At 38.0% G+C, this 72,089-nt stretch overlaps 2 protein-coding genes and 1 non-coding gene across 4 annotated transcripts; 2 read left to right on the forward strand and 1 right to left on the reverse strand.

The window, feature by feature from the left end:
• Positions 1-46,781: 46,781 nt before the first annotated feature.
• On the forward strand, positions 46,782-49,511 carry LOC112779334 (pentatricopeptide repeat-containing protein At5g48910). Of its 2 annotated transcripts, none has more exons than XM_025823576.3 (2): positions 46,782-47,367; positions 47,954-49,511. In XM_025823576.3, the coding sequence occupies exons 1-2, from the start codon at positions 46,841-46,843 to the stop codon at positions 49,428-49,430; spliced, it is 2,004 nt and encodes a 667-aa protein (XP_025679361.1). In that variant the 5' UTR covers positions 46,782-46,840; the 3' UTR covers positions 49,431-49,511. The 2 variants fall into 2 exon arrangements, with proteins under 2 accessions (XP_025679361.1, XP_072083539.1); XM_072227438.1 differs by having other exon boundaries at positions 46,796-47,371.
• Positions 49,512-53,510: 3,999 nt separating this feature from the next.
• On the reverse strand, positions 53,511-57,199 carry LOC140182230 (uncharacterized). Its single transcript, XM_072228370.1, has 7 exons — positions 56,328-57,199; positions 55,993-56,101; positions 55,685-55,875; positions 55,417-55,588; positions 54,418-54,871; positions 53,960-54,309; positions 53,511-53,789 (listed from the first exon to the last, which is right to left on the reverse strand). The coding sequence occupies exons 1-7, from the start codon at positions 57,197-57,199 to the stop codon at positions 53,511-53,513; spliced, it is 2,427 nt and encodes an 808-aa protein (XP_072084471.1).
• Positions 57,200-66,075: 8,876 nt separating this feature from the next.
• Positions 66,076-66,183, forward strand: LOC112781047 (small nucleolar RNA R71). Its single transcript, XR_003191845.1, has one exon. It is a non-coding gene; the product is annotated as a small nucleolar RNA R71 (small nucleolar RNA).
• The last annotated feature ends 5,906 nt before the right edge of the window (positions 66,184-72,089 follow it).

The following is a 72,089-nucleotide window of genomic DNA, read 5'->3' on the forward strand; positions in this document are numbered from 1 at the left end:
AAGCAAAAAGGAGTGTTTTGAGTTCAATTGCATTAAACAGTAATTCAAAAGATTTAAGAAAGCAAACAGTTTAACAGATTGTGAGAGTAATATGAGAAAACAGTTAAGGTTTTGGAGATATTTACTTTTTCGGATTAACAATTCTTATTAACCACTTTGATTATGCAAGGATTTAATTTATAGCAACTTTAAGTGATTAGATTCAAATTCCTTGGTAATTTAATCCTCTTCTAACTCAATTAACTGCCAATTTCTTGGTCACTTAATCTAATTAGAGGTTTAAGTTCAAACCCTAGTGATGGTTTTCAATGGCTAAGAGAAGGGGGATGGGGGTTGAATCTTAGCCCCGTTTTGCTGATTGAAACTTGCTGGTCCTTGAAAACAACTTCTGGAGACTTTTTTATTTTTGTCTCGTACCCAGCCACGAGATTTTTTCTTTTTATCTCGTCACCCGGCACGAGATAATTTTTGGTTTTATCTCCTATGCAGTAGAAACAGAAATGGAGTAGAAGAAAGAGAGAGAATCACACCAAGATATATCCTGGTTCAACTGCCAAGTGCAATGCAGCCTACATCCAGTCTCCATCACAACAATGATGGAATTTCACTATAATCATCCTTGATTACAAACACCAATTCTCCCTAGGAATTACCCTTCCTGTCCGGGACAAGTCCAGAATCTAAACCCTAATCCTGAACTTGACTTGGTCACTGCCAAGCTTTCAACTGCTAAGTGCTAACCCAACTTACAAGGGGATTCTCACAGAATCATGAAACATAACACAGATATACAAAGGACCTATAAGGACATCTATGGCTTTTTCTTTTAATTTTGCACTCTCTGTCTTTTTCCGCTCTATGGCTTTTTCTTACAAACCTTACTATTTGCCTTTTTCCATGAGACTCAAGACAGACAAAATTAAATAGAAAAATACAACATGAAACACATTGAAGGAGAAGAACATATGTTAGCTTAGGTAGCTATAGAAACACTGTGCTTTCACTCTTTTCCTTGCTTCAAGCACTGGCTGTTCTCCCTTATTTATAGAGGGAGAAGCCTCCACGGTTGAAACCAAATGAACCAAGCTAAACTTCTTCTTCTCCATGCAAAACCGGTTCGGTCAGAGAGAGAGGAGAAGAAACCGAATGCTATATCCAACTTGCAATTACCTCTGAGTCTTTCCTTTATACCAATCTTCATCAATCTGAGCTATCCATCTTGACTTGCACTCCAAGAAGGATCCCTAGCCCTTGATGCTTCTTGATGCATGACAACTCCTTCTGCTCCACTTTTGCTTCCTCCTTCACATAGCCTCCCTAGCTACCTTCTGCGATGAGTGAGCACAAAGCAGAGACGAGCCATCCCTCTGAGACCTTCTTTCTCTGACCGAAATCTTCTTCATCCATTTTTGGTATGGAGAAGCTAAGATCTCTTCAACAAATCTTACCATAAGTGATGAAAATCTCACCCACAACATACTTTTTGTTTTCTTTTTCTTGCCATCATTGCAATGGTCTTGTTGCTTGCTTCTTCTTCTCTTTGGTAGCTTGCCATAGCTTCCATAGTTTCTTCTATGAAATGACCGAGTGAAGAAGAGAGATGAGAGAGAAGAGATAGTAGAAAGAAAATCAATCAAATGATTTTGAACAAATTAATTAAAGATGAGTTGCTTTTGCTTCCCTTTTGCTGAGTAGCGTGCCTCATTAAGGCCAACCATCTAATCAATTATAATTTCTCTCTCATGGTTCTAAGGACTGCATTAACTCCATTTTATAAAATTTGAATTCCATCACATGATAAAAAAAAGGAGATCCGTTGGAAGCATGAAGCAAAACATTTGCTTTCTCTCAAAATTGGTTTCGGACCAAGCCTTGGGTTTCCAACTAAAGTTTAAATTGGGCTAATAATAATGTTAATAGAATCTGGCCCATTAACAACATATTGATTCAGCCAAACAATTTAACCAAGGCTGAAAGCAAAATTCATATTTGGGCTTGCAACAATTTTTCTTTTCTTTTTGGCCCAATCAAAACCTGCACACCAAAATTATTTTAATCAACATATATGAGTTGAAATCAAATTAATAATTTTTCAATTAATCATATTAATAATGTTTGATCATCACTAATTTAATTTGGAGTTTTCCAAACTCATCACCTAGTTTATAGCCACACAAAACCCTAAAGATCCAAAAGATGATATGATTATATGTCACGTATCACATTAAATTCAGATAATTAGAGAGTTATGAGAATTCAATTTCAAGCTGTTATTCAGGTGAGATAACTTTTCCAAGATTCAACAAGAATTCATGTTAGAAAAGAGTTATTTTCTAATACACTCTAATCCGTAGGATGAAGAACGAAATAGATTCTTGAATGTAAATCAATGCATTAATCATAAGTAGAAAACAATGGTTATTAATCCATTCAAATAAATAGAACTCCTAACTTTAACAATGGTGGTTTAGTTACTTATGGTGCGGAAAAACCCTAGGAGAGAAAAGTCTGTAATTTTGAAAAGTGCGGAAGCGGAGGAGAAGAAGGAGAAAAACTAAGTCAAGATATCTTCTCCTTTTATATCTAATCCTAATAAATATAAAATATAATTTCTAAAACCTAAAAATATCTTTTCTTAATTCAAAACTAATTTTAAAAACTAAATTAAATAAAAAGATTTGGTGAAGATCACGCGGAAACCCTTATTTTTCAACATACTAGCGCCAAACTTGAGACTGGTGGCATTTGGCGCCATGCATGCAGCGAATACACACGTGTTCCCAGGCTTCTGGCACCAAACTTGAGGAATGTGGCTCCAAGCTTGAGGATGTGGCATTTGGCACCACTATGGCCGAATCAAATTGTGAGTTTCTTGTGATCATGGCACCAAACTTGAAAGGGTGAAGTTTGGTGGCGTTTGGCACCATGGTGCCAGAGAAAAAGTATAGACTATTATATATCGTTAGAAAGCTCTAAAAGTTGGCTTTCCAATGCTACTAGAACTACATCATTTGGACCTCTATAGCTCAAGTTATGCTCATTTCAAATCACAAAACAACTCAAAGTAGCATTCATGGTGGCTTAAAAAATCTAAATCTTGATTTAATTCAACAAATTCACATGCAAATCACTAGGAAAAGATAAGAAAGATGCTCACGCATCACAACACCAAACTTGAATTGTTTCTTGTCCTCAAGCAACTGAAAATAATATAGCACTGAGATGTGAATTTGCATTGGAGTTGAGTTTTTCAATTATGATCTCGTCTATTTTTTGAGTGGGGTTAACAACCTTGTGACCATGAATAGTTTCGGCATCTCATTATCCTTTGAAGCTTAGGAATATTAATGTCCTTCAGAATTAGAATCCGGATAGTATTATGAATTCTCTTGCTTTTTAATCTTCAGATTAATCCTTGAACACAACCTTTTCTGGTCTTTTCTTTGGTGCTTTGTACCTTGCGTCTAGCCGTGACTCTAAATATTTTGTCTCAAGATTTGCTTGACACAAATACACCACAAGCACTTACCTGGAGAACTTTTTGAGTTCTGATATTTTCTATTGAACTTTTCCAATCAGTTGTGCTCAGAGCCTTTGGCATACTCTGCATTGCACTTGACTTTCACTCTAAGTGTTCTGTCTCAAAAATTCCTTGACACAGTCACACCACAAGCATATAGCTAGAAAAACAACTCTTTTGAGCTTTTGATCATATTTAACCCTCCTAGCCATTGATGCTTAGAGCCTTGGGCTTTGCTTTTTATTTATTTTCTTTTTCTTTTTGCTGTTTCTTTTACTTCAAGGATCAATTTCTTGTTTAATTTAGAGAATTCATAATAGTTCTCTAAATTCCTATTCTTCATGCATCAACATCCTTTGATCTAAATTCAAATATGCATTGTTCATATCATGCATTCAGAGTCACAGATAAACACCACCACATCTAAGTAAATAAAATTACTCTTAAATATAAACTCAATTTCTCATGCAATACATCCTTCTTTTCTTTTTCTTTTTAATTTCAAGCTCTGTGAGCGATACGTGAGACATCTTTTCAAACTAAAAATAAACAACTGAAGCAAACTAAAACCTAAGAAATTGAAATCACTAAAGATCATGCAACAGATAAAGAAAAGAAACAGAAAACAAGAGATAAGAAAATAAGAGTGGAAAGGGAAATAGAATGAAATGAACTCAACCACCTCAGTTCTCCTGGTGGCCATCTCATTCCTCAGGTTGTGCTCCTCTGTGAAGATGATTCACCTCCCTTTGGTACCATTGATGATAAGATAAACAGAGAGTGCGCTCTATAATACCAAACTTAAAAGTTTGTTTGTACTTAAGCAAAGAAAAACTGAAAATGGGATGGGACATAAAAAAAAACGCACGGATGAGTTAAAAAAAATAAATCGAAGAAGAAGGGAATGATATAAGGATACAAAAAAATAAAATAAAATTTTTGTTTGCCCAAGGTGGCGCCAAATGCCAGGGTGGCCACGTTTGGCACCACCCTGGCCGAATGGAACTCCAAAAATGCTTTGATGGTGGTGCCAAACTTCATATTTCCAAGTTTAGCGCCACATCTCCCGAAGCAACTTCCTCCAATTTGTAGCACCTGGCGCCAAACTTGGGAATTCCAAGTTTGGCACCACCTAGCCAGTAGTGAATCCTCCAATTTCTTTATATGCTGAGCTTCTCAAGTTTGGCGCCACCCAGGCAGAACTGAATCCCTCTAGGATGGTCTGAAATCCCTTCTGATTGCACCTGTTCCTATTTTAAACACTCAGCATGATCAAAACACACTTAAAAATAAAGAAAACTATAAGAAATTAAAACAAACTAAATAAACTAAAAACAAATAGCAAATCTAAGGATACGGATGATTGGGTTACCTCCCAACAAGCCCTTCTTTAATGTCACTAGATTGATGGTTGATTTCTCATTAAGGCAGCAGTTGATCATAGTGCTTCAACTCCTCCCCTCTCACTGTGAATTTTCTCTCTGTGTCCCTATGAATTAGGTCAATATGCTCAAGAGAGAGGATTCTGTTTACTATGAGTCAACACCACCTTCATCCCTGGGGAGAAACCTTCAGTGGGGATCTTTTTATTTCTCCATTTCTGGGGCACTTTCTTCTTGGGAGCCTCCTCCTTTCTTGATTCTGCATTCCCAACACCAAACCTAGAATTGATGTTAAAAAAAATTTTGTTGATTGTCACTAAAGGAGGCTTGAGCTGCAGATCCTATTATGCATCATCAAAGGGTTCTTGAAGTTTTGGATTAATAAGCTCAGTCTGCATGCACCTCTCCTCTTCACCTGATGAATGCATATTTTTGAAGACATGAAAGACCAGTTTCTCATCATACACTCTAAGCACTAATTCACCCTCTTCTACATCAATTAGAGCTCTCCCAATAGATAGGAATGGTCTTCCTAGGATTATAGAGGTATTTTCATCCTCTCCCATGTCAAGAATCATAAAATCTATTGGGAGAAAGAACTTCTCCACCTTGACCAAGACATTCTACACTATTCCATGTGCATGTTTCAGATATTTGTCTGCTATTTATAATGCCATTCTTGTTGGTTGTGCCTCTTTAATTTGCAACTTTTTCATCACAGACAAGGGCATTAAATTGATGCTTGCTCATGTATCACACAAGGCTTTTTCAAAGGTTGTGCTTTCAATGGTACATGGTATTTGAAAGCTTCCCGAATCCTACATCTTTCTTGGTAATTTGCTTTGAATGATGGCACTATATTCCTTGGTCATAACCACTATCTCATCTCCCTTTAAAGTTCTCTTCTTGGATAGAAACTCCTTCATGAACTTAACATAGAGAGGCATTTGCTCTAAAACCTCAGCAAAAAGAATATTGATTTGTAACTTTTTGAAGACTTCCAAGAACTTTAAAAACTACTTGTCCTTGGTCTCCTTTTGAAGCCTCTGAGGATATGGCATCTTTTGCTTGTACTCAGGTGCTTTAGGCTTCACTGGATATTGCTCAAGATCAACCGGAAAGGGATTATCAAGGTGCCTCTCAGGGGTGTCCTTCTCCTTGGCTTGTGCCTTCTCCAGAGCTTCTTTTTCAATCAATTCCTCAGTAACTTGTACTTCCTTACTTGCCATTGGTCCACTTACTAAGGTGATAACCTTGCACTCTTCTCTTGGATTTGGAATTATGTTACTAGGAAAAGTATTTGTAGACCTTTGATCAATTTCAGTAACTTTTGTGGCTAGTTGACCCATCTGAACCTCCAAGTTTCTAATTGCAGCCCTAGTTTCCTGCATGAAATTAAAAGTACTCTTGGAGAGCTTTGAAACTATATATTCCAAGTCAGAGGATTTCTGAGAATGAAAAGGTGCATTATTTTTGAAATCACTCTGATTGAAATTATTCTGATGGCCCTGATTGTTATTGAAGCTCTGGTGCCTCTTTGGTTGATTTTTCCATTCAAAATTTGGGTGATTCCTCCACTCCGGATTGTAAGTCTTAGAGAAATGATCATTATTGGGGGGTCTGGAGAAATTGCCCACATAATTAATAGCTTAAACTTATAGTCCACCCAAGTGTTGAGCAATGACATTTATCTGTTCAGACATAGCCTTAGAAGAATACATATATTGGTTCTTAGCAACCATGACTCCTTTCCTCACAGAAATCTTCTCACAGATATTAGTTTTTAGCAACCATCTCAATCAAATCTAGAGCCTCCTCAAGGGTCTTTTTCATATAAAGAGATCCGCCTGCAGAATTATCCAAAGTCATTTTGGTGGCCTCAGTAACTCCATCATAGAAGATCTGCAACTGGATCCAGTCTGAAAATATGTCAGGAGGATATTTTCTGAGCATCAGCTTATACTTCTCCCAAGCTTCATAGAGAGATTCACCCTCTCTCTGCCTGAAAGTCTAAACATTAGTCTCAGCTTAGTCAGCTTTTGAGGTGGAAAGAATTTTGTTAGGAATCTATTGACCAATTTATCCCGTGTATCCAAGCTCTCTTTGGGTTGTGTGTCAAGCCACTGCTTGGTTTTGTCCCATTCAGCAAACAGAAAGAGTAACAATCGATAAACATCAGGATGGACTCCATCGGTCTTCACTGTCTCATAGATTTATAGGAAATTAGAGATAAACAAGTTTGGTTTTTCCTCTGGAAGTCCATGAAACTGATAGTTTTGTTGCACCAAAGTGATGAGTTGAGGCTTCAGGTAAAAGTTGTTAGCAGTCATAGGAGGTACAACAATACTATTATCATAGAAGGTAGGGATAGGAGCAGTGTATGAGCCAGGTGTCTTTCTAGGTTGCTCAGGCATATTAAAAGTATTAGGAGCATTAGGAATAACAACATTGTTGTTGTTGTTTGCATCCATAATAAACTCTTCAACTTCTTTCTCAAAATTATCCTTGAAATTCTCAACAGCTTTGTAAGCTCTAACCTGCTGTAGGCATCTTCTTAAAATCCTTTCAATCTCAGGATCAAAATCAAGAAAAGGTTCCTTATTCCTATTCCTCCTCATAAACAGACAGAAAAAAAAAAGAAAAAGTGGAAATCTCTACGTCGGAGTGAAGATAATTTCCAGTGAGCTAACCTGAGTAAAAGAAATAAAACAAAATAAACTAATAAATTGAATTAAAATTTTCGAAAATTACTAAGAAAAAGGCAATAAGAAAATTCAAAAATAATAAAGAAGAGAAATAGAAAAATAAAATAAATAAACTAAGGAAACACCAAACTTAAATTCTAAATAAATTTAAGCAAGATTTTCGAAAAAATTAGAGAAGAAAATTAAACACAATTAAAGCAAAGAAAGTCTAATCTAGGCAATAAAAAAACGGGTAGTTGTTAATCACAGTCAATCCCTAGTAACGGCACCAGAAACTTGGCACATATTTTAAAAACCACAAACTAACCGACAAGTGCACCGAGTCGTATCAAGTAATACCTCAGGTGAGTGGTGCACGAAATTGTGATCTCAACGGCGCCAAAAATTTGGTACGCACGTTCATAATCTCAACTCTTTTTCACAACTCCGCACAACTAACCAGCAAGTGCACTGGGTCATCCAAGTAATAAACCTTACGTGAGTAAGGGTCGATCCCACGGAGATTGTCGGCTTGAAGCAAGCTATGGTCATCTTGTAAATCTCAGTCAGGCAGATTCAAATGGTTATGAGGTTTTGATAATTAAAATATAAATATAAAATAAGATAGAAATACTTATGTAATTCATTGGTGAGAATTTCAGATAAGCGTATGGAGATGCTTTGCTCCTTCTGAATCTCTGCTTTCCTACTGTCTTCATTCAATCATTCATACTCCTTTCCATGGCAAACTGTATGTTGGGGGATCACCGTTGTCAATGGCTACCGTCCGTCCTTTCAGTGAAAATGGTCCAAATGTGCTGTCACCGCATGGCTAATTGGTGCACGAAATTGTGATCTCCAGGCTCGAACAAATCCTGGTAATGGCTCCAAAGCTTGGTGCTCTGATCTTAATTCATAATTGTCACAACTTCGATACAACTAACCAGCAAGTGCACTGGGTCGTCCAAGTAATACCTTACGTGAGTAAGGGTCGAATCCCACGGAGATTGTTGGTATGAAGCAAGCTATGGTCACCTTGTAAATCTCAGTCAGGCGGATATAAAATAATTATGGAGTTTTCGAATAATAAATAAAAGAATAGGGATAGAGGTACTTATGTAAATCATTGGTAGGAATTTCAGATAAGCGAATGGAGATGCTTTTCGTTCCTCTGAACCTCTGCTTTCCTGCTATCTTCATCCAATCAGTCTTACTCCTTTCCATGGCTGGCTTTATGTGATACATCACCACTGTCAATGGCTACTTTCGGTCATCTCACGGGAAAATGATCCAATGCCCTGTCACGACACGGCTAATCGTCTGGAGGCATCACCCTTGTCAATGGCTTCATCTTATCCTCTCAGTGAATAATATGCTCACGCACCCTGTCACGGCACGGCTATTCATCTGTCGGTTCTCGATCATGCTGGAATAGGATTTACTATCCTTTTGCGTCTGTCACTAACGCCCTGCAATCGCGAGTTAGGAGCTCGTCACAGTCATTCAATCATTGAATCCTACTTGGAATACCACAGACAAGGTTTAGACCTTCCGGATTCTCTTGAATGCCGCCATCATTCTAGCTTACGCCACGAAGATTCTGGTTAGGAGATCTAAGAGATACTCATTCTAGCTTAATTCATGTAGAACAGAAGTGTTTGTCAGGCACGCGTTCATAAGGGAGAAGGATGATGAGCGTCACACATAATCATCACCTTCATCACGTTCTTGGGTGCGAATGGATATCTTAGAAGCGAAATAAGAAGAATTGAATAGAAAACAGTAGTACTTTGCATTAATCTTTGAGGAACAGCAGAGCTCCACACCTTAATCTATGGAGTGTAGAAACTCTACCGTTGAAAATATATAAGTGAAAGGTCCAGGCATGGCCGAATGGCCAGCCCCTCTGATCTAAGAACCAGGCGTCCAAAGATGGTCAATACAATAGTAATAGGTCCTATTTATAATAAACTAGTCACTAGGGTTTACATGAGTAAGTAATTGATGCATAAATCCACTTCCTGGGCCCACTTGGTGTGTGTTTGGGCTGAGCCTGAGTGTAGCACGTGCAGAGGCCGTTTGTGGAGTTGAACGCCAGTTTCTGTGCCAGTTTGGGCGTTCAACTCTGGTTCTGGATCCTTTTCTGGCGCTGGACTCCAGATTTGGGCAGAAGGCTGGCGTTGAACGCCAGTTTACGTCGTCAATTCTTGGCCAAAGTATGGACTATTATATATTGCTGGAAAGCCCTAGATGTCTACTTTCCAACGCAATTGGAAGCGCGCCATTTCGAGTTCTGTAGCTCCAGAAAATCCACTTTAAGTGCAGGGAGGTCAGAATCCAACAGCATCAGCAGTCCTTTTTCAACCTCTGAATCTGATTTCTGCTCAAGTCCCTCAATTTCAGCCAGAAAATACCTGAAATCACAGAAAAATACACAAACTCATATTAAAGTCTAGAAATGTAAATTTAACACAAAATCTATTAAAAACATCCCTAAAAGTAACTAGATCCTACTAAAAACATACTAAAAACAATGTCAAAAAGCGTATAAATTATCCGCTCATCACTAATCATCTGTCGGTTCTCACTCATGTTGGAATAAGATCCATTGATCCTTTTGCGTCTGTCACTACGCCCAACACTCACGAGTTTGAAGCTTGTCACAGTCATCCCATCCCAGATCCTACTCGGAATATCACAGACAAGGTTTAGACTTTCCGGATCTCAGGAATGGCCGCCAATTGATTCTAGCCTATACCACAAAGACTCTGATCGTGAACCAGGAGGCTAAGAGATATGCATTCAAGCTTGTTTTTATGTAGAATGGAAGTGGTTGTCAGGCACGTGTTCATAGGTGAGAATGGTGATGAGTGTCACATAATCATCACATTCATCATGTTCTTGTGTGCGAATGAATATCTTAGAATAAGAATAAGCTTGAGTTGAATAGAAAAATAATAAAACTTTGTATTAATTCATGAGGAACAGCAGAGCTCCACACCTTAATCTATGAAGTGTAGAAACTCCACTGTTGAAAATACATAAGTGATGAAGGTCCAGGCATGGCCGTGAGGCCAGCCTCCCAACGTATACAATGGTATCAGTTTCGAAAAATGAAAACTGTATATGTGGTCAAAAGACATAAAATAAATCTCTAAAAGTAGTTTTTATACTAAACTAGTAACTAGGGTTACAAAAAATGAGTAACTAAGTGCAGATAGTGCAGAAATCCACTTTTGGGGCCCACTTAGTGTGTGCTTGAGCTGAGCATTGAAGTTTTCATGTGTAGAGACTCTTCTTGGAGTTAAACGCCAGCTTTGGTGCCATTTTGGGCGTTTAACTCCAGCTTGTAACTCAGTTCTGGCGTTTAACGCCAGAATAGGGTAGGAAGTTGGAGTTTAAACGCTAATTTCTGTCATCAAAACTCGGGCAAAGTATGAACTATTATATATTTCTGGAAAGCCCTGGATGTCTACTTTCCAACGCAATTGAGAGTGTGCCAGTTGGGTTTCTACAGCTCCAGAAAATCTATTTCGAATGCAGGGAGGTCAGAATCCAACAGCATCTGAATCAGATTTTTGCTCAGGTCCCTCAATTTCAGCCAGAAAATACCTGAAATCATAGAAAAATACACAAACTCGTAGTAAAGTCCAAAAATGTGATTTTTATTTAAAAACTAATAAAAATATAATAAAAATTGACTAAATCATACTAAAAATTACCTAAAAACAATGCCAAAAAGCGTATAAATTATCCGCTCATCACAACACCAAACTTAAATTGTTGCTTGTCCTCAAGCAACTAAAAATCAAATAGGATAAAAAGAAGAGAATATACTATAAATTCCAAAATATCAATGAAACTTAGCTCCAATTAGATGAGCGGGACTAGTAGCTTTTTGGCTCTGAACAGTTTTGGCATCTCACTTTATCCTTTGAAGTTCAGAATGATTGGAATCTATAGGAACTCAGAATTTAGATAGTGTTATTGATTCTCCTAGTTCAGTATGTTGATTCTTAAACATAGCTACTTTATGAGTCTTGGCCGTGGCCCTAAGCACTTTGTTTTCCAGAATTACCACCGGATACATAAATGCCACAGACACATAACTGGGTGAACCTTTTTAGATTGTGACTCAGCTTTGCTAGAGTTCCCAATTAGAGATGTCCAGGATTCTTAAGCACACTCTTTTTGCTTTGGATCACGACTTTAACCGCTCAGTCTCAAGCTTTTTACTTGACACCTTCACGCCACAAGCACATGGTTAGGGACAGCTTGGTTTAGCCGCTTAGGACAGGATTTTATTCCTGTGGGCCCTTCTATCCATTAATGCTCAAAGCCTTGGATCTTTTTTACCCTTGCCTTTTGGTTTAAAGGGTTACTGGCTTTTTCTGCTTGCTTTTTCTTTTTCTTTCTTTTTCTTTTATTTTTTGCCATTTTTTTGCAAGCTTTGTATTCACTGATTTTTCTTGCTTCAAGAATCAATTTTATGATTTTTCAGATTATCAATAACATTTCTCCTTTTCCATCATTCTTTCAAGAGCCAACAGTTTTAACATTCATAAACAACAAATTCAAAAATATACACTGTTCAAGCATTCATTCAGAAAAATAAAAAGTATTGTCACCACATCAAAATAATTAAACTAATTTCAAGGATGAATTTGAAATCATGTACTTCTTGTTCTTTTGTGAGTAAAAACATTTTTCATTTAAGAAAGGTGATGGATTCATAGGACATTCATAGCTTTAAGACATAGACACTAGACACTAATGATCATGTAATAAAGACACAAACATAAATAAACATAAAGCATAGAGAATGAAAACAGAAAAAAATAAATAGACAAGGAGATTAAGGAATGGGTCCACCTTGGTGAGGGTGGCGTCTTCTTCCTCTTGAAGAACCAATGGTGCTCTTGAGCTCCTCTATGTCTCTTCCTTGCCTTTGTTGCTCCTCCCTCATGGCTCTTTGGTCTTCTCTAATTTCATGGAGGAGGATGGAATGCTCTTGGTGCTCCACCCTTAATTGTCCCATGTTGGAGCTTAATTCTCCTAAGGAGGTGTTGATTTGCTCCCAATAGTTTTGTGGAGGGAAGTGCATCCCTTGAGGCATCTCAGGGATTTCATGATGAGGAGCTTCCTCATGCTCTTGTTGAGGTCCATGAGTGGGCTCTCTTGTTTGCTCTATCCTCTTTTTAATGATGGGCTTGTCCTCTTCAATGAGGATGTCTCCCTCTATGACAATCCCAGCCGAATTGCAGAGGTGACAAATGAGGTGAAGAAAGGCTAACCTTGCCAAAGTGGATGACTTGTCAGCCACCTTGTAGAGTTCTTGAGGTATAATCTCATGAACTTCCACTTCCTCTCCAATCATGATACTATGGATCATGATAGCCCGGTCTATAGTAACTTCAGACCGGTTGCTAGTGGGAATGATTGAGCGTTGAATGAACTCCAACCATCCTCTAGCCACAGGCTTAAGGTCATGCATTCTCAATTGAACCAGCTTGCCTCTTGAGTCAATTTTCCATTTAGCTCCTTCCACACATATGTCCATGAGGACTTGGTCCAACCTTTGATCAAAGTTGACCCTTCTAGTGTAGGGGCGTGCATTTTCTTGCATCATTGGCAAGTTGAACGCCAACCTTACATTTTCCGGACTGAAATCTAAGTATTTCTCCCAAACCATTGTAAGCCAATTCTTTGGATTCGGGTCCATACTTTGATTATGGTTCCTAGTGATCCATGTGTTTGCATAGAACTCTTGAACCATTAAGATCCCGACTTGTTGAATAGGATTGGAGAGAACTTCCCATCCTCTTCTTCTAATCTCATGTCGGATCTCCGGATACTCATTCCTTTTGAGCTTGAAAGGGACCTCAGGAATTACCTTCTTCTTGGCCACAACTTCATAAAAGTGGTCTTGATGGACCTTTGAGATGAATCTTTCTATCTCCCATGACTCAGAGGTGAAAGCTTTTGCCTTCCCTTTCCTCTTTCTAGAGGTTTTTCCGGCCTTAGGTGCCATAAATGGTTATGGAAAAATAAAAAGCAATGCTTTTACCACACCAAACTTAAAAGGTTTGCTCGTCCTTGAGCAAAGAAGAAAGAATGAAGGAGAAGAAGAAGAAAAATGGAGGAGATAGAGGGAGAGGGTGAATCCGGACAAGGGGGTATAAGGTGTTTGTGATGTGTGAAATTGAAGGAGAGATGAGGGGTATATATAGGAATGGGGGGAGGGTTAGGTTTGTGTATTTGGGGTTGGGTTTGGAAGGGAAATAAGGTTTTGAAGTTGAAGGTAGATGGGGTTTTGGGGAAGAGTGAATGAGGTGATTGGTGAAGGGTATTTGGGAAGAGATATAGAGGTGATTGGTGAAGGGTATTTGGGGAAGAGTGTTATAAAAAGGTGTGGAGAAGAGAGAAGAAGAAGTGGAGTAGGTGGGGATTCTGTGGGGTCCACAGATCCTTAGGGGTCAAGGACTTAGAATCTCTGCTCCATTTAGGCGTGCAAAACGCCCTTAGAGTGCACTTCTGGCGTTAAACGCCAGGTTGCTGCTTGTTTCTGGCGTTTAACGCCAGCTTTTCTCCCTTTCTTGGCGTTTAACGCCAACTTGGTGCCCTGTTCTAGCGTTAAACGCCAGTCTAGTGCCTGTTTCTAGCGTTAAACACCCAGAATGTTGCCAGATTGGGCGTTTAACGCCCATTCTGCTACTCTTACTGGCGTTTAATCGCCAATAAGCTCTTCTTCCAGGGTGAGCTATTTTTAATGCTATTTTTCATTCTGTTTTTGATTTTTCAGTTGTTTTTGTAACTTCACATGATCATCAACCTAAAGAAAACATAAAATAACAATAAATAGATATAATTAAATAACATTGGGTTGCCTCCCAATAAGCGCTTCTTTAATGTCAATAGCTTGACAGTGAGCTCTCATGGAGCCTCATAGATAATCAGAGCAGGGTTGGAGCCTCTTAACACCAAACTTCGAGTTTGAATGTGGGGGTTTTATTTGAATCTGTATTGAGAGAAGCTTTTCATGCTTCCTCTCCATGGTTACAGAAGGAGAACCTTGAGTCTTAAATACAAGGTAGTCCTCATTTAACTGAAGGACCAACTCTCCTCTGTCAACATCAATCACAGCTTTTGCTGTGGCTAGGAAGGGTCTGCAAAGGATGATGGATTCATCCTCATCCTTCCCAGTGTCTAGGATTATGAAATCAGCAGGGATGTAAAGGCCTTCAACCTTTACTAGCACGTCCTCTACTAGTCCATAAGCCTGTTTCATTGATTTGTCTGCCATCTCTAGTGAGATTCTTGCAGCTTGTACCTCAAAGATTCCTAGTTTCTCCATTACAAAGAGTGGCATGAGGTTTATCCCTGACCCCAGATCACATAGAGCCTTCTCAAAGGTCATGGTGCCTATGGTACAAGGTATGAAGAATTTTTCGGGATTCGGTTTCTTCTGAGGTAATGTATGCCTCATTAATGCATTCAGTTCATTGGTGAACAAGGGGGTTCATCCTCCCAAGTCTCAGTACCAAATAACTTGGCATTCAGCTTCATGATTTCTCCTAAATATTTAGCAACTTGCTCTTCAGTGATGTCTTCATCCTTTTTATAGGAAGAATATTCATCAGAGCTCATGAATGGCAGAAGGAAGTTCAATGGAATCTCTATGGTCTCTGTATGAGCCTCAGATTCCTTTGGCTCCTCAAAGGGAAACTCCTTTCTGTCTAGAGGACGTCCCATGAGGCTTTTCTCACTGGGACTCACGTCCTCCTCACTCTCTCCAGGTTCGGCCATGTTGGTCATGGTTATGACCTTGCACTCTCTCTTGGGATTTTCTTCTGTATTGCTTGGGAGAGTACTGTGAGGAGTTTCAGTAATCTTCTTACTCAGCTGACCCACTTGTGCCTCCAAATTTCTAATGGAGGACCTTGTTTCATTCATGAAACTTAGTGTGGTCTTGGATAGATCAAAGACTATGGTTGCCAGGCCAGAATGGCTTTGTTCAGAATTCTCTGTCTGTTGCTGAGAAGATGATGGAAAAGGCTTGCTAATGCTAAACCTATTTCTTCCACCATTATTGTTGAAGCCTTGTTGAGGCTTCTGTTGGTCCTTCCATGAGAAATTTGGATGATTTCTTCATGAAGGATTATAGGTGTTTTCATAGGGTTCTCCCATGTAACTCACCTCTGCCATTGCAGGGTTCTCAGGATCATAAGCTTCTTCTTCAGAAGATGCTTCTTTAGTACTGTTGGATGCAGCTTGCAATCCATTCAGACTCTGAGAATCATATTGACTTGCTGAGTCAATATTTTGTTCTGAGCCAATATGGCATTTAGAGTATCAATTTTGAGAACTTCCTTCTTCTGAGGCGTCCCATTGTTCACAAGACTCCTCTCAGAAGTGTACATGAACTGGTTATTTGCAACCATTTCAATGAGTTTCTGAGCTTCTGTAGGGGTTTTCAGATGAAGAGATCCTCCTGCAGAATGGTCCAATGACATTTTTGACAACTCAGACAGACCATCATAGAATATACATATGATGCTCCATTCTGGAAGCATGTCAGTAGGACACCTTTTGATCAATTGCTTATATCTTTTCCAAGCTTCATAGAGGGACTCACCTTCCTTCTGTCTGAAGGTTTGGATTTCCACTTTAAGCTTGCTCATCTTTTGAGGTGGAAAGAATTTGGCCAGGAAAGCACTGACCAGCTTTTCCCAAGAGTTCAGGCTTTCCTTAGGTTGTGAATCCAACCATGTTCTAGCTCTGTCTCTTACAGCAAAAGGGAAAAACATAAGCATGTAGACCTCGGGATCAACTCTATTGGTCTTAACAGTGTCACAGATTTGCAAGAATTCAGCTAAGAACTGATGAGGATCTTCCAATGGAAGTCCATGAAACTTGCAATTCTGCTGCATCGGAGAAACTAATTGAGGCTTAAGCTCAAAGTTGTTTGCTCCAATGGCAGGAATTGAGATGCTTCTTCCACAGAAGTCAGAAGAAGGTGCAATGAAGTCACCAAGCATCTTCCTTGTATTGTTGGCATTGTTGTTATTTGGTTCGGCCATGTCTCCTTCTTTTTCGAAAATTTCTGTCAGGTCCTCTCCAGAGGGTTGTGCTTTAGCTTCTCTTAGTTTCCTCTTAAGAGTCCTTTCAGGTTCAGGATCAGCTTCAATAAGAATGTCTTTGTCCCTGTTCCTGCTCATATGAAAAAAAAGAGAATAGAAAAGAAGAGAAATCCTCTATGTCACAGTATAGAGATTCCTTTATGTGAGTAGAAGAAGAGAAGAATAGAAGAAGGAGAAGAGAAAAATTCGAACACAGTGAAGAAGAGAGGGTTCAAATTTTGAGTAGAAGAGAAGTGTTAGTAGATAAATAAATAAATAGAAAGAGATGAGAGAGAGAGAGAGAGAGAAGAATTTGAATTTAAATTAAAATAAAAGGAAAAATATTTTTATTTTTATTTTAATTATTAGTTAGAATTCAAAAATAAAAAGAGAAATAAGATTAAATTAAAATTTAAAACAATTATTTAACTAAAAGGAATTTTGAAAAAGTGGGGGGAGTTTTCGAAAATTAGAGAGAGAAAATTAGTTAGGTGGTTTTGAAAAAGATATGATTGAAATAGAAAACTTTTAAAATCAAACAAAAAGTCAAGTAGTTAATTGAAAAAGATTTGAAAATCAATTTTAAGAAGATAAGAAGTTTGAAAAGATTTTGAAATTGATTTTGGAAAAAGATATGATTTGAAATCATTTTGAAAAAGATTTGAAAAGGAAATTAAAAGATATGATTATAGAATTTAAAGATTGGTCCTTTCTTAATAGGCAAGTAACAACTTGAAAATTTTTTGAATCAAAACATGAAATGTTAGCAATTGATTTCGAAAATATGAGATGCAAATAAGAAAAAGATTTTGAAAATTAATTTTGAAGATTTCAAAAATATTAAGAAAAAAAATGAAAAAGATTTGATTTTTGAAAAAGAATTGAAAAAGATACGATTTTGAAATTTATGAGTAAAATAAGGGAAAGATATTTTTTTGATTTTTGAATTTTCAATGAAGAAAGAGAAAGACAACAAAATGACTCAAAACATGAAAATTATGAATCAAAACAAGAAAAATATGCAAGAACACTTTGAATGTCAAGATGAACACCAAGAGCACTTTGAATGTCAATATGAACATCAAGAACATATTTTTGAAAATTTTTAAGAAAAGAAACACATGCAAGACACCAAACTTAGAAATTTTCAATGTTTAGACACTAACAAATTGAAAATGCATATGAAAAACAAGAAAAAACACAAAATATGAAAATGAAAAGATCAAACAAAGAAGATCATCAAGAACAACTTGAAGATCATGAAGAACACCATGCATGAGTTTTCGAAAATTTTAAGAAAAGTTAAAAAGATGCAATTGACACCAACTTACAATTTGACACTAGACTCAAACAAGAAACACAAATTATTTTTGGTTTTATGATTTTATTAAAATTTTTTTGTATTTTTCGAAAATTGTTTGGAAAAAGAAAAATAAGGATTTCAAAATTTTTAATGAGAATTCCAGGAATCATGCAATGTTAGTCTAAAGCTCCAGTCCAGGAATTAGACATGGCTTACTAGCCAGCCAAGCTTTCGGTGAAAGTTCCGGTCCAAAACACTAGACATGGCCAATGGCTAGCCAAGCTTTAGCAGATCATTACATACAACAGCTAAATTGATGAGAAAGACAAAGAAACTCTTCTAAGGATAAGTGAAACCTCGGTCCAAAAGATTAGACATGGCTTAACAGCCAGCCAGGATTCAACTTATCTCATGAAACTCTAGAAATCATTCTTAAAAATTCTGAAGAACATAGAATAATTTTTTTTTGAATTTTTTTCGAAAATAAAAATAAATTAAAAATAAAAAGCTTAAAATTAAAATAAAATTACCTAATCTGAGCAACAAGATGAACCGTCAGTTATCCAAACTCGAACAATCCCCGGCAACGGCGCCAAAAACTTGGTGCACGAAATTGTGATCTCAACGGTGCCAAAAACTTGGTGTGCACGTTCATAATCTCAACTCTTTTTCACAATTCCGCACAACTAACCAGCAAGTGCAGTTGGTCGTCCAAGTAATAAACCTTACGTGAGTAAGGGTCGATCCCACGGAGATTGTCGGCTTGAAGCAAGCTATGGTCGTCTTGTAAATCTCAGTCAGGCAGATTCAAATGGTTATGAGGTTTTGATAATTAAAATATAAATATAAAATAAGATAGAAATACTTATGTAATCAATTGGTGAGAATTTCAGATAAGCATATGGAGATGCTTTGCTCCTTCTGAATCTCTGCTTTCCTACTGTCTTCATTCAATCATTCATACTCTTTTCCATGGCAAGCTGTATGTTGGGGGATCACCGTTGTCAATGGCTACCGTCCGTCCTCTCAGTGAAAATGGTCCAAATGCGCTGTCACCGCACGACTAATCATCTGTCGGTTCTCACTCATGTTGGAATAGCATCCATTGATCCTTTTGCGTCTGTCACTACGCCCAACACTCGTGAGTTTGAAGCTCGTCATAGTCATCCCATCTCAAATCCTACTCGGAATACCACAGACAAGGTTTAGACTTTTCGGATCTCAGGAATGGCTGCCAATTGATTCTAGCTTATACCACGAAGACTCTGATCGTGAACCAGGAGGCTAAGAGATATGCATTCAAGCTTGTTTTCATGTAGAACAGAAGTGGTTGTCAGGCACGCGTTCATAGGTGAGAATGGTGATGAGTGTCACATAATCATCACATTCATCATGTTCTTGTGTGCGAATGAATATCTTAGAATAAAAATAAGCTTGAGTTGAATAGAAAAACAATAGAACTTTGTATTAATTCATGAGGAACAGCAGAGCTCCACACCTTAATCTATGAAATGTAGAAACTCCATCGTTGAAAATACATAAGTGATGAAGGTCCAGGCATGGCCGTGAGGCCAGCCTCCCAATGTGTACAATGGTCTCAGTTTCGAAAAATGTAAAACTGGATATGTGGACAAAAGACATAAAATAAATCTCTAAAAGTAGTTTTTATACTAAACTAGTAACTAGGGTTACAGAAAATGAGTAACTAAGTGCAGATAGTGCAGAAATTCACTTCCGGGGCCCACTTGGTGTGTGCTTGGGCTGAGCATTGAAGTTTTCATGTGTAGAGACTCTTCTTGGAGTTAAATGCCAGCTTTGGTGCCAGTTTGGGCATTTAACTCTAGCTTGTAACTCAGTTCTGGCGTTTAACGCCAGAATAGGGTAGGAAGTTGGCGTTTAAACGCTAATTTGCATCATCAAAACTCGGGCAAAGTATGAACTATTATATATTGCTAGAAAGCCCTGGATGTCTACTTTCCAACGCAAATGAGAGCGTGTCAATTGGATTTCTGTAGCTCCAGAAAATCCATTTCGAGTGTAGGGAGGTCAGAATCCAACAGCATCTGCAGTCCTTTTTCAGCCTCTGAATCAGATTTTTGCTCAGGTCCCTCAATTTCAGCCAGAAAATACCTGAAATCATAGAAAAATACACAAACTTGCAGTAAAGTCCAGAAATGTGATTTTTATTTAAAAACTAATAAAAATATAATAAAAATTGACTAAATCATACTAAAAATTACCTAAAAATAATGCCAAAAAGCGTATAAATTATCCGCTCATCAGTGAGTGAGGGTCGATCACACGAGGATTGATGAACCAAGCAACAATAGTTGAATGATTTACTTAGTCAGACAAGAAAAAAGGAGTGTTTTGAGTTCAATTGCATTAAACAGTAATTCAAAATATTTCAGAAAGCAAATAATAAACGGATTGTGAGAGTAATATGAGAAAACAGTTAAGGTTTTGGAGATATTTACTTTTCTAGATTAATAATTCTTATTAATCACTTTGATTATGCAAGGATTTAATTCATAGTAATTTTAAATGAATTAGATTCTAATTCCTTGGTAATTTAATCCTCCTCTAACTCAATTAACCGCCAATTCCTTAGTCACTTGGAATCATAAAAGACCAAATTCATAAACAAAAGATTTAAGAAATTAAAATTGCATATATTAACAAAATAACTTGAACCATAAGAAAATAAGAGTAAATGTTATGTAATTAAAGAGAAATTTAAAGAGTATTTAAAAAAGAGATGAGTGAAAATTCAAGATCAAACTTGAAACTATAAAATGCTACAATAAAATTTAAGTAAAACCCCAAGAGAGAATTAAAAGAACACTACTCTACACTACTCCTACTCCTAATTATCTCCCTCATGTATGTAATGGAAGCCCCATTCATATGGAATGATGTACCCTTTATATAGCCCTCAATTTGGCTTCAGCAACTCCCAAAATTGGGCCAAAGAGCCCAAAAAATCACGAGCTACGTGCTTCATTAATGAAGTCACGCGCTGGGACCTGTGCATATGCATAGGGGGTTGTGCGTACGCACACTTTAGTGTATACTTCTCCTTTGTTTTTTTTCATGTGCTCTTCCTTCTTGCATGCTTCCTTCCACTTTTGCCCAGCCATTCTTGCCTCTAGGACCTGAAATCACTCAACAAACATATCACGGCATCGAATGGGATAAAAGTGAAATTAAATTGCTCATTTTAAGCACAAAAACACATGTTTTCACATTTAGGTTCAATTTAGGGAAAAATCACAAAAGTATGCTATTTTGGTGATTAAGGGTGAGTTTATATAATGAAATCCGTCCAAATCAAGCCAAAATATATGGTCAAATATGGACTTATCAACTCTCCCACACTTAAACAATAGTATGTTCTCATGATAAACATCAAAAGGTAACAACTTATTGAATGCAACTATCTATATGCATGCAAGTATACTACATACTATCTATACCTATCTATACTATAGTTTACTATTAATTTGGTGAAAACAAACCAACAAATTTTCAAGCAAGTGTATGAACATATAGGGCTAAGCAAAGAAGTAGTTCAATGCAATCAAAATCTAAAGAATTGATTCAACTCATCAAAATGAAACAACTTGCAAGAATGCATGACAAGAGGTGTGGAAAGATAGAATTGAGTAATCGAACCCTCACTAGATGTGTATACACTCTCAACGCTCAGTGTCTAAGGGTTTAATCACTCAAGTTTTCTCTAATCATGCTTTCAAGGATTTGCTCTTCATCTAACAATCAACAAACATATGATGCATGAATGCAAAAATCATGAGGACTTCTTAGGGTTGTAATGGGGTTAGGGTTAAGGTTACATAAATATGGCTAAGTGGACTAAAAGATTGAATCCTTGATTAGTTTAGGTATCCAACTCAACCTATATCAATCCAATAACAAAAGTATGCAATCCTAACCTCCCATCATCTCTTTTTACACACATTCATGTACGCTCTTTCATTCACATCACATATGCATTCCTTATTCATTTTTTTTCTCCTTGGGGTAACTGTTGTCCCCCCCTTTTTTTTTTCAAGAAATCAAATGCATATGGTTTAAGAATTTATACATAAATACACCCATTTTCAAAATTGTTTTCAATGCATACCCAAAATACTCGTACTCTTTCTACCAAAGTTCCTCCAAAATTCCTCCACACTTAAATACAACACACTTCTCAACCTAAGCTAGTCAAGGATACAAATCAAGGTAAATCATGATTTTTTACTTAAGGTTGTGATGTGGTGATATTAAAAATAATGGGGTCAATAAGGCTTAAGGGAGTTAACAATGGTAGATGCAAGGGTATGTCCATATAGTTAAGTAAGCTTAAATTCAAAGATGGCCATAATCATGCTCAATGTATTCAAATATCAACTATTGGAAATAAAGAATTAAGCAAAACCAAGATCACAATCATAGAAGGAGCATATCACACAATGAACAAAATTTGTGGTTAGAATGTGTAATCACTCATTAAAAGCTCAACAACTCACAAGGTATTTTGTTCTATCTCTCTTATATGTTCCACCAAAATTCATTCAAGCAAGTTTAAAAAGGATTTTCCAAAATTCAATAGAATGCCCACAAAATAAAATTCTTGAAAATTTTTGTTATTTTTTTACCAAAATTATTTCCTATATGTATGTATGTATGTTGTGATAGATGCAAATTTCAAAAATTTTCTTAATTCTATTCCTAATTTTTAATATCCAAAAACCAATATGAACAATTAGGACAAAATTGAACTAAGCACTATACCATTCACATCATCCAATCACATTACTATATATATATATATAAACCAAATGAAAATGCAATACTAAAGACAAGCTAGAAGCAAACTAACATATATACAAATGATCAAAATAAGAGTATATAGTGCATAAGTCAAAATACTAAAAATATCCACAAAAGCATAATAAAAACTAGAATAACTGGATAACAGAGTATTTAGGAGAGAATTTTTACACTCAAAAGTAGCGAATCCTCCCCCACATTTAAGCATTGCACGGTCCTCCGTGCCAAAAAACCAGAATGGGGATGACTAGCTCTATGATGCTCCACCGTCTGGCAGTGGTGGGTGCTGTGGTGGGTAATACACGATGATATCTTTGGTCGGCTCTACAATGACCTCTAAAGCTGCCTCCTCAGTTGCCTCAACTGTTAGCTCCTGTGCTACCGGCTCTTGTGCTGCCTGCTCAGTCTCAGTCTCTGGCTCAGGCTTAGGCTCTAGCTCTGGTGTGTGTGCAAGAGGTGGTCCAGGGTCTCGACCGCTAAGTCTCGTCAATATCCACTGAAAACGACGCTCACTGTGGCGCTCGTGGAGGCGGAGCTCCTGAAGAATATCGTGAACCAACTCATAAGTGGTCCGAGGTGCCGGTGCAGGTGCTGAAGGCGCTGGTGGTGCTGATAACGATGACGGCTCAGTAGTCTTCCTCTGATCTTCTTCTATGTCGGCTCCTTCTATTCTCCAAATGGCAAAAACGAAAAGTTAGTCGTGAGGGTAGACATCCGGTCGCCCGGCCTCCGCTCTACTCCAGATGCCATAGCTAATCTCATAATCATTGACGGGAAGGGAATGTTGTATTTCTACTGCTGGTTTACCTTCCACATTGATTCTCTAATAAGGGGTAGAACAGAAATCTTCTTACCCTCCAAAATAGCCCAAAGAAGCACCACCAGTCGGACTCTAATATGTGTAGCATGCGTACTCGGCAATATGTAGTCGGCAATGATTTACTGCCAAATCCTCGCCTCAGGGTGTAGATGAGAGCATGTAATGCTAATGTGGATGGCATTCTCTCCCTTACTGTACTCCCAACAGGCCTCAAGTCGGCCAATCTTCTTCAGAACTATGTCTAGTGAAATCTTCCCCTGAATCAAATCCATCGCTATCTTGATATAAGCATCACGGCTCGGTGTGGAAGCTGAAGGAGAGCCTCAAAAGCATGCGTTGAGGTGTCTAACTGCACCCCTCGGAGGAAAACTATTTCAGTGTCTGCCTTCAGTAGATTTGCATAGAACTCCTTAACCAGTTGTTCATTTATCTATAACGGATCGAGTTCTATGAACTTCCACTGATAGTAATTAAGCCGGTCATGGATAGCATCCGCATATCTAGTCGGTATATCCAGTTTCCTCTCATAAATGGAAGGCTTTCTTTTCTAGCTTCTTATATTGGTTTAGGGTCTCTTCATTGACAAAAGTATCCGGCTGAGTGCTTGGATTGACATCGGCGGTAGCCGATGAAAAAGCCGGTGCTTTGCCTTTATGACCCATCCTGAAAAAGAAGAAAAACATAATACAACGCAGGAGAAACAGATAATTGGCACAAAAACAAAAGATGGAATAATAAAAATGCAAATTAGAGCCAATAAGGTAAACCAAAACTTAATTGAGGAAAACAAGTTGAAAAGTGTAATATGCTCAAAAGAAAGTAAGGTTTTCCACAATCAAGAAACCTAAGTAGTAAATAAATGCATGAATGACAATTAGAGCATAAACAACTTAGGTAAAGCAATGGAAGTGAATTGAATCACAACTTGGTTATTGCAATTGTGCAATAAAAGTGTAAAATTTAAATTCAACACTAGATGAGCTTACTTATTCATGTTAAAAGTGAAAAATAATCAAACAAATACAGCCCTTATTCAAAAAGCAATAACTTGATGAAAATCAATTTTAATTGCTCAAAAACTTCAAAGAACAAGTGATTATGTATGTGATCATTTATGTTCAAAACCAACATGAATAAGCCATTTTAGTCGATTCACTTAACAAACAGGATATGCACTATTGAATTCACACCCAACAAATGATCAAAGTTGACATTTCAAACCAATTTGGTGTTTTGACAATAAAATTACAAACAAGTGCATAGAAAAATTCAAGCTCAAACATGATCCAAAATCAAATAAAACTACACAAGTGTGAATTATAATGCCTAAGGATAACAAAATTTAAGACATATGCTGGCCAAACATAAAAATTAAACAAATAGTTTCACTCAGGCAATTTATCGAGCATATGGTGTGCATCATTTTCAAACAGAGATTTCAGTTCAATAGAAGCAGTATTCAGCCAACAAAAATTCAGCCAACAAACATTCAATCCAGAAGCACAAATTAACTAACCTAAACATAACAAGATTGTTAAAAGCAGAATTAAAAAGCAATAAAAATAGTAATAAATAAAAGAAAGAACAGAGCAAGAAGCAGGGGAAAGAACCTGTGTTGACGGAAGAAAGAAGAAGGAAAGAGATGGGTAGTGGTGGTGTTGCAGCGGCACAGAGCTTCACCGCTGCTGGGGTCTCGCCGGAGCTAGACTTCACGAGCTGGCTCGGGCTTGGTGCAGTGAACAGGGTCCGCACACAGTGACAGAAAGAAATGGAGAAATAGGGAAGAAAGAAGAGAGAGAGAGGGTAGGCGACGGTGGTCGCCGGTGGTGGTGGTAGCTGTCAGACGGAGGTGGCAGACGGAGGTGGTCTGGGTCAAGGGCTGGGTTGGTTTGGGCAAAGGGTAAGAGAAGAAGTGAAAAGAGGGTTTGGGGGGTATCTGTTAGGGCGCGATGGTCTCCCTTTTCGAATTAACATTCGAAATTCACCTCGTGTGGCACAAGGAAGTGTGCGTACGCACACATGGGAAAACAAAGGTTTGTTTACATGCACAGACGTGTGTGAGCGCTGCCAACAGAAGGGGTGTCAAGGTCTGTGCATACGCATAATGCTGTGTGCACGCACAAAAAGCTTTTTTTTTTTCAGAGCAAAAGGGTAAAATGTGCGTGCGCACAAAGGTGTGCGTGCGCACGAAAGGAAAAAAGGGTAGGGTGCACACGCACAAGCAGGTGCGAATGCCCTGGACAGAAGGGGTGATAAGGAGTGTGCGTACGCACAAGGCTGTACGTACGCACATATGACGAAAAGTGGGGGATGTGTCCGTACACACAATGCTCTGTTTCTACAACAATTTTAATGCCTCTAAGGCACCAAACATGACATCCATTCAAGCCCTAAAACATTTTAAAGCCTCAAAAATATATTATTCTACTAAAATTACCTAGTAAATACCAAAATGCAACTAAACTACTTAGCAAGATAAGCAATTATTCAAGAAACAAAAGTTAAAAGAGGGAAAGGTTAGAAGGATATTACCATGGTGGCGTGTCTCCCACCTAGCACTTTGGTTTAAAGTCCTTAAGTTGGACATTTTTGAGTGAAGCTTGTGTTATGGTGGCTTGTGCTTCCACTCCTCCTTGAATTGCGACCCAAGTTTGCTCTTGACTTGACCTCTGGGGTCCCATATGAAATGCATCAAACTCTTAAGCAATTCCAAGCAAGTGGTTAGGATCCTCAAGTGTTGACTCTTGAAACTAATGCCTGGATCCCATACTCTAGTCTCTTGTTCATCTTCTTGTTGATCTTCATTTTTGCACTTGGATGAACAACCTCTTGAATCACCATTGGAACACTTGAACACTCACCGGAATCCACTCGATTGAATCTTACACCATAATTGAACTTCAAATGTTGGATTGGCTTCTTTGATGAACTTACTATTTCCTTGCCAATTGACATTCTTCTCTCCACCATCTAGTACTCTAAGAAGGGTTTGAAATTGATAATCCATGTCCAAGATGGCATATTGATGTGGGCCTATGAAGTTTATTGGTAAAATTGTAACCCACTCAAATTGCTCTTGTACATGTTCCTTCACTTCTTGGGAGTTGAACTCTTTCTCAACCTCCTTTAAATCTTCCATATCATCACTCAAGTCAAATATTGGAGGTCGTGTGAAGTCCACATCAACATCTCCTTCAAATTCAACGGAGGGAGGTTCATGAAGATCATTAAAGGGATTGACCAAGTTGGACAAAAAATCATGAATGATGGAATCCACTTGATCAATTTCCATCAATTCTTCATTTACCTCCTCTTGTGCTTCATGTTGTAACTTTACATCTTCTACTTGATTGTGCAAACTTTCCTTCACTCCATACTCTTCACTTCTTGGTTCCACACATTCATTCACGTGAATTTCTTGGTTGTGGCATAAACACAATGAAGCTAACCGGGTTAAGGTCTTTGCTAAAGTGGACATAACTTGCTCTTGCTTCTTCCGGAATGCTTGTTGTTCTTGAATAAGCACTTGGAGTGCTTCTTGTGTGGATTGATCCATTTATGATGATGAAACTTGAAGTGATGAAGGTTGACAATTGAACTCATGAGGGCAAGGACTTTGGTTTTGCATATAGTGAGGTGGTGGTGTGTAGAATTTGTGACTAGAAGGATAAGTGTTTGGGTTCCATGGGGGTGAATTGTGGTAATGGTGTGAAAAAGTTATAGAGAAAAATATAAACAAAATTTACTAACAAAAGTAAACAAACAACCAAAAAAAGTGCTATTTACAATATTAACATATTCACAACAACCTAAAATATGACACCAATTGTATGTTCCCTGACAATGGCGCCAAAAACTTGACGTGAGAATTATTGTTAATCTAGAATTTCACAAAAATAGAATCTCGTTCTAAGCATAGTCTAGACCAACAATTAACTCTCAATCAAATTTTAATTCAAAAGATGTCACAATCAACACAAAATAATCGGGAGTTTGAAGTCTCGGGTCATCTTTCCTCAGACAATGCAAATGAGGTGCACATTCTCGGTTGTGAGGAAAAAAAGGGGGGGTTGAATCAAAGAACGAAAGATTAAAAGAACTAAGAAATAAAATAACTAAGAAATGATGAAAAAGGAAATAAAAGTAAATTAAAAGAAAGCAAGATCAAAACTTAGTGAAAATGCTATAATTGCATAAAAGAGCCTTGACTTGGGAATGAGAATTAAGGAATCCTATCATCGTCATAACCATAACTATGGCAACTATGATGAGTCAATCTCACTTTGTCAACCCCTAACATTGAGGAGTAAGTCAAGCAAGCATAATTGACCTTAATCCATAAGTCCTAACTAACTTACCAATTAACTTGGTAAAAAGCTAGCATCAATAGAAATAAGAGTGAAGAAACTACCCAAGAATTGCCACTAAATGTCGGACATTATGACTCTAGTATCCTAGAAACTCATTTTTCAAGCCAAGGTGTGAAAATCTACTCAAAATATAAAGTTGGCATTTTCACAAACACCTTGTGGGCATAAAAACAAAACATGGAAAATTGCAAAGGAATATGAAAACTATTACCAAACTATTCACAAAATTAACCATAAACATTCAATCAAGCAAATAGGAATCATAAAAGACCAAATTCATAAACAAAAGATTCAAGAAATCAAAATTGCATATATTAACAAAATAACTTGAACCATAAGAAAATAAGAGTAAATGTGATGTAATTAAAGAGAAATTAAAGAGTACTTACAAAAGAGATAAGCAAAAATCCAAGATCAAACTTGAAACTATAAATGCTATAGTGAAATTTAAGTAAAACCCTAAGAGAGAATTGAAAGAACACTACCCTACACTACTCCTACTCCTAATTATCTCCCTGATGAGTCCATATTTGATGGTATATTTTGACTCAATTTGGATAGATTCTAGCACAAGAACTCACACTTAAGCACCAAAATAGCATACTTTTGTGTTTTGTCCCCAATTTGATCCTAAATGTGAAAACATGTAATTTTGTGCTTGAAATGAGCAATTTAATTCCACTTTTATTCCATTTGATGCCATGACATGTTTGCTAAGTGTTTTCAGGCCTTGGAGGCAAGAATGGATAGCCAAAAGTGGAAGAAAGCATGTGCAAGGGAGAAAACATGAAGAAAACAAGGAAAAGCACACACAGCGAAGTGTGCATGCACACAAGCACCTGTGCGTACACACAGGTCAGCTTTCAGCCAAGTGTGCGGACGCTCACATCTGTGCGTCTGCACAGGACCCAACACGTGATTTCATTAATGAAACATGTGCTTTGCGAATTATGAGGCCTTTTGGGCCATTTTGGAAGGCTTGGATGCTGAATTGAAGTGCTATATGAAGGGGATATCAACATATATCAAGACATTAGCTATTATTAGGACTTAGATTTATTTTTTTCAACAGTTTTTACATAGTAGGAGTAGGAGTAGTGTAGAGTAGAGAGCTCTCCTAGGGTTTATGTAGTTTTCATGTAGCATTTTATAGAAGCTTTGATCTTTGATTTTGCTCAACTCTAATTGTAAGTACTCTTTAATTCCTCTTTAATTACATTGCCTTTATCTTCAATTTCCTTTGGTTCAAGTTACTTTGTTCATATTTGCAATTTTGTGTTTCTTGAAGTTTTGATCAATGAATTTTATGTTTCATGCTTTGTTTATGTTTGATTGCTTGTTTATGTTTGATTTTGTGAATAGTTGGTTATAGTTTTCTATTTTTCTTTAATTTGCAAATTCCCATGTTCTACTTTTATGCATACAAGGTGTTTGTAAAAATGCCAACCTTAGAATTTGAGTAGATTTTCACACCTTGGCTTGGGATTTGAGTTCCTAGGATACTAGAATCATAATGTCCGACATTTAGTGGTAATTCTTAGGGAGTTAGTTGACTCTTGTTTCCATTAAAGCTAGCCTTTTATCAACTAGTTTGGTAAGTTGGTTAGGACTTATGGATTAAGGTCAATTATGCTTGCTTGACTTACTCCTCGATGTTTGGGGTTAACTAGGCAAGATTGACTCATGATAATTATCGTAGTTGTGGTTATGGTGATGATAGGATTCCTTAGATCCTCATTCCTAAGTCAAGGCTCTTCTTGCATTTATAGCATCTTCACTAGTTTTGATCTCATTTTCTCTTTACTTGCATTAATTCACAATTTTGCTCATTCCTTAGTTTTATTTCTTAAGTTCTTTTAATCTTTTGTTCTTTGATTGCAAACCCCTTTTTACCTCCACAACCGAAAGAGCAACACTCTCAATTGCGTACTAGGGAGATCGACCCGAGGTTGAAAGACTCTCGGTTATTATGTATTGGATTTAATATTTGATCTTGAGAATTCATTGTTGGTTTGGACTATGCTACCAACAAATTGATTCTTGTTTTGATTGATTCCAAACCATACAAGAAAGCCTCTTGTCACTCCCTCATGTATGTAATGGAAGCACCCTTCATATAGAATGATGTACCCTTCATATAGCCCTCAATTTAGCTTCAGTAACTCCCAAAATTAGGCCAAAGAGCCCCAAAAATTGCGAGTCACGTACTTCAATAATGAAGTCACACGCTGGGACCTGTGCATAGCACAATGTGTGCATACGCACACATGCTGATTTTGCCACTTATGCATACGCACAGGGGGTTGTGCGTACGCACACTTCAGTGTGTGCTTCTCCTTTGTTTTCTTCATGTGCTTGATGAACGGATTTTTGTCGATAAAGAATTTCACAAATGAAATCTTGTTGCAAATATAGTTTCTAAACCAACAAAGAATCCTTTCATACAAAAATTTGGTTGTCACAAGTAACAAACCCCTAAAAAATAATAACCGAAGTATTCAAACCTTGGGTCATCTCTCAAGGAATTGCAGGGAAATGTTTTTACTATTGGTTGTGAAAATGTATCTTTTTGGGTTTTTGAAATAAGGAATAAGAAAATAAAATGGCAAGAAATTAAATTAATAACTAAGAAAACTCTTGGCAAGATATGAGAACTAGAAGTACTATCCTAGTTGCCCTTATCAATTGTGATGAGAATTGTCCATTGCTTCCACTTAGTTAACCTCTAACTATAAAGGAAAATCAAGTGGATGAATTAATTTGATTCCTCAAGTCCTAGTCAACTCCTAAGGAAAGACTAGCTTTAGAGGGATTCAAATCAACTAGCAACTTTCAATTATCAATCAACAAAAGAGTTTGATAACTCAAGAGTCTCCAATTACTCTACCAAAGCCAATAGAAGAAAAATCTAATTTAAAATCCTACCAAGCATTTTATCAAACACTTGGAAGACACAACATAAAAGTATAGAAAAGTAATAAGAGATAATAAAATCCAAACAACCAATTACAAGCATCAATGATAACAAATAATGGAAGAAGCAATAAACATGAAATACCCCAAATTGCATTAAATAGAAAATCAAATCTAACATGAGAATTCATAAACTAAATTGGAAACATAAAGTAATCAACAAGGGAAATAGATAAACTAAAATGCTAGAACAAATAAAAGTAGAAGAGAAACTAAATTGAAATAGAGTAGAAATCTAAAATTGAAAATAGCTAAACCTAAGAACCCTAAAACCTAGAGAGAGGAGAGAGCCTCTCTCTCTCTAGAAAACTACATCTAAAACCTAAAATTATGTGAATGAAAGTTCTCTCGTTGATTCCCCCACTCTGCAACTTCTATTTTGTGTTTTTGGGCTTCGAACTGGGCCAAAAATAGCCCAGAAATCTTCTCTAGCAATTTTTGATACGTCCAGCACGTGGCTCTGTCACGCGTACGCGTCGCCTACGCGTACGCGTTGCTGAACTTTCGCAAGGTCATGCGTACGCGTGATGCATGCCTGCGCATTGCCTAAATGTATGGAAACTATTTCAAATTACATATCATTTTGAGAGTGATGTCCCACATTTGAACTCTACTAACTTTTTTTTCAGTATCTTCCGTCTAAAATTTAAAATATATATTCATGAGGGTAAAAATAAGTTTAAAAAATAAAATTTATCACTTGAAGTACATATATTAGAAAAATTACCATTTTAGCCCTTCTTCTTGCAATTGATTTAGCACCTGAGGTATGAAGAATTGTTTGTTTTTGTCAAATTTCTTGATTCCTCTTACAAAGATTCTATAAGATAAATTTTGACACAATTAAATAAAGTCAAACATGTATTCAAAAGACATCTAGCTATTATCGTATGTTCTTTTTTTAATGATATCTAGCTATCAGCCCACAAACTAGGGTATGTTCTTTTTTTTAATGATCTATTGTAAAAAAAAAAAATCAGCTACTTGCACTTTTATAACTATTTGTTCATAATTAAAATTATATTAACTAGGAGAGTAAGTACTTACCTGAGTTTCAGGTTTAAGACGATATTCTACGAGTAAAGTCCATTGATAAGGAGCAATATCTTCTTGTGCATTATTTATGATCTCGGTTTTACTCTCTAGAATGGCTAACCACTTTTCAAAATTGATTGGAAATGCTACACAATCAGTAGCCAATTGCCCACAAACTCCTGTAAGGAGTCCAATTGCTTCTCCTATTGTTGCATGTAGTTTATCAAAATTGACAACTATGTGCAAACCTTCTGGAAAATTATGCACATCCTTCAATAATAAATGAAGGCGTGTACTAACTTCGTATTCATCTAAAATAAATGAGTAATTGAGTGACTAAAGAATTAGTAAAGTACTTTAAAAAATATCTATACATACCTATGGCATCAATAGTCCAATAATGCTTAGACTCACGTCCGCATTTATGTCTAGCTTCGGGTGGATGCTCAGAAGTAGTTGGAGCAATTGATGATGGCTTGGAATAATACAAGGTCTGTGATGAAGATGAATTTCTAGATGTAGCAGTTGCTGATTTCTCTAGTGAAGCATTTCTAGTAGCTATTGACTTGTCATGAGATGAATTTTTAGATGTAGTAGTTACTGATTTGTCTCGGAATGAATTTGCAGTTGCAGCCAACTTGTCTCGGGATGAATTTGCAGCTGCCAACTTGTCTTGGGATGCATTTGCAGCTATTGCCGACTTGTCTTGTGAAGAATTTGCAGCATTTGCTACTTTAAGTAGATTCTTGTATCTCTTTTGCTTTGGCATATCTGCATAATAGATCAAATTAACAATTAATAAATATAGAATAAAATGTGAATTATAACTAAATGAAAAACTTAAATATAAATTTCATACCATAAATTAATTTAATCTATTAACTATTCTGACATGTGTTTGTCTTCTCCAATGTCATCATCTAGTAGTTCATCATCTACCTCATCTCTTAACAATGATAGATTATCACCATTTTCAAATAAAGAATCTAAGTTTTGCTTTGACCATGGCTCATTCTCGCATGCTTCATCATCTTTATTTCCCCCATATCATATGAGTCTCTTGGCTTCAAATGCACGACAATACTATAATCTTTATTCACTTTCTCATTGACAAAATACACCATTTGAACTTGTGAGGCTTCAATATATAGATCATCCTCCTCACGATCACCACTGTGTATTACTCATGAAAAATTAACAGAAGTAAAATCCAACTATTCTTTTTACACCTCTATTCTCTAGTGGTGTTAGCCTATTTACATTTGAATAAAGTAATCTAAAATCGGTCATTGTAGTTTAGTTCTATAATATCTTCTAGTTTGCCATAATATGACAAATCAATATTCCTAACATTAGCATTACAAGTGCTAGCAACACAAGGAGTTGAGAACATTAAGAAAACTCTACTATTCTAGGTCTTTAACCCATTATCTCGATTGATATTTCAAAAGGAGAACCCATTATACTAAATGTAAAAAACCTCTTGGCACATCATGATGAACCCCTTGTTAGGTATCTCAAATCCTCAGCACAATATTATAATGTCTGGATTCATAAGCTATTATGATAGAACGACACATTAGTTATTATATCTGTAAATACTAGCTCAATATTAGCAAAAATTTATCACTTTTCTATTTACCTATGCAGGAAATCAAGTAACAAAATTTTTACTGACTGTTTTTTCTATATCTATTTTTGAAGGCTTTCTACCCTTAGATCGTCTTCGTACAAAATTTTTGAAATCATTGTCAAATATGAAAGTTTAACTCTAACTAAACAACCATTTTCAAGTAAATAAAAAACATGTACGAAAATCTTTAAGCAGTTACTGAATGAACGACTTGACATACGGACAATTTAGAACCACGTAACAATGTGGTTATTTTTTTTCCATAGGTGACAACTCAAATATTGTGAAAGCTCCCTTAGAGTTACCCATTTGTGGAAAAAGGGAATCCACGTGTGTACTACAATTATCATCAAGACGATCATCAACACGTGGTGGCTTATTCAATCTTGTCTCAATTCCTTCTAAGTATCAAGAGAAAAACATAAGAGCTTCTTCAACTACATATCCCTCAGCTATAGAACCTTCTGATTTAGCTTTGTTTTGTGCATAGAGCCACGTTATGCTCTACAAAATAAGTTTGAGTTAGAAGTAACATCATCAAAGCAATAACTTCTATACTTAATTTCACAAATTAATTATATATTGTATAAATATAGTTAGTTATTTTATATTGTATAACTATTCATTACTTCTGACTCTGAAAAAAATTCAAATTTTAACTCCTATATTAATTTTCTCAACATCAAAAGTCTTGGTAATGATTTTTTAGATGCTAATGAATCAAAGAATGATTTTTAATAAATTTTTAAAAATTATTTATTGTTCTGTTTTAAATTCACAAGTTTATAAAAATATGAATTTTCTGAAATTTGAACTAAAATAAAAAAATTGGACTTCTATTATTATTTGTTTTGATTTTTTGATATTTTATTTGAATCCAAATGGAGGGTATTTTCTTATTGACATTTATGTTTTTAAGTTAATAAATTAACTTAAAAGTAAGAAATATCAATAAGCTGTATAAGTAGTAAATCGAATCCAATTAATTCGATTTATCTAGAGATATTCTAAGATAGACGTGTAATGAATTTAGGACATTTGCATAATTTTAAACTCTATTAAGTTTATTAGTGTAAATTACCTATTAAATTATCCCATACCTATGAACACTCTAGTTGAGAAATGTTACAAGAAAATTTAAAAATTTTATACATTTCAAAATGGAGTTCTAATATTCACAATTCATGTGATAGGCCTTCTTTTACCTATTTTGATACTAATGTACATAGTTTCCACATAATACAAAACCATTGATTAAAGTAAAAAAAAAACCATTATTTTTTAATTATATAAGCATCTAAAAAGTTTTAATTTTTTATCCAATAATAATTATAATAACAATATCAACACAGCATAGGGTAAATATCAACATAAAGAGAAATTTTTTTATATTGATTTTGTCTTATATACTTAATTAACACAACTAATTTTTATTCGATAATTATATACTTTTATTATTAGATGATATATAAAACCTATTTTATATGATTTTTTATCTAACACATCTATTTTTTATTCAACAATTTTACTATTAGATGAGATGTAAAATTTATTTTATATAAATTTTTTATCACACTTTAGGTGATCAAAAGATATGTATGTTAATTCAATTTAGCAATGATAATAACAGAAAAAAAGAACAATGCAACATTTACTCAAAAAGTGCCACCAAGATTTCAAAAGTGTTCTGATAGGATTTTCTTGATTGTCCACTAGGGTTTCTCTTAGTGACCAAATTCAACGTAAATTACCTACGTTTTCTCTGATCTGGCCTTTCTCTAATTAACTTAGATGGAGGAACTAAGAAAGGACAATGAACATAGAAGTACAAGAGGTAATAGTGAGGAAGAGGATATAGTGAAACTTGAGGAAGAAGACATTGCAGAGGGTGTCCACGCTTGTGCAAAAAGCTTGCAGGGGAGAATTTTTGCCGAAAGAACCTTCTTTATAGGAACCATGAAAGGTGTTATGCATGCTATTTGGGGGCAAATTGGATGGCCTTTTTGTTGTGGAGGAAGGTAAAAATCTTTTTCGATTCTTCTTCAACCATAAATCTGATGCTTTAAGAATTGAACATGGCTCTCCTTGGCTCTTCAAGAATTATGTTCTTCATATCCAACAATGGATGAAAATATATGGGGCATCAAATAATATAATCTATACATTTTCTATTTGGGTCTAATTCTGGGGTTTACCAGAATAGTTTAAAATCCTAGAGGTTGGTCACAAATTAGGAAACAAAATTGGAACCATCTCAGACCTAGTTTTTTTTAGGTAAGTGGAAAGGAATCAAGGATTATTAAAGCTAGAGTGGAGCTAAATGATGAAAAGAAAGTGAGAGATAATCTGAAGATCACTGGCCCTAATAGTAAGATGATAGAAGTGGGGCTGAGGTATGAACAGATTGGGATCTTTTGCACCTATTGTGCCTTGTTAGGGCATGAATCTAGAAACTTCCAGAAATTTTTGGATGATTCTACTATAAAGTATATTAAAATAGAATGTTTAGGGAAATGGACTAAAGCGGATTACACCAGGAGACGTGTAGAGAGGAAACAACACTCCAATACTAGTCATGGCAGCAATTCGAGCTCCTCTCTCCTCAACCAAGGAAGAAGCATATGTATTCTTGGCTACTAGATGACCTATCTAGCCTCTCAATGAATGATAACCCGAAGTCAAAAAATAAAGAGTATCTGACAGCTAAAGAGATGCTCAACGATGTGTTAAAAAGAGTATCCGGGAAGCGTTGCTAGCCAGCACAAATAATGGTTCAGCTATAATGCTGGAAGAAAGCCCGATACCAATGAATATGAAAAAAATGATAATTAATACTAATAAATTAGCCTCTTGTTTGAAAGGGCTGACTTTAAAATAATTAGCCCGAGAAGGGCCCAGGTACGTGGTGGGGGTAGCGGGCAGTAAAAGAACAATTTCCAGAAAAGAGAACGTTGAGAGGAACAAGAAGATCTGTTTAGAGGAGAATGTTTCTACTGACTTGGGGGTTGTGAATGCCAGCCATCATTTGGCACCCAAAGAACCATGAAACTCTTAAGCTAGAATTGTCAGGATTTAGGGAGACCGCTAATAATCCAGAACCTTAAAGGGATATGCCAATCCCACTCTCCTAAGGTTGTGTTTCTAACATCCTTACTATCAGAATGTCACGCTTTCAGCTGCACCACTCTGATAGCGAGATATTACAAGGACTTCTATATACTTAATAATAAAATAGGAGCCTTTAACTCGAAACCGTATCGTTGTTTCCTTTGAAAAATTGAAAGTTTTTTTCTTTTTACAAATATGTATATATAAACAAATTCAACCACAATCTTCATATATATAAACATACAAGACTTTTTATACAAATAACTTACAAATATACCAGACATACATATCATTACAAATTACGATTTCTATCTCTCTTACAAAAATATATAACAAGGCAAGGGAAAAAATATAACTAAGATATATACAACACAATCAGAGCACAGAAGAAACTCCTTAAACTCCTCGTTCATCCTAAAAAGAGAAATCTATAAGGGGTAACAACCTAACCACACGGTCTCACCAGAGAAGGCTTAGAATTGTCATAAGAAGATATATAAAAGAAAATTATTTTCAACCACAGTGATCATCGCTCATCTTATACATCTTTTCAAAAACAAGCAGTTATTTATTCAAAACCCAAATTCATATTTCTATTATAAAATTTTAAAAGTTACTTAAACTATATGAATGACTAACTTGTTCCAAGCATAGTTTCATTAAGTCTACGTTGAATTACTTTGATCTTTCATACTTTACTAAATCTTAAACACAAATCAATCACGACCTCTGCCTCAAGCAAAATCAATCAACACACAAACTACCGCAAGCCAATGTGCATATCAACCTTTACCAACTTACCAAATTATGGCCTTCGGTCCAACTAGTCATGGCCTCCGGCCCAAAATAATCAAATCTCGGCCTTCGGCCCCAAAGAATATCAAATCTTGCCCTCCAGCCCCACATATAATCACTTACATGCCACCACACTCCAAACCAACAAGTCATAATCACAAGCAATCAAACAGACAAACAAACAATCATACATAGAGAACAAGTATGACAAGTAGTACAATTAGCAATTAACAGGATGTCAATTAGGCAAGCCAAGTAATTGTGTAGACCTAAGCAAATGCACATAAATATAGTATGATGCATGCCTGTCTTACAGGCCATGAGCTCACATGTTGGTTATAACGTCAGACCCGACACATCTGGTAGCTAATTCGGACATAGAACACCTTATCATGGAGCAAGTGGGACTAACCACAATCCTTGTGTCTACCTATGCAGGTGCTTCACACCGAAACCCGGATGCAAGTGGGACAACACCACATGTAACACCGTATCACCGTATCACCCTAAGTCTTACCTCATGCCATAATGCAAAGGATAACAAAGTGCTATGATAGTTCTAAAGTTTATACAGTAACATATATAGAAGGAAAATAATAATACGAGAAGGCCGATGAAGAAATATAGCTCAAAGATGTAGAAAACAGAGATACAAAAGCGCGAAACGTTATGCATAAACTAACTAAAGTGCAAAGGATAAGATATACAAGGTAAAGATACAAGATCACAAGGTATATATATATATATATATATATATATATATATATATATATATATATATATATATATATATATATATATATATGTCTAATAGCCAAAAGAATACAAGCATAGCTAGTGGAGTTTAGATCAACTAGTTAATACAAATATAACAGAGTTTTTGAAAGTTAAAACAGTATACAACCTGTCTCTCTAAGTAAGCCTCCAAGGCATCAAAGTATAAGATACAAAAGTGAGAGTATATCTATAACAAAATATCCAAAATACAAAAGATGACAAATGATCCTCCATTCTGCCACCATCCTACAAATTCACCGAGGTGGGTTGTGACCTGCATCTGAAAAATAACAATAACATATAGTATGATAACTGGAGGTTCTCAGTATGGTAACAGTGCCTAATATATAAGATATAAGATTCTGGGATGCTAAAGGTAATCCTAGAATTTCATATCAACCATAAGATTCAAACTTATAAATAATTTTAAATAAATCCCTAAAGGGGTCATCTATCTTAGGGGATTTTTAAACTAACAGTAACGCTACTATCACACAGCCTTCGCTAGCCTAACCTCCATGCAATTCCATCGCCACCGCCTACCGATCCTCCTCAATCCTAGTAGAAAATACAAGAATATGCAAACAAGTAAAATACAAATAATAGGCATATATAGCAAGTAAACCAGAAAGCAAGTAAGCATGTTATACATTTAGGCAAAAGATGCAAGTAGGCAAAGCAAGCAAACACATAGAAAATGCACATGATGAATGACTATCCTATTGGCTGTGATATCACATTGTCGGTTCAACTGCCAACCCGACACATCCCTATGGAAATGTCGCCTTTCAGTCACGAATAAAAATGGGTACCCCCAGGGATATAGTGTCTGACTCACTCTCCCAGGGATATAGTGCCCAATTCACTCTTGTGACTCAAAAGGATGCGAGCGGGATACTCTGCCATAGACCTCACATCTCAACTTAAGCGGGATTAACCATCGTCCTTACGCCGGCGCTGTGACCTTGACAAGTGGGATTAACCACTGTCCTTGCCAGGCACATAGCAACTCAACAATCTCAGTATATAACAGGGAATAACAATATTCAGTGATCACTTTCAGTGCTCAACAATTCATCATTCAACTTTGAGTTCTAAACTCGCCTTAACCATTATTAGTTCTCAATTTCACAAGTTCATCATCAACTCGAAGCTCCATCAACTCACATAATAATTTCACCCAACTTACATACCAAGCCTAAGTCACCATTTTTTAAACTCACTAATAGAAAATACCAATTTAAATCAACTAACTCATCTTCACTAGTCTTATAGTCTAATTACTAGCTAAGAGCCTTAAATGGAAGTTAAAGAAGTTTGGAGAGTTAGATGAACCCTTAAAAATGAAGAAAAACAAGTTTTCAGCAAAACAGAGATCATGCGTATGCATGCCCTGTCCCGCGTATGCATGGTTGCAAAAATGGGTGGTCGCGTACGCGACACCTCCCTCGCGTACGTGAGTGTCCCAACTCGAATGGAATCCTTGCGTCGTGTGTTAAAATTTCGCGTACGCATGCCTCAAAATCATGTTCCCGTGTATGCATGCTAGTGTCCACGTACGTAAAAGCACTTAGTAGTGGTCAATGCTCGCGTCGCGTGTACAGGTCCGTGTACGCATGCTTTAACAGATTTAGAAAAATTTAAAAGTTGCAGAATTCAGATTTTTGCACCGAATTTTAAATGAGCATAACTTTTTCGTTTTAAAATATTTTCCATCCGTTCTTCAAACGTCTTAAAGCTCTCGTACTCAACTTTTATTTAATCAATTTTTATTCAAAATGAGGGTCCGGAGGCCAAGTTATGCCTCACCAAAGTTTATTAAAAATAAGGTTTTACAAAATTCCACAAAATTCTGTAGTTTCTAAAATTTCAAAACTAAACCAATTCAAACATGCCCAAAACAACCCAAATATCCATAACAAGCACTTCCTAACCATTGTTCAATCATGTAACTATCAAAACTATTCAATCTCACAAATTTTAAAATTAACACTTCTAAATTTTCGAACCGATTTCTAATTTATTATTTTATTTAATTAAACAACTTATTAAATCTCGATTCTTACACCACAGACTCTTATATCTACCCAGACAGATTCCTTTCACCACAGTCCTGGATGTAAGTGAGACAACACCATAAGGCAGGTGATTTTTACCACAATCCTGGATGCAAGTGGGACAACGCCATAATCCTTATATCTATCCAGGTAGGTGCTTTTTACCACAATCCTGGATGCAAGTGGGACACGCCATAATCCTTATATCTATCCAGGTAGGTGTTTTTCAGCACAATCCTGGATGCAAGTAAGACAACGCCACAACCCTTACATCTCTCTAGGAAGGTGTTTAAAATCTCAACCCGAAACAAGTAGAACTAAGCTAGAACCCTAACGTCTATCCAGGTGTCTCAAATCTCAATGCGGAGCAAGTGAGACAAACTACAATCCTTGCGTCTACCCAGGTGTCTCAAACTGTAACCCAGAGCAAGTGAGACAAACCGCAATCCTTGCATCTACCCAGACAGGCAATCAATAATCATTAATTATATTTTCAATTATAATAATTGTAATCACTATCACACATAATCATACTCAAACTCATAAGCGAGATAAAACCACCGTCCTCACCGTGGGTGGGACAAACCACCATCCCTGCAACCATGTTATCTGTAACAACCGTCCCTCCCTCCTCATCCTCTTTAAAAATTTCAATTTGAAATTCAAAAGCCAATTAGAAGATAGACTTAGAATTTTAATTTTTTGGATAGAAGTCTAACAACCACTCCAACTTCCTTCTTTTAAATTTGAAACACCTCAGTCACACCTGCCACAAAAAATATATAAATAGGGGTAGACCAATAGGTGAAAGATCACCCCTCTCAACACTAATCTTCTTCCTCATTCTTCTACAAAAAATATTCCGTATGCAAATACAAGAGTCAGCCCCATAATCAATCAAGAGACGTTAGAAAGTGTAGGAAATTGTGGTTTTTTTTTTAACTTTATATGTTTGGCATGAATTATATTTCTCTTATTATTGTGCCAAATCTTTGTCATCTATGTCTCTACCATATATCCAATGCTCTGTTTGCTCATATTTAATATCTGTTTTATGGCATTAATTCTTCCTCTTTTCGCATACATATGATGGGTTTACTTTTCAAATTTTTTATCATACAAATTTATCATTATATAAGGCTTTTTAATTAAGAGTACCTTCATTTTTCTGTAACTTTCTTGATTGATATCATTCCTATAATTATTATCATTGTATTTCGAGTCATTTAAGCTAAGAATACGTGTATTATATAAACTCTGTAGAGTTGTTTAATATATTCCATTACTATAGTATTTTCTAAAGGTATGATACTACATGCTATGTATGTCATTAATGTTGTTATTATGTTACAAATCCTTACATGTAAATCTATTATTATTATTATTATTATTATTATTATTATTATTATTATTATTATTATTATTACCACAATTTTACATTCCCTCTTTATTTCTTTTACAAATACACATGCATAACTCTTATGTTAAAAATATATATACACGTTCCTTTTTTTTGGCATGACTCTTTTCTTGTGTATGTCTTAAATAACATTGCCAAAGGAATGATCCTTCAGTCAGGGGAGATGACCCTCAAAGACAAGATATCAATATGATCTTTCAGTAAGAGAAAGTGATCGATCGAGACGATCCTTAAGTAAAGGAAGGTAATCATCAAAATATTTGGGATAAGAATCTTCGTAGGACTCCCACCTTTCTATACCAGTTTGAGCTTAATACTTTCCATAAAAGCTACAAGATAAGTAATGAAAAGTACAAAGAAAAGTGTGATTATGTTATTATTCTCCTTTTATTCAAAGATTCTTTTTGTTTAAAGTTATGATTATGTTTATTATTCTTAATTTATTACCCTCTTTGCTTGATTTATCTATATCGATGTTACATGTTCTTCTTTTATGTATTTTGCCTTATGCCTAGGGGTGCACATGGGCCGGGTGAAGCCGGATGTGACCCAGACCCGACCTAAAATATACACCGGGTCTATTTATTAGACCCGAACCCGGTCCTAGACCCGATGAAACTAATACACTTTCGGGCCACAATTATACCGGGTGAAAACCGGGCCGTTAACATTACATTACGTTGATACCTTCTTGTAAGCTAGCATGTAAAAATATCCAAATTTTCAAAACTCCAACCATTATTTAACATGGTAAAATTCACTTAGAAAAATATAACAAGAACCAACCCTTCTTCAAAATTAAAACATAACCACAATCAATACTAAAGTATAACCACAATCAATACTAATATTGTCTAATAATATAAAATATTTAAATTAATACAAATAACACAATATTATGCATTAGTCTAAAGTCTTATGCATTCTAAATATAAAACATTAATTTATAGTCTTATAATGACTAATAACACAAAATATTAAGGTTTACAATACTTAAATTCTACATAAGAATAGTTATGATCCATCACTAATAACACAAAATATTAATTGTGTATGATTACCGAGCCACCGGGCCGACTTCGGGTGACCCGAGCTATGGCCCGGACCCGACCCGAAATAATGACTGGGTCTATTTTTGAGACCCTTACCCGGCCACCCGATGAAATCACACCAAATTAGCTTCTAAAGTGTTCGGGACCGAGTCAGGCCGGATCATGTGCACCCCTACTTATGCCCCACAAGAAAAATCATAATACATGCTATGCTATGTTCTTTTGAAAATTCTATAAACGGGCTGGCGATATGGAGGAGTTACATAGTATTCCCACTGAGATCTTTTTACGATCTCACCCCTTTCTTTTTTCCATATTATCTCCAGAGGAGTATGGTGCATTGGGTGGAGATGACGCAGCGCCCTTGAGGGTGACTTCTGAATATGACTCCTCAAAGCATGTGTGGGTAGTTATGACCACTACTATCGTACTTCAAATTATCTATTTAGGTCGTAATTTTGTGGAGAAAAATCCTCAACTGTCTGTCATAACCTTTTTAGATAGGAACGTTTCAGCGCCCAAGAAACGGTCACCCAAAGTGGTCTACCTCAAATCAAATTTCGAGGCAGAGGAGGATGAGTCCAACAACCCTAGCCAAGAGGAAGATCCAATAGAGGACGACTCGGAGGAGGAATTAACCTTTTATGGGAGCCCGAAGGTGGACTACGTGTCCTATTCTTCCATTCAGCGCCACGTCAGACTCTATTTCATACCACACAGTGGAATAAGATCTTTACCCGTGAAAAAGTGTTGGAAGAGGATTGCTGGTATCCAGATTCGTAGAGTACTAAAGGATTCAAATAGGGTCCTTCCCAAAATAAGTGACACCCTATCCAAAAGTCTTTCAAGGATATCATTTAAATTAGAGTGTTACATTATTGGTATCAGAGGAAAGTCAATCCTTAGGGACCCTATTATAGGAAGTATGACTAATAAGATTTCTTTTTGTGGCTACCCATAAACAGGAAAATTATGGCAAGTCGTGGATGCCCACATGGCTCAAGCTCGAGCTCCGCAAACCTTGCAAAGCACATAAAGGATATGGAAAAAAGCAATGAAAGAGCAAACCTAAACTACTGCTCTGATGGCTCAATAACTATCCAATGCAAATGAAGATGCCAATACTCACAGATTGGATGTAGGACAAGTCCATACAATCTTTGTTGACTTCAAGAAAATTGGCCTGCCTGAATTTCATGGAGCCCTCGTCCCAGATATGGCAGAAGAATGGTTAACAGAAATGAAAAGAGTGTTCACAATTTTTTTTCAAGTGGGTAGATTTTTTTCTTTTTTTGTTTGCAGTATGTATTGATATGATTGGGTATTTCTTTTATTTAAAATAACATTATTTTGAGTGAGTTTTATTTTTTTTAATTTTATATCATAAAAGTATTTAGATTTATAATATAAAACATTAAGTTAATTATTTTAACTATTTAAATAATTATTTTTTAGTTTAAAATTAATTAAATTTAATATAAAACATTTTTTAATTAAAAATATTGTTTAATTTAAAAAATGTAAGAAATTTATATATTTCTATTAACTATATTACATGTGTACCAAATCAAATACTAAAATAGAATATATATTAGAATATAAAATAAGAGGTTAAGTACGATATTGGTTCCTAAGAGAGGGACTACAAATTTTTTTCGTCCCCAACTTTTTTTTACTTACAAAATCATCCCTAAAGATTAACTTGGTTTTAAAATTGTCATTCGGACCAAAATACCCTTCCCCTTCTTTCCCAAAATTCTCATTTTCTATTCTTTTTCTTCTTCTCCCTCATAGAAGTAGAAGCAGAAGCAACCAGAAGTAGATAAACAACGCAAGAAGCAGAAGCAATACACATGAGTGAAACTTATCCAAGACATCTATTTTTAATTTGCAACCATTTGAGCATTCCAATTCGACAATAACAAATAACAATTGAAACTTCAACTAAAAACACAATAATCATAACATTTTGCACAGATCCATATCAAACAACTCAGGTTATAAACTTTTAAACATATAATTCACCAACCAACCAGAACACTCATCCTAAACCACTAATCAATAATCAAAATTTCTAACCAATAAGATCGAAATGTTGTAATCCATGAATGGGTTAAAAATTGAAAGCAAAAAAAAGAACTAAGAAATTACCGATGTGGTTTTGCAACGATCTTGAGAAGAAGGCAGAGATAAGAGACCGTGAAGGTTTGGGTGTGAAGAGAGAAAAGAGAGAAGATCCATGGACATAGAGAATCGAAGAGAGAGAACGATACATGATCAAAGACGACAACCGGCGACCGACTGAGGAGGAGGAGCAGAAACGGCGAGCGGTGCACGATGTCTGCCCTCGCGGATCTGCTAGTGTCAACGTCGAGCGAGGAAGAGGAGCAACGACGAGATTTGGCGGGCAGATCCAGCGGCGAGGACGCGAACAACGAAGAGTGACGGCGAGCAGCGAGGAGCAGCGGCGGCGGACGGATTCCCTTCCACCTTCCCTTTTCCACCTTCCCTTCCCCCTCTTCTTCCCTGAACCCCCAGCGTGATTCCCTTTAACCTGTTGTATATATATATATTTTAATTAGAGGTAACTTGGTAATAAAAATTAAAATTTTGGTAAAAAGGACGATTTTAAAACTAAGTTAAAACTTAGAGACAATTTTGTAAGCAAAAAAGGGTTGGGGACAAGAAATATTTTCAAACTCTACTTTAGAGACCAAAACCATAATTAATCCTAAAATAAATTAAATTACACAAATATATAGTGATTAATTTTAGTAGTTAATTTTAATATGCAAATAATATTTTTATTTTTTTATATACTATATATCCATACTTTTTTTTCTAAAATTTTTGTACTCTTGTCGATATCTTATACCTTTGCATTCTACTTAGATGGTAATATTCTTTATTTCTATTAGATATACACTAAAATTAACCTTTAAAATTAATCACTAATATCAAATATTATTATATTATAAATATATATTAAAAATAAATTAAACTATACATGTATTTATATATTAATACATAATAATTAATTAATTTTAGTGTACAAATATTATTTTTGAATTGTTGATAGAGTCAGAATCAAAGTGAAGCAATTCGTTCTAGATGTTGGCTGTAAGTTGGAGATATGGACAAAATTCAAGCTCGCATAGTCTCAAACAATGTTGTCAAAATCGGACCGGACCGGTCGGTTCGACCGAAAAATCGGTGAACTGATGGTCTATATGGTTTGGTTAGACGTTTAGACCGTATACGCAATTAAATCATTAAGAACCGGCCGGTTCAATACAAATCGGTGAACTGGCCGGGTCCTGCGGTGCTCCCACCCTTCCGCAGGACCCGGCCATAAAATGACGATTTGTATCCATAAAAAGAGAGGAGCATTATATACCACCAGGCTGTCCGTTCTTTAGTTCTTTATTATTATAATTATTATATATATTATACATATATACACAATTAAATTATTTTATATTTATATTTATATAATTTAACTTTAGTTTTATAATTTTTTTTAATTTATAATTTTTTCAAAATTTATACAATTATTAAAATAAATATAAAATATTTTAAATATTTATGTAAAATTTTATTTTAATGTATTGATAGTGTAAAATATTTTAAACTCACTTATTTTTTCTTTTCATAATTATATAATATCTATTAATATTATTTTTTAATAAATATTTGTAGTACATAATAGTATAATAGATATAAATTAATTAATGAATTATTAAAATTTAAAAATAATAGTTATTTTAATATAAAAATAAAATAAAATATTTATGATAGAGTAAAATTAACAAAATACTTGTTCGATCACCGATTCGATTCTCACAACTATGGTCTCAAGTCTCAACTCACCTTGTAACTTACAAACACTGACTTCAATTACACTTAGCCGTAATCCTTTTATTTCCTTTCCATAGAAACATTGGATATTGGATAAGATGAGCACCACAGCCACAACTTCCCCTTCTTGCTCCTTCAAACAATGCAACCTCTCAACAACAACAGAAACCACAACCCTCTCACAGAAATCAGTCCTAGAAATCCTAAACAAAAAGTGCTTCAACTCGCTCCAACATCTAAGACAGTTACATGCCATCACACTAAGAAATGGTCACTTCCAAGACCACTATGTATCAGGCACCTTACTCAAGTGCTACTCCAACCCTCACTTCAGCAACTTCAACACTGCAATCAGAGTCTTTGAAACAATCCAAAAACCCAATGTGTTTGTGTGCAATGTCCTCATCAAAGGGTCCTTGGACAATGGGGACCCACTTGTGGCCATAACTTGTTATCACAACATGCTTCTCTTGTGGGACTCTAGGCCTAACATGTTCACTTACCCAACCTTGCTTAAGGCTTGTGCCATTACTGGTTCTCTTAAGGAAGGTTTTCAGTTTCATGCACATGTGTTCAAGTTTGGCTTTGGTGCTGATAATCACATCAAGAGTGCTGCCATTCAAATGTAGGTGGGAATTCATAAGATATTTTTAGGTGAAGTTGATAATTGAAAATTATTAGATAATTTAACATGTTTGACAAAATTATCATTTATCAATTCTTACCTATCAAGTATCAACTTTATATAAACACTTTGAAAAAGTTGTCGTATTTATTTATCATATCATATTGTATCAAGTACTTTTATTCATATTTGTGCAACATAAATACTTATTTATGCATCAACTTTTAAAAGGTTTTTTTATGACGAAATTTTAGTGCCTTTTAATTTGGTGCTGAATTTGCCAGACTAATCTTTAAAAATAAATATTTAACTTTTAATACATGTTTGGTAAATTAAGTACAAAATTTTAGGCACTATAACTATCAACTTTTTTTATATATCTCTCAAAATATTATTTTTGGTTAATTTATGGTATGCTAGTTGCTAGAATAGTAGAACTTATCTTACTTGAAGGAGCTAACACCAAAAACTAGACTCAATTATTCTTAAGATAATTTTCTATCATAATTCAGCTTTCATTATATAATTTATGACATGTTACTTAATATATTTTTCTAATACTTGTCTCTGTATGGGTGCAACATAGGTATGCATCATTTGGACTTGTTGAAGAGGCAAGGAAGATGCTTGATGAGAATGGTGAAACTGATGTGATTTGTTGGAACGCAGTGATTGACGGATATTTTAAGTGTGGTGAAGTGGAAGCTGCTCATGAGCTGTTTGTGAAAATGCCTAAGAAGAATGTTGCTTCATGGAACACAATGATAACAGGGTTTGCTAGGTGTGGGAAGATTGAGAATGCAAGGAACATGTTCGATGAAATGGATGAGAGAAATGAGATATCTTGGAGTGCCATCATTGATGGTTATATCAAACAAGGGTGTTTCAAGGAGGCAATGGAAGTTTTCCACAAAATGCAGAGAGAAAAGGTGAAGCCAAAACAGTATTTGTTACCAAGTGTTGTAGCAGCTTGTGCCAATTTGGGGTCTCTAGATCAAGGTAGATGGATTCATTCATATGTGGAAAGGAATTCGTTTCAGCTGGATGGAGTTTTAGGCACTGCTTTGGTTGATATGTATGGAAAATGTGGCCGTCTTGACATGGCGTGGGAAGTGTTCGAGAAGGTGAGAATGAAACAAGTGTCTACTTGGAATGCCATGATTTGGGGGCTCTCGATCCATGGAAGAGCCGAGGATGCGATTCAGCTCTTCACCAAGATGCAAGAGGAGAAGCAGAAGCCAAATAAGGTGACTCTGTTGGGTGTTCTAAATGCTTGTGCGCATGCTGGAATGGTTGAAAGAGGAATAGGATTATTAAATTCAATGAAGGAAGTGTATGGAATTGAGCCTCGGGTGGAGCATTTCGGCTCTGTGGTTGACCTCCTGGGAAGAGCTGGACTTGTAAATGAGGCAGAGAAGTTAATAGAATCAATGCCAATGAAGCCTAATGCAGCTGTTTTGGGAGCACTTTTGAATGCTTGCAGGATACATGGAAATGTTGAGTTAGGAGAACAATTAGGGTGGATTTTACTCGACATGGAACCTCAGAACAGCGGCCGTTACTCGCTGCTATCGAACATTTATGCGAAAGCAGGACGATGGGACGATGTAACTAGAGTTAGAAAGTTGATGAAGGAAAGAGGAATTAAGACTATTCCTGGAAGTAGCATGATAGATTTGCATGGCACGGTTCATGAATTCAAGATGGGAGAAGGTTCTCACCCACAAATGAAGGAAATTTATGTTATGTTAGAAAATGTGATGGAGAAGTTGAGGAATGAAGGGTATTCACCAAACACCACAATGGTGTCCTTTGACATTGAAGAGGAAGAGAAGGAAACTGCACTTAAGCAGCATAGCGAAAAGATTGCGCTTGCTTTTGGACTAATTCATACAGAACCAGGGACGACGCTGCGCATTGTGAAGAATCTAAGGGTGTGTGAGGATTGCCATTCTGCATTCAAGCTAGTTTCTCGCGTTTATAGCCGCAATATTATCATGAGAGACCGTGCGCGCTATCATCATTTCATAAATGGTGTGTGTTCTTGCAAGGATTTTTGGTAAGGTGTTTAAAACAGACCATGTAAAGACATTAGAAACTGCGTTTGATTCAAACTGTGAAAGAAGAGAAATTGATTGATGCTATAGTAAGGCTACCTATTGCTTTTACAGTATTATTGAACATGCACATATACCTAGTTATGTATTATTTTGAAGTATTGAAATTGTTGATATCAAATACACAGAAGATTTTAATGTTAAAAAGGTATACAAGACAGCAACAGCAGCAAATGACATTATCTCAGTGACAATATAATAGATTAATAGTATTAATGTATTGGAAGCGGTTCACGTGTACCGCTGTACTTGCGGAACATCCCTGTTTCCATCGTTTTAACCAATGAGATTTATAATAAAGAATACATATGGTCCAGATTGGGTTAAGGAATTATATTGTGCATATAAAAATTGGGAGGAGCACAAATGGCGCAACCTGTTCAGTCTTTATTCAGTTTCAGTGTCTGCACGCTTTGAAGCTAGCAAGCCACATGTATGGAGTTACCGAGTTAGCCAATTAAAGGGGGATTTGGGCCTTTGATGCATCCATGAGCATGTCATGTGTTCGGTTGCTTGGTTCCAAAGCGGATCTGGTGTGGTGGAGATTGAGGGTTGGTGGGTTGTTGGACGTCTGGCCTGGGTGAGCTCTGGAGGGCAGGTAAGCAAAACTCTTTCGAGCTGACGAGGAGGGGGTGCCACCTGCAAGGACTCCAACGCTCAAGTCAATGTCCGTACGAGGGGCAGCAATTAGGCTAAGGTCCCCTTATATAGTCTGTACTTCAGCGGGTCCCACATGCACAGACCCTCTTTCCTGAAAACTTCCTTTCCAGCTGTCCAGGTTCACGCAGTAAGGGAGGTGACGTGCGGGTCACCTCCCGGTTCGGGCATGACAAACCATCGGGTCAGCTAACCGTGAGCCATGGATCCACAACTCATTGGGCTAGGCTAAAACAGGGCCCCCAACGCGTTAATCACAGGTGATTGGCGCGTTAATGTAGCTCGCCTCTTTTCTACTCGAGCGCCCTGCAGATCGGGGGATCCGTTGGCGGAGGACGTGACTTCGTGCGCGTATTTTGCCCCTACGCGTAGTTTGGCGTGTCGCTTCGACTCTCATGCTGAGCATTTAATGCTCATAATGATTGATTTGAAAACCCAGGGGAAAAGACCATCGTACCCCTGCCTTTTCGCGCTTCCTCTTTTGACGGTTACCATTCTGATTTTCACAAAACCACCATCTTTCCATTTGCTTCCACATTTTCATTCACTCTCTCGCCTACATCCGCTTATTGCTCTGCTTTCGGGATTACTCTCGAGGGAACCTCTGCGCGTAGTTCTTGCACATTACCTCCTTTCTGCCTCCTTTCTGCACATTTTCCTGTAAGTGTTTCACGCTCCTTTTGTTTATCCCATTGTTTTCTTTTATTCTGTTCTGTGATTGTCACCTTTGTAGTGCATGCCCTTCTCCTTTTTCACTTTGGTTTAAGTTCGATAGATACAGTTCATGTTAGATAGTTGCTAGGGGGTACCATTCAGGTGTTTGTAATGAACTTAGGCTTTAGGTACTGGCGTAGGTATCATAGATTAGTGATATGCTTAGCTGCAGATCAGTTTTGTTTATTTTCTGACTTAGCAATCTCCCGGGTTAACTTGAGTGGTGCCCCTACTATAGGTATGGCGCGACCACCGGCTCCAAACGTTATTGACTTTTATGCCTGGGTGACCTCGGATGTGAAGGACACACCATCTTGGGTGACCAGAGAGAAGCTCCAAGCTCTCCGTGACACGGGTTCTCTATGCGGGGGAGGTCTCGAGGAGGCGCACTATCAAGTCTATGTCCCCAGCGATCATGAGAGGGTATGCCTTAAGAATATGGCTTCCCCTCGGGTGGTCAACTGGCTGTGGCTGTATAAGCCCATGTTTACTACGCTGGGTCTTCGGCTCCCTTTCTCCCTTTTCGTAATGTCACTATTCAACCGTTGTGATGTCGCCCCGTCACAGCTTCATCCGAACAGCTAGGCCGCCATCCAGTGCTTCGAACTGGTGTGCGAGTATTTAGAGATCCCGACCTCCGTGAACGTCTTCCTCTATCTCTTCCTTTTAACGAACCCTTCCCGCGAGGGGAAAACGAAAAAATGTTACATGTCCTTCCGGGCTGTCCAAGGCTGCAGCATATTTGGTCTCTTTGAGGATTCCTTCCATCATTTCAAGAGCACCTTCTTTAAGGTGAGGCCTGCCCCTTCTGGCTTACTCTGGAGGGGGAGAGGAGGATCCTGACTTATTGGAGTTTCGGGGCAGGCTCAGATTATTTAATAAAAGAGACATATGAGGGGATGAGTGAGGAGAACCATCGGATAGCCAACGTATTGTTGGCGATTTTTGGATCGAAGAATTTAAATCCCCATCTCGTGATAGGGGATCAAGAGGTTGGGCAAGCCCAAGTCGGTAGGTCATTTCCTTGCTTTCAGTTTTTCCTTTTCGTTGATATCCTAGTTCCTCACTCCCTCACTTGTGTTTATTTTGTAGTTGCCATGGCTAAAGGGAAGACGACCATGGAGGACCTGGTGGCCCACTTCCTCGGTGGGAGCGACGACGACGATTCTTCCGCAACCCACTCTGAGATCCCGGGTCAAGAAGCCGTCGCGGAGAATAGTGGTCGGGGTGTTGCTAGGGATCAGACTGATTCACAGCCTTCAGGCAACATTCATCCCGAGGACCATCTACGCACTGCCATTGAAGAGCCGATCCTGGAGGAAGAGGTCGACCTTGAGGCAGATCCTGAACTGACAATCGTCCCCATCCCTCAGAAGCGAAAGACGGATTCTGGGAAGGCCCTAACTGTGATGGAGAGGAGCTTCGATGTTGGAGGCTTCATCGACTCCCACCTCCTTTCGGGTACTGAGGACTTCTTCCTAGAGGAGGACCTTGCTGTCCAAGCAAAGTGGACTTACCGCAGCCTTCTCCGAGCTGCCGTTGTCCTGAGAAAAGTGGAACATGTCTTGGCACAGCGTCAGACTTTAGAAGGGAAGTTACGTGCTGCTCAGAAGGACATCACCGACCTGACGGCCTAGGAGGCGTCTCTGAAGAGTCAGCTTGACGAGAGAGAGAGAGAGAAGAAGGCAGGGGAGGACGCCTCCGAGATCAACAGGCTGGTAGATCGCGAGCTCTCTCTTTCCAAGGACTTGAACGTGGCTCAGGGTAGGGCTATTGCTACTGAAGCCAAAGTGAAGAACGTAGAGAAAAAACTGAAGGAGCTAGAGGAAAACTAGGGTGAGACCGAGAGGTCGGCCCAGGCCGCTCAGCAGGAGGTCGTTGCTTTGAATAAGAAGAATAAGGATATTATGAGGGATGCGAAGAAGGTCGTCAGGGCTACCAAGGAGGGGATCAAGGCCCAGATTGCCCTCTTGGCTCCTGACCTCGACACTTCTTTGATTGGGGCTTTCAAGAAAGTCCAGGATGGCAAGATCGTGGACATCCCCAAGAAGGCGGGAGCTCCTTAGCAGTTATGACCTGTTTTATTTCTGTAACGAATTTTTCCTTGCTGTAATACTTTGTCTTTTCGCTTGTTTTGTAACTTTGACTTATCGGGCCGACGTGTTGCCCTTGTTTTGTTGCGCTGGCTCGTGGTATACATAATTTCTAGCCGATTAATTATTTTTGGAATTGAAAACGCGGTTTTCCTTATCGTCGAGCCGGTAGGCTTTTTGTAGGCCGATTAGTTACCTTTGAAAAATATTTGGGTGTTGCTATTTGCTAGCCTTGTCGTTGGGCCGGTAGGCCGCATATTTCGCTTATGGTACTTCACGCCGATTTGAGCTTCTGGGGTGATCAGTCCCGGTTAGCCGTGCGAAAAGTAAAGGTATAACTAAAAATCAACAAAATGGCATAATGCAGCGTTTATGGAGTAAAACAAAACATGATAGCAAGTGAGATAAACCAAGGTAACAAGTGAAAGTTTATGGAATGAAACAAAACATGATAGCAAGTGAGATAAACTAAGGTAACAAATGAAATAATAAAAGCTAGATGACAGATTAGAGTCAAGGTGAATCAAAAGAGCGGAAAACCGTTAGGTCGTCAGGCCGTCTTTCAAGAGTAGAACCTTTTTAAGTTTGCTACGTTCCATGTCCTTGGCACCTCGCTTCCATCCAAGCATTCCAGCTTGTAAGCCCCTTTGCCAAGTACTTCTCTTACCCTGTATGGGCCTTCCCAATTTGCTGCCAACTTGCCTTCTCCCGGGCTGGGTAGTCCGATGTCATTCATCCGCAACACAGGTCCCCTGACAGGAAGCTCCTCTTCAGCACTCTGGCGTTGTATCTTAAAGCCAACCTCTTCTTCAGCGCATTTTCTGTCAGGTGGGCCATTTCTCTGGTTTCATCAACCAGATCCTTCTCCACCGATTCTTCCACACCCCCGAGGAGTAGTCTTAGGCCAGGTTCCCCGATTTCGACTGGAATGACCGCGTCGACCCCGTAGGTAAGTCAGAATGGGGTTTCCCCGGTAGATGATTGGGGCATTGTCCTGTACGACCATAGCACTGAGGTAAGCTCGTCTGCCCAAGACTGCTTCTTCTGATCCAGTCGTTTCTTCAAGCCATGAAGGATGACTTTATTCGCAGCCTCCACCTGGCCATTACTTTGTGGGTGTTCTACTGATGAGAATTTCTGCTTGACTCCCAGTCCTGAGAGGAACTCCCCGAACTCCTTGTCTGCGAACTGTATCCCATTGTCCGAGATGACGACCTTCGAGATTCCAAACCTGGAGACCACTTGTCTCCAAATGAACTTCTGGCAATTGGCTGAGGATATATTGGCCAACGGCTCCGGTTCAATCCACTTGGTGTAGTAATCGATCGCCACGATTAGATATTTGACCTTCCCGGGACCCACTGGGAACGAACCTAAAAGGTCAACTCCCCATTAGGCGAAAGGTCGCGGTGCTAGCATTGAGTTTAACTCTATCGCTGGGGAATTGTAGAAGTTAGCATTCTCCTAACATTTCTTGCATCTTATAACAAATTCTTGAGCATCCGACATCATAGAGGGCCAATAATATCTGGCTCTGACGAGCTTTCTGACTAATGCCTTTCCCCCAATATGGTGGCCGCAGCATCCTTCATGGACTTCGCCTAGGACGTAATCCATTTGGTCGGAACGTAGGCACTTTAACAGTGGCTGATTTAGTCCTCGTTTATACAACTGGCCCTGTATTGCTACGTACTTAGTCGCTTCCCGCCTTACTGTCTTGGCGTCTTGCTCGTCTTCAGGGAGTTGGCCCTTTTCTAAGAAGTGGAGGATTGGGTCAACCCACGAAGGGGGAGGGGCGTCGCTTGCATCATATAGAGGGTTACCGATGGCTCTTTTATCCGTCCTTGGATCAGGGATCAGTTTCCCGTTCCTGCCTTTGTGCTTGCCAATTTTGATAGGAGATCGGCCCTCGCGTTTCTTTCTCTATGTACATGTTGAACCATGATTTCCTCAAAATCTTCGCACAACTTTTTCACCGTCTCCAGGAATTTCTGGAGCAGGGAGTCCTTGGCCTAATAGGTCCCATTAACTTGGGAGGTAACAATCTGAGAATCGCTGTTGACCTCGACCCATGAAGCCCCGACCTTTTTGGCCAAGGGTAGGCCACCTATCAAGGCTTTATATTTCGCCTGGTTGTTGGATACCGGGAATTCAAACTTTGATTGACTGCTCATAAGTCATTCCGGTCGGGTTTTGGAGTATTATTCTTACTCCCCCCACCCTCCCGAACGCCTGGTTGGAAGCTCCGTCCACATGGAGCTTCCACCGTGTGCTCGAGTCCTCAGCCCGGTCTCCTACCTACCTCTAACAGGAAGTCCACCATTGCTTGGGCCTTGATTGCATGCCTGGGTTCATAGTGCAAATCATACTAGGATAGCTCGATTGCCCACACCATTATGCGGCCCGCTAAATCAGGTTTCTGGAGAACTTGTTTGATGGCTTGGTCAGTCTTGACAGTGACTGGGTACCCCTGGAAGTATTGTTTCAACCTTCTGGATGAGATCAACAGAGCATAGTCCATCGTTTCTAGCTTGGTGTACCTCAGTTCTGCTCCTTGAAGTGCCTTTCTGACGAAATATACTGGTTATTGGATCTTGCCTTCCTTTCGGATGAGTGCAGTCGCTAGGGCTTGATCCGTAACTGCCAGGTATAAGAATAACGATTCTCCCTCTTTCGGCTTACCGAGGAAAGGGGGTGCTGATAGTATCTTTTTGAAGTGGTCAAAAGCTTCTTCACATGATGGGGTCCATTCGAAGGCGATTCCTTTTTACATCAGATTGAAGAAGGGGGGCCTTTGTTGCCAACGCGCCGAGGAAGTGAGATAGAGCAGTGAGCCTTCCTACCAACCTTTGCACGTCCTTAACGTAACCCGAGCTTTTCATTCGCAAGACGGCTTCAAACTTGTTCAGGTTGGACTCTACTCCCCTCTATGTTATCATGAAGCCAAGGAACTTCCCAGCTTCCATGGAAAAAGCGCACTTAAGAGGATTGAGCCTCATGTTATGCTTCCGAAGAGACTCGAAGACAGTCTTGAGGTCTCTTACCAGATCAGTTGGCTCACTGGTCTTTACCAGGATAGCGTCAACATACACCTCGACCAACTTGCCGATGAGGCCGGCGAAGACTTTGTTCATCATCCTTTGATAGGTTGCCCTAGCGTTTTTCAGTCCAAAGGGCATTACTTTGTAACAATACATACCAGTTGGCGTTATAAATGGCGTTATACACCTCGTCTTACTGCATAGGTATTTTGTACCCAGAGGCATCCATAAAACTCAGGAAATGATATCCCGCTGCTGCGTCGACTAGGGCGTCAATGATTGGTAGGGGAAAGGAGTCTTTGGGGCAGGCTTTGTTGAGGTCCGAGTAATCGACGCACATCCTCCACTTCCCGTTGGCTTTCTTAACTAAGACTACGTTGGACAGCCATGTCGAATACTCGAGTTCTCGTATAAACCCAGCATCTAGCAGGCTGGCTGTCTGCTTGGCCACCTCGCTAGCTCTCTCCTGCGACATTTTCCTCCTCCGCTGAGCCACGAGCCTAGAATTCGGCTTGATGGCCAGCTGGTGGGACATGAAGTTGGGGTCCACTCCTAGCATGTCGGTTGGGGTCCAGGTAAAGAGATCGTCATTCACTCTTATAGTCTTCATCAGAGGCTCCTTTAGGGTGTGGGGGAGATTTCTGTTCACGAAGGTAAACTTTTCCTCTGAGTCCCCAACTCGAAACTTCTCTAGGTCACCCTGGGGCTCTGGCCTTGGGTTCTCATCTAGCCTCGCATCTAAATCGGCCAAGAAAACACCGGCTACATCCTTCAATCTCTTCCTCAGGAAAAGACTGGTGTTATCGCATGCAACGGTCGTTTCCACATCACCTCTTATGGATCCAACAGTCCCGTCATCTGTGACGAATTTTATCACCAGGAACTTGGTGTATATCACAACTGAGAACTCATTAATCGTCTTTCTTCCCATAATGACTTTGTAAGCTGTGGAGTCTCGTAAGACGACAAACTCTGCCATTACCGACTTCTTTGCTTTATTGGATCCTACGCAGACTGGAAGTGTGATTACTCCGTTAGGCCTTATGTAGTTGTCTCCTAGGCCTATGACCTCGTGATGGTGGACCTTGAGGTCAGCTTCCTTGAGCCCTAGGGCGTCAAATTCATTTCTGAACATGATGTTTGAGTCAGCTCCCGTGTCAACGAGGATTCGTTTAACTAGGCCTGTGCCAATCCTTGTCGTGATCACCATAAGTGGATTCTATGGGAGGTTGATGAGAGAATATTTTATACGCTTTTTTGTATTATTTTCATATAGTTTTCATTATATTTTGTATAGGTTTTATTATGTTTTCATAGGTTTTAGTGAAAAATTCACATTTTTGGATTCTACTTTGAGTTTGTGTGTTTTATGGTGATTTCAAGTATTTTCTGGCTGAAAATTGAGGAGTTTGAGCAAAAGTCTGATTCAGAGACAGAGAAAGGACTGCAGATGCTGTCAGGATCTGACCTCCGTGCACTCGAAGGAACTTTTCTGGAGCTACAAAAGTCCAAATGGCGTGCTCTCAACGGGTATGGAAAGCTAACATCCAGGGCTTTCCAGAAATTTATAATAATCCATACTTTTCTTTGGAAATGAAGGCCCAAAACTAGCATTCAACGCCAGCCACCTACCCTATTCCTAGCGTTGGATGCTAGTTGCGTGTGTATGCATAACCTACATTATTTCGTACAATAGTAGAAATACCAGCAAGTGTACTGGTTCATCCAAGTAATACTTGAGCGAGTCAGGGTCAATCCCACGAGGATTGTGGCTTGAAACAAGCTATGATTGTCTTGCAGGTCTTAGTCAGGCAAAATCAGAAGGAGTTGGATTTATAAATTAGCTATTAAGAAGTTGGCTATTAGGAATTATATGTTGGGAATTAAAATGCTGATAGGGATAGAGTCGGGAGTTGGAGTTGTTTTTCCTTTCTGAAGTAACTCTGGTACTATTATCTTCTTTGCTTGTGAATGATCTTCTTCTATGGCAGGTTGTAAGTGAACAAAGTCACACCAATGGTCCTTGATCTCCTCTGCTACAGGTTGAATGCCATTGCCCGTGGTCATTCAATCCGATGGAGGGTGAAGCTCTTAGCAAATCGTTTTCTTGGCGATCCTACTCAAAATGCCACAGACAAGGTCGAATCTTCCGGATCAGAGAACGCTGCTTCTATAGATTCTAGCCTATACCACGGAGACCCTAATCTCCCTGGAGATCGGATGAACTGGTGTCTCGAGAAGTCCCCAACGAAATCGTGGATTAACCGTCTGAGAGATGTATAAACATAGCTGTTGGTTCGTGCTTTCTGGCCAAGTATTCACACGAATCGAAGTAGACGCGGGTGTTTGTCAGGCATGTTCGTCTTAATGTGATGAACAGAGCCAATTTGTCAGATCGTCCTATTCATCACGATGAAGATCAGAATATACATCTTAGAGATAGATCAGACACGGATCGAAGAAGAAGAAATAGTACTTTAATTAATTTATAGGACTCAGCAGGGCTCCTCCCCTCAACCTAGGAGGTTTAGAAACTCATATTGAAAATAAAAACAAAGATAAAAATGTGTATAGAGCTCTCCTAAATCGGAGAGTGATGATTCTTGATGATGGTTCCTAAAATTACATGAACATAATCCCTTAAATACTAAACAAATGACTAGTAAGGGTAAAACAGTCTATTTAGTGCTAAAATTCACTTCTGAGGCCCACTTGGTGAGTGATTGGACTGAGCTTTGATGAGATCCACGTGCCATGAGGTCTCTAGGGCATGGAATGCCAGCTAGGGGGTCCTCTTTGGGCCTTTGGATGCTGGACTCTACTCTTTGGGCGTTGGACACCTGGAAGATGGCAGGAGGCTGGCGTTGGACGCAAGTTTTGGGCCTTCTAATCCGAAATAAAGTATGAACTATTATATATTTCTGGAAAGCTCTGAAAGTCAGATTTCCATAGTCATTGAGATCGCTCCATTTAGACTTCTGTAGCTCCAGAAAAGCTCTTCTAAATGCAAGCAGGTCAGATTTGGACAGCATCTGCAGTGCTTTCTCTGTCTCTGAATCAGACTTCTGCTCTAGCTCCTCAATTTCAGCCAGAAATTACCTAAAATTGCCCAAAAACAAAAAAACTCATAGTAGAATCTAAAAATGTGAATTTAACACTAAACCCTATAAAAACTTAATAAAAACTAAATAAAACACACACAAAACTATATGAAAGTGATGTCAAAAAGCGTATAAAATATCCGCTCATCACAACACCAAACTTAAACCGTTGCTTGTCCCCAAGCAACTAAAAACACAATAGGATAAAAAGAAAATTAAGATACAATAAATTTCTATTTTTCAAATGAAGCTTAGTTAAAAATCAGATGAGCGGGACTTAGTAGCTTTTTGCTTCTGAATAGTTTTGGCATCTCACTATCCAATATCCATTGAAACTCAGAGATGTTGGCATCTTTAGGAACTTAGAATCCAGATGATATTATTGACTCTCCTAGTTAAGCTCATTTTGATTCTTGAACACAGCTTTCTGAGTCTTGGCTGTGACCCTAAGCACTCTGTTTTCCAGTATTACCACCAGATAGATTCATGCCACAGACACTTTAACTGGGTGAACATTTTTAGATTGTGACTCAGCTTTGCTAGAGTCCCCAGATAGAGGTGTCCATAGTTCTTAAGCACACTCTTTTTACTTTAGACCACGACTTTAACCACTCAATCACAAGCTTTTCACTTGACACCTTGACGCCACAAACACATGGTTAGGGACTGGTGTGTGAAATCGTGATCATTACTTCCTTGGTAACGGCGCTAAAAACTCAATACGCATGTTCATGATCTTAATTCTGTTTCACAACTTCGTACAACTAACCAGCAAGTGCACTGGGTCGTCCAAGTAATAAACCTTACGTGAGTAAGGGTCGATCCCACGGAGATTGTCGGCTTGAAGCAAGCTATGGTCACCTTGTAAATCTCAGTCAAGCGGATTCAACTGATTTTATAAATTGATAAGTAAAAGATAAATAAAATATAAAATAGGATAGTGGTACTTATGTAATTCATTGGTGAGAATTTCAGATAAGCGTATAGAGATGCTTTCGTCCCTCTGAACCTCTGCTTTCTTATTGTCTTCATCCAATCCTTCCTACTCCTTTCCATGGCAAGCTGTATGTTGGGCATCACCGTTGTCAATGGCTACTTCTCATCCTCTCAGTGAAAATGGTCCAAGATGCTCTGTCACGGCACGGCTATTCATCTGTTGGTTCTTGATCATACTGGAATAGGATCCATTGATCCTTTTGCGTCTGTCACTACGCCCAGCACTCGCGAGTTTGAAGCTCGTCATAGCCACCCCTTCCCAGATCCTACTCGGAATACCACAGACAAGGTTTAGACTTTCCGGATCTCAGGAATGGCCATCCATGGGTTCTACCTTATACCACGAAGATCCTAATATCTCGGACTCGGTCTCTTATATTAGATATCCAAGAGATATCCATCCAATCTAAGGTAGAACGGAAGTGGTTGTCAGGCACGCGTTCATAAGTTGAGAATAATGATGACTGTCACGACCATCACATCCATCATATTGAAGTGCGAATGAATATCTTAGAAGCGGAATAAGTTGAATTGAATAGAAAAACAGTAGTATTTTGCATTAATCTTTGAGGAACAGCAGAGCTCCACACCTTAATCTATGGCGTGTAGAAACTCTACCATTGAAAATACATAAGTGATGAAGGTTCAGGCATGGCCGAATGGCCAGCCCCTAAATGTGATCTAAAGATGAAACTAAAGATGTAAATACAATAGTAAAAAGTCCTATTTATACTAAACTAGTTACTAGGGTTTACAGAAAAGAGTAAATGATGCAGAAATCCACTTCTGGGACCCACTTGGTGTGTGCTTGAGCTGAGCACTCTATCTTGGAGTTGAACGCCAGTTTGTAACCTGTTTCTGGCGTTTAACTCCACTTTGCAACCTGTTTCTACCGTTTGACTCCAGAATGCAGCATGGAACTGGCGTTCAACGCCAGTTTACGTCGTCTATCCTTAATCAAAGTATGGACTATTATATATTGCTGGAAAGCCCTGGATGTCTACTTTCCAACGCAATTAAGAGCGCGCCATTTGGAGTTCTGTATCTCAAGAAAATCCACTTTGAGTGCAGGGAGGTCAGAATCCAACAGCATCTGCAGTCCTTCTTTAACCTCTGAATCTGATTTTTGCTCAAGTCCCTCAATTTCAGCCAGAAAATACTTGAAATCACAAAACAAAAAACACACAAACTCATAGTAAAGTCCAGAAATGTGATTTTTATTTAAAAACTAATAAAAATATACTAAAAACTAACTAAATCATACTAAAAACTATGTAAAAACAATGCCAAAAAGCGTATAAATTATCCGCTCATCACAACACCAAACTTAAATTGTTGCTTGTCCCCAAGCAACTGAAAATAAAATAGGATAAAAAGAAGAGAATATACTATAAATTCCAAAATATCAATGAAACTTAGCTCCAATCAAATGAGCGGGACTTGTAGCTTTTTGTCTCTTGAATAGTTTTGGTATCTCACTTTATCCATTGAGGTTCAGAATGATTGGCATCTATAGGAACTCAGAGTTCAGATAGTGTTATTGATTCTCCTAGTTCAGTATGTTGATTCTTGAACACAGCTACTTTATGAGTCTTGGCCGTGGCCCTAAGCACTTTGTTTTCCAGTATTACCACCGGATACATAAATGCCACAGACACATAACTGGGTGAACCTTTTTAGATTGTGACTCAGCTTTGCTAAAGTCCCCAATTAGAGGTGTCCAGGGTTCTTAAGCACACTCTTTTTTTGCTTTGGACCTCGACTTTAACCGCTGAGTCTCAAGTTTTCACTTGACACCTTCACGCCACAAGCACATGGTTAGGGACAGCTTGGTTTAGCTGCTTAGGCCAGGATTTTATTCCTTTAGGCCCTCCTATCCACTGATGCTCAAAGCCTTGGATTCTTTTTTATTACCCTTGCCTTTTGGTTTTAAGGGCTATTGGCTTTTTGCTCTTGCCTTTTGGTTTAAAGAGCTTTTGGCTTTTTCTGCTTGCTTTTTCTTTCTCTTTCTCTTTTTTTTTCGCCATTTTTTTTTGCAAGCTTTTGTATTCATTGCTTTTTTCTTGCTTCAAGAATCATTTTTTATGATTTTTCAGATTATCAAATAACATGTCTCCTTTTTCCTTATTCTTCAATAGCCAACATATTTAACATTCATAAACATCAACTTCAAAAGACATATGCACTGTTCAAGCATTCATTCAGAAAACAAAAAGTATTGTCACTACATCAAAATAATTAAACTAGTTTCAATGATGAATTTGAAACCCTGTACTTCTTATTCTTTTGTAATTAAAACATTTTTCATTCAAGAGAGGTGATGGATTCATATTCATAACTTTAAGGCATAGACACTTAGACACTAGTGATCATATAGTAAAGACACAAACATAAATAAAACATAAAGCTCAAAAATCGAAAAACAGGAAAATAAATAAACAAGGAGATTAAGGAATGAGTCCACCTTAGTGAGGGTGGCATCTTCCTCTTCTTGAAGAACCAATGGTGCTCTTGAGCTCCTCTATGTCTCTTCCTTGTCTTTCTTGCTCCTCCCTCATAGCTCTTTGATCTTCTCTAATTTCATGGAGGATGATGGAGCGCTCTTGGTGCTCCACCCTTAGTTGTCCCATGTTGGAACTTAATTCTCCTAGGAAAGTATTGATTTGTTCCCAATAATTCTGTGGAGGAAAGTGCATCCCCTGAGACATCTCAGGGATTTCATGATGAGGAATTTCCTCATGTCCATGATCTCTTGTTTGCTCCATCCTTTTCTTAGTGATGGGCTTATCCTCTTCAATGAGGATATCTCCCTCTATGTCAATTCCAGCTGAATTGTAGAGGTGGCATATGAGGTGAAGAAAGGCTAACCTTGCCCAAGTGGAGGACTTGTCAGCCACCTTGTAGAGTTCTTGAGGTATGATCTCATGAACTTTCACTTCCTCCCCAATCATGATACTATGGATCATGATGGCTCGGTCTACAGTAACTTCAGACCGGTTGCTAGTAGGAATGATTGAGGGTTGAATGAACTCCAACCATCCTCTAGCTACTGGTTTGAGGTCAAGCCTTCTTAGTTGAACTTGCTTGCCTTTTGAGTCAATTTTTCATTGAGCTCCTTCCACACATATGTCCATGAGGACTTGGTCCAACCTTTGATCAAAGTTGACCCTTCTTGTGTAGGGGCGTGCGTTCTCTTCCATCATTGGCAAGTTGAACGCCAGCCTTACATTTTCCGGACTGAAATCTAAGTATTTCCCCCGAACCATGGTAAGCCAATGCTTTGGGTTCGGGTTCACATTTTGATCATGGTTCCTTGTGATCCATGCGTTTGCATAAAACTCTTGAACCATTAGGATCCCGACTTGTTGAATGGGGTTCGTGAGAATTTTCCCAACCCCTTCTTTGGATTTCATGACGGATCTCCGGATACTCATTCTTTTTGGTTTGAAAGGAACCTCAGGGATCACTTTCTTCTTGGCCACAACTTCATAAAAGTGGTCTTGATGGACCTTAGAGATGAATCTCTTCATCTCCCATGACTCAGACGAAGAGAATGGAGGAGATGGAAGGAGAAGTGGTTTCGGCCAAGGAGTGAAGAGAGGGTTGTGTTATGTGAAAATGAAGAAGGAATGAGGGATTTATATAGGAGTAGGGAGGGGTTTAGGGTTCGGCCATTTAGGGTTGGGTTTGGGAGGGAAATTATTTTGAATTTAAAGGTAGGTGGGGTTTTTGGGAAAGAGAGGATGGATGTGATTGGTGAAGAGGTGATGGGGAAGAGTGATTGAGTTGATTGGTGAGGGGTATTTGGGGAAGAGAGTTATAGAAAGGTGTGAAGAAGAGAGAAGAAGTAGGTGGGGATCCTGTGGGGTCCACAGATCCTGAGGTGTTTGAGGATTTCTCATCCTTACACCTTTTAGACGTGTAAAACGCCCCATATATGTAATCCTGGCGTTTAACGCCAGACTGCAGCATGTTTCTGGCGTTGAACGCCAGTCTGATGCTTGTTTCTGGCGTTTAACGCCAGCTTTCCTCTGGATGCAATCCTGGCGTTTAAACGCCAGACTGCTGCTTGTTTCTGGCGTTTAACGCCAGTTTCATGCTCTATTCTGGCGTTTAAACGCCAGTAAGCCCTTCCTCCAGGGTGTGCTGTTTTCAATGCTATTTTTCATTCTGTTTTCGATTTTTCAGTAGTTTTTGTGACTCCACATGATCATCAACCTAATAAAATATGAAATAGCAAATAAAATAAAAATGATTAAATAACATTGGGTTGCCTCCCAACAAGCGCTTCTTTAATGTCAATAGCTTGACAGTGAGCTCTCATGGAGCCTCACAGATAATCAGAGCAAGGTTGGGACCTCCCAACACCAAACTTAGAGTTTGGTTGTGGCCTCCCAACACCAAACTTAGAGTTTGACTGTGGGGGCTTTGGTTGGCTCTGCAGTGAGAGAAGCTTTTCATGCTTCCTCTCCATGGTTACAGAAGGAGATCCTTGAGTTTTAAACACAAGGTTGTCATCATTCAGTTGAAGGATCAATTCTCCTCTGTCCACATCAATCACAGCTCTTGCTGTGGCTAGGAAGGATCTTCCAAGGATGATGGATTCATCCTCATCCTTCCCAGTATCTAGGATTATGAAATTAGCAGGGATGTAAAGGCCTTCAACCTTTACTAACACGTCCTCTACTAGTCCATAAGCCTGTTTTCTTGAGTTGTCTACCATCTCTAATGAGATTCTGGCAGCTTGCACCTCAAAGATTCCCAGTTTCTCTATTACAGAGAGTGGCATGAGGTTTATCCCTGATCCAAGGTCACATAGAGCCTTCTCAAAGGTCATGGTGCCTATGGTACAAGGTATTAAGAACTTTCCAGGATCCTGTTTCTTCTGAGGCAATCTCAGTTGATCCAGATCACTTAGTTCATTGATGAGTAAGGGAGGTTCATCTTCCCAAGTCTCATTACCAAATAATTTGGCATTCAGCTTCATGATTGCACCAAGGTACTTGGCAACTTGCTCTTCAGTAACATCTTCATTCTTTTCAGAAGAAGAATACTCATCAGAGCTCATGAATGGTATAAGGAGGTTCAATGGAATCTCTATGGTCTCCAGATGAGCCTCAGAGTCCTTTGGTTCCTCAGAGGGAAACTCCTTATTGATCTCTGGACGTCCCAGGAGGTCTTCCTCACTGGGATTCACGTCCTCTCCCTCCCTTGCAGGTTCGGCCATGATGATCAATTCAATGGCCTTGCACTCTCCTTTTGGGTTTTCTTCTGTATTGCTTGGGAGAGTACTAGGAGGGGTTTCAATGATCCTTTTACTTAGCTGGCCCACTTGTGCTTCCAAATTTCTAATGGAGGACCTTGTTTCATTCATGAAACTTAGAGTGGCCTTAGATAGATCAGAGACTATATTTACCAAGCTAGATGGGGTCTGCTCAGAACTCTCTGTCTTTTGCTGAGTGGATGATGGAAAAGGCTTGCTATTGCTAAACCTATTTCTTCCACCATTATTAAAGCCTTGTTGAGGCTTTTGTTGATCCTTCCATAAGAGATTTGGGTGATTTCTCCATGAGGGATTATAGGTGTTTCCATAGGGTTCACCCATGTAATTCACCTCTGCTATTGCAGGGTTCTCAGGATCATAAGCTTCTTCCTCAGAAGATGCCTCTTGAGTACTGTTGGATGCAGCTTGCATTCTATTCAGACTCTGAGAAATCATATTGACTTGCTGAGTCAATATTTTATTCTGAGCCAATATGGCATTCAGAGTATCAATTTCAAGAACTCCCTTCCTCATAGGCGTCCCATTATTCACAAGATTCCTTTCAGAAGTGTACATGAACTGGTTATTTGCAACCATGTCAATGAGTTCTTGAGCTTCTGCAGGCGTTTTCTTTAGGTGAATGGATCCACCTGCAGAATGGTCTAGTGACATCTTTGATAGCTCAGACAGACCATCATAGAATATATCCAGGATGGTCCATTCTGAAAGCATATCCGAAGGACACCTTTTGGTCAGTTCCTTATATCTCTCCCAAGTTTCATAGAGGGATTCACCTTCTTTCTGTCTGAAGGTTTGAACATCCACTCTAAGCTTACTAAGCTTTTGAGGAGGAAAGAACTTGGCTAAGAAAGCCGTGACCAGCTTATCCCAAGAGTTCAGGCTATCTTTAGGTTGAGAGTCCAACCATACTCTAGCTCTGTCTCTTACAGCAAATGGGAAAAGCATAAGCCTGTAGACCTCGGGATCAACCCCATTGGTCTTAACAGTATCACAGATCTGCAAGAACTTAGTTAAGAACTGAAAAGGATCTTCGGATGGAAGTCCATGAAACTTGCAGTTCTGTTGCATCAGAGAAACTAATTGAGGTTTAAGCTCAAAATTGTTTGCTCCAATGGCAGGGATTGAGATGCTTCTTCCATGTAAATTAGAATTAGGTGCAGTAAAGTCACCAAGCATCCTCCTTGCATTGTTATTATTTTCGGCCATATCTTCTTCTTTTTCGAAAATTTCTGTCAGATTTTCTCCAGAGAGTTGTGCTTTAGCTTCCCTTAGCTTCCTCTTCAGAGTCCTTTCAGGTTCAGGATCAGCTTCAACAAGAATGTTCTTATCCTTGTTCCTGCTCATATGAAAAAGAAGAAAATAGAAAATAATAGGGATCCTCTTTGCCTCAGTAGAGAGAGGTTCCTTTATGTGAGTAGAAGAAGAGAAGAATATGAGAAGGAGAAGAGGAAAAATTTGAACTCAGAAAGGGAGATGGGGTTCGAATTTTGGATGGAAGAGAAGTGTTAGTAGATGAATAAATAAATAGAAGGAGATTAGAGATAAGAGAGGAATTCGAAAATTAAACAAAATAAAATAAGAATATTTTAAAATTAAATTTAAAATTCAAAAATTAAAATTGAAATTGAATTAAAATTAAAATTAAAAACAATCAGTTAATTAAAAAGGAATTTTGAAAAAGATGGAAGGAATTTTCGAAATTTAGAAGGAGAGAGTTAGTTAGGTAGTTTTGAAAAAGATATGATTGAAACAAAAAGATATGATTGATTAAAAGAGATTTGAAATTTGTTTTTGAAAAAGATATGATTGAAATTGAAAAAGATATGATTGAAACAAAAAGATAAGATTGATGGAAAAAGATTTGAAAATCAATTTTAAAAAGATAAGAAGTTAGAAAAGATTTTGAAATTGATTTTGAAAAAGATGTGATTGAAACTTATTTTGAAAAAGATTTGAAAAAGAAATTTAAAAAGATTTGATTTTTGAAAAAGATTTAAAAAAGATAAGATTTTTAAATTGAAAATTTGACTTGACTCATAAAAACAACTAGATTTTAAAATTTTTTGAAAAAGTCAACTCAAATTTTCGAATTTGATGAGAAGAAAAAGGGAAAGATATTTTTTATTTTTTGAATTTTTAATGATGAGAGAGAAAAAAACATAAAATTGACACAAAACATAAAAATTATGAATCAAAACAACTAATGCATGCAAGAACACTATGAAGATCAAGATGAACATCAAGACTTATTTTTGAAAATTTTCAAGAAAAGAAAAACATGCAAGACACCAAACTTAGAAATTTGCAAACTTTAGATACTAACAAATTGAAAATGCATATGAAAAACTAGAAAAGACACAAAACAAGAAAATATGAAGATCAAACAAGAAGACTGGCCAAGAACAACTTGAAGATCATGAAGAATGCAATGCATGAAATTTTTGAAAATAATTTTTAAAAAATTAAAAAGATGCAATTGACACCAAACTTAAAACTTGACTCTAGACTCAAACAAGAAACACAAAAATATTTTTGATTTTATGATTTTAAAATTTTTTGGATTTTTCGAAAATTAATTTTGGAAAAACGAAAAAGAAGAAATTTTTTTTTAGAAAATAAGAAAAAAAGCTTAAAAATAAAATTACCTGATCTGAGCAACAAGATGAACCGTCAGTTGTCCAAACTCGAACAATCCCCGACAACGGCGACAAAAACTTGGTGTGCGAAATCGTGATCATTACTTCCTTGGTAACGGCGCTAAAAACTCAATACGCACGTTCATGATCTTAATTTTGTTTCACAACTTTGTACAACTAACCAGCAAGTGCACTGGGTCGTCCAAGTAATAAACCTTACGTGAGTAAGGGTCGATCCCACGGAGATTGTCGGCTTGAAGCAAGCTATGATCACCTTGTAAATCTCAGTCAGGTGAATTCAACTGATTTTATGAATTGATAAGTAAAAGATAAATAAAATATAAAATAGGATAGTGGTACTTATGTAATTCATTGGTGAGAATTTCAGATAAGCGTATAGAGATGCTTTCGTCCCTCTGAACCTCTGCTTTCTTGTTGTCTTCATCCAATCCTTCCTACTCCTTTCCATGGCAAGCTGTATGTTGGGCATCACCGTTGTCAATGGCTACTTCCCATCCTCTCAGTGAAAATGGTCCAAGATGCTCTGTCACGGCACGGCTATTCATCTGTCGGTTCTCGATCATACTGGAATAGGATCCATTGATCCTTTTGCGTCTGTCACTACGCCCAGCACTCGCGAGTTTAAAGCTCGTCACAGCCACCCCTTCCCAGATCCTACTCGGAATACCACAGACAAGGTTTAGACTTTCCGGATATCAGGAATGGCCATCCATGGGTTCTAACTTATACCACGAAGATCCTAATATCTCGGACTCGGTCCCCTGTATTAGATATCCAAGAGATATCCATCCAATCTAAGGTAGAATGGAAGTGGTTGTCAGGCACGCGTTCATAAGTTTAGAATGATGATGACTGTCACGACCATCACATCCATCATATTGAAGTGCAAATGAATATCTTAGAAGCGGAATAAGTTGAATTGAATAGAAAAACAGTAGTACTTTGCATTAATCTTTGAGGAACAGCAGAGCTCCACACCTTAATCTATGGTGTGTAGAAACTCTACCATTGAAAATACATAAGTGATGAAGGTTCAGGCATGGCCGAATGGCCAGCCCCCAAACGTGATCTAAAGATGAAACTAAAGATGTAAATACAATAGTAAAAAGTCCTATTTATACTAAACTAGTTACTAGGGTTTACAAAAAAGAGTAAATGATGCAGAAATCCACTTCTGGAGCCCACTTGGTGTGTGCTTGGGCTGAGCATTGAGCTTTACACGTGTAGAGGTCTTTCTTGGAGTTGAACGCCAGTTTGTAACCTGTTTCTGGCGTTTAACTCCACTTTGCAACCTGTTTCTGCCATTTGACTCCAGAATGCAGCATGGAACTGGCGTTCAATGCCACTTTACGTCGTCTATCCTTAATCAAAGTATGGACTATTATATATTGCTGGAAAGCCCTGGATGTCTACTTTCCAACGCAATTGAGAGCGCGCCATTTAAAGTTCTATATCTCCAGAAAATCCATTTTGAGTGTAGGGAGGTCATAATCCAACAGCATCTACAGTCCTTCTTTAACCTCTGAATCTGATTTTTGCTCAAGTCCCTCAATTTCAGCCAGAAAATACCTAAAATCACAAAAAAAACACACAAACTCATAGTAAAGTCCAGAAATGTGATTTTTATTTAAAAACTAATAAAAATATACTAAGAACTAACTAAATCATACTAAAAACTATGTAAAAACAATGCCAAAAAGCGTATAAATTATCCGCTCATCAGGGACAGCTTAGATTGAGCCGCTTATGCCAGGATTTTATTCCTTTGGACCCTCCTAACCACTGATGCTCAAAGTCTTGGACCCTTTTACCCTTGCCTTTTGGTTTAAAGGGTTATTGGCTTTTTCTGCTTATTATTTTTTTCTTTTTTTTTTTGCATGCATAGTAATTTTTTTTTCTTTTGCAACATGATTTTTCTGTTGCTTTTTGCTGCTTTTTCTTGCTTCAAGAATCAATTTTTAGATTTTTCAGATCACCAATAATACTTTTCCTTTTTTCTTATTCTTTCAAGAGCCAACATTCATAAATTTTAACTTCAAATATGCACTATTTAATTCATACATTCAGAAAACAAAAGCAAATGACACCACATCAAACTAATTAAACTAATCATATTTTAAACATGAAATTCATGCACCTCTTAATTATTTTCAATAAAAATTTTCATTTAAGCCAGGTGACAGATATATGAAACATTTTACAACTTTTTAAGACATCAATGCAAATGATCATGCAACTAGGACAAAAAAACAGATAAACAGACAGAAAACAAAAATTAACAGGAAAGGAGTAAAAGAGAACGAATCCACCTGAATGATGGTGGCCAGTGCTCCTCCTTGAGGATCCCATGTAGTTCTTGATCTCTTCTATGTTACTCATTTGCCTTTGTTGAGGCGGCTACACAGGCTTATGTGCATGCTCTCTAGTTTGCTCCATCCTCTTAAGAGTTTTGCTCATCCTCGAGAAAATATGATCAATGGGGAATAAGGTGGGGGTAGGTGGAGCTTCTGTGGGACCTCTTGGTCCTGAGAGGCTAGGGACTTCCAAATTTCCTACTTCTCTACATTGGCATTTGAACGCCCAGGGGTTACTTCCTGGCTAGCATTCAACGCCAGCAATGCTCCCCTCTTGGGGTGTTGAATGCCCAGGAGGACTTCCTCACTGGCGTTCAACTTTAACACTCTTTCCAGAGTGTTTCATTTTCACTGTTGTAAAATCTGTCTATTGACTAATGCACATGATCATGGCTCTGACAACTGAAAGGAAAAACAAAATGAAAATAAATGGTTGAGTAAAGTTGGGTTGCCTCCCAACAAGCGCTCTTTTAAAGTCACTAGCATGACCTTTAGCTCCTTACAGAGGTCAGTATGGGCTCAAATTTTTGTCCCTGACAGTGAATTTTCTGTCTGTCCTCTCATGGATGAGCTCTACATGCTCTAGAGATAGGACACGGCTCACTGTATGTGGTAAGACTAGCTTCTTAGTGAAGACAACTCTCATGCCAGGTGAGAAGGCTTCAGTTGGGACTTTCTTGTCCTTCCAGCCTTTAGGTACTTTCTTTTTAGTACCTTTGTGCTTAAAGCTTGTTGAGGGCTACCCAACACCAAACTTAGAATTGATGTCTGGGGGCTCTGCAGAGCTCTGCACAGAAAGAGAGGATTGGCACACTAGGTTTTGCACAATTATCTCTTTTTTAGAGGGAGAATTGGGGTGAGGTATCTTAAATAAGATATGGTCCTCCCTTAAATTTAGGGTTAGTTCTCCCTTAGCCACATCAATGATAGCATTGGCTGTGGCTAGGAAAGGTCTTTCAAGGATGACACAGTCATCCTCATCCTCTCCTATGTCTAAGACAATGAAGTTTGCAAGGATGTAGTGATTTTCAACTTTAACCAAGACATCCTCTACTAAGCCATATAGCTCCTTCATGGTCTTGTCTGCCATCTCTAAAGAGACGTGTGCAGCTTCTACCTCAATGATTCCCAACCTCTCCATTATTGAGAGTGGCATGAGGTTTTCTTGACCCTAGGTCACATAGAGCCTTTTCAAAGGTCATAGTGCCTATGGTGCAAGGGATCAGAAAGCGTCCAGGGTCTGAAAGCTTCTGAGGTAGCTCTTGCTAAACCAAAGCATGGAGTTCTTTGGTAAGCAGTGGAGGTTCTTCCTCCAGAGGATTTGTACTAAATAGTTTGGCATTCAGCTTCATCAGAGCTCCTAGGAAACAAGCAACTTGCTCTTCCCTAGTGTCTTCATCCTCCCTTGAGGATGAGTAGTCATCAGAACTTATGCATGGCAGAAGTGCATTTAAAGGAACCTCAATTGTCTTTATGTTTCCTTTGGTTCTGGGCTAGAGGGTTTTTGAGTGGAATTTATGCACTCAAAGGGTGTGTTTGAGTTGGCATTCAATGCTAGCTCTGTCATCTTATTGGGCGTTGAACGCCCTTGCTGTCCACCCTGACTGGCTTTAAACGCCAGCCCCTCTAGTATTTTGGGCGTTAAACGCCCAGTGAAGGCTTCTTCACTGGCGTTCAATGCCTTCCCAATCTCCTAAGAAAACAATTC

Source organism: Arachis hypogaea, chromosome 19 (genome assembly GCF_003086295.3).
Source record: "Arachis hypogaea cultivar Tifrunner chromosome 19, arahy.Tifrunner.gnm2.J5K5, whole genome shotgun sequence".
NCBI classification, from domain to species: Eukaryota; Viridiplantae; Streptophyta; class Magnoliopsida; order Fabales; family Fabaceae; genus Arachis; species Arachis hypogaea.

Excerpts from the sequence above, each read along its gene's own strand:
- LOC112779334 (XM_025823576.3), top strand. The coding sequence starts at position 46,841 with ATGAGCACCACAGCCACAACTTCCCCTTCTTGCTCCTTCAAACAATGC. Across the intron at positions 47,368-47,953 it reads AAGAGTGCTGCCATTCAAAT|GTATGCATCATTTGGACTTG; the intron begins GTAGGTGGGAAT and ends GGTGCAACATAG.
- LOC140182230 (XM_072228370.1), bottom strand. The coding sequence starts at position 57,199 with ATGGTGATCACGACAAGGATTGGCACAGGCCTAGTTAAACGAATCCTC. Across the intron at positions 55,589-55,684 it reads CTTCGAATGGACCCCATCAT|TTACGGATCAAGCCCTAGCG; the intron begins GTGAAGAAGCTT and ends TATACCTGGCAG. Across the intron at positions 53,790-53,959 it reads GGGCAGACGAGCTTACCTCA|AGAAATGGCCCACCTGACAG; the intron begins GTGCTATGGTCG and ends TGATGAAACCAG.